The sequence below is a fragment of the Ipomoea triloba genome, chromosome 9, assembly GCF_003576645.1.
Source record: "Ipomoea triloba cultivar NCNSP0323 chromosome 9, ASM357664v1".
NCBI lineage: Eukaryota > Viridiplantae > Streptophyta > Magnoliopsida > Solanales > Convolvulaceae > Ipomoea > Ipomoea triloba.
In genome coordinates this window covers 28,353,536-28,411,044 of record NC_044924.1, presented here as the reverse complement: position 1 = coordinate 28,411,044, position 57,509 = coordinate 28,353,536, and the positions used below count along the sequence as shown (strand labels likewise).

Genomic DNA, 57,509 nt, shown 5'->3' with positions numbered 1-57,509 from the left:
GGGGGGGGGGGGGGGGGGGGGGATATGATAATAGTCTTGAAACAAAAATTGAAATTAACCTTAAGGGATGTTTAGTTCAAAAAATGCCATATGATAATGGAATGCCAAACAATATGAACATTAGGGAATTAGTTCAAATTGTGTGTTGGTTAATTAAGATTGAGTATGTAATATAAACATTACCTCAAATCTGGCAATAATATAACTAAGATAATCAGTTAATCACATAACCTTAACAAAACAATGTTATATAACATTATCTATGTTATATAACATTACCTAGATAATCTTATGATCCATTTGAAAACTTGGAAAATGACATTCAATTTTTTTTTTCTGTATTTGGATATTCAAAGAAAATATTAATTATTGTTAATGAAAAAAATTCAATTTGGCAAAAAATGTATTCATAAATTTTTAGCTGGAAGACATTTTATGCATTCTTTATTTTTCAGTCTCTCTTTTATCTCTCGTCTCTCTTCAAGCTAGTTTCCAGATTATTATTACCACCACCACCACCACTACATCACCACCGCTAACCCCACCACCACCGCTGCCACTACCAGCACAACCACTTATTATTATTATTATTATTATTATTATTATTATTATTATTATTATTATAACAAATAATATGTTCATTTAAAAAAAATGAACCAAACCAAAAAAGATATAATTTTCTGACTTTCAGTCAAACACTAGAAAATTAAATATTTTCTAGAAAATGATTCATTTTCTAGAATCATTTTACGGAAAACATTTTCAAAGTTTCAAAACAGACCCTTAAATAACATGAAGCAAAGAGCAAATACCAATTTTGGTCCCACGACTATTAGCAAAATGATAATTTCGGTCCACATTTTAATTTCTACCAATTTTGGTCCTATGACTATTATTTTAGTACCAATTTTCATCCACGACTATTGTTTTACAAACGGACCCTAAATTACTTTATGTATCACAACTCTGATATCTTACTTATTAAAAAAAAAATCCTAAGATTCTCAAGAATGTTAGGTTTGAAAGTGTGTGAATCTAAACCAAACACCCAGATGCTTGATTTTTTATTTCTAATTTTCAACCAAAAACAGTCTCATAAATTTTTTTTATTCCTTTTTTATCCATATAAATGATTCTTTCTTGAACGTATTGGAGCAAGAAAAGATATTATGCAGTAAATTAAATAAGCATAATATATGTGAAAAAGAAATTAAAACTAGAATCATGACTGATTTCAACCAAAACATTACTTTAGCATAATTAGCAATTTTTGCACTTCATATATTACTTTATTACAAAAAGAATATGCAAAATTCTATTAAGATCAAGTATCATCATGCATAGAGTCATGCCCATCCACTTAATCATCATATTGAATTTATAAAAAGAGTTGTTAATTCCGACTTTGATTTATGTATATTACGTTTTTTCGTCGTTTAATAAATTTTAAAATTGATCATATTTTATTATATGTGACTATTGTATCGGTAAAAATGTTATTTTTCCCTCTTGAATTCACCTTATTATGTTCACATCCAAAAATAAATTTTTATATTCATTAATTACTCATGAGTTTGTCAACCTCTTGATCTCCATGAGTTAGAAAAAGAGGATCGTAGAGTTGTGCCATGCCAAGAGGTGCGGGAAAGGGTGGTTAATTAAAAAAAAAAAAGAAAAGAAAAAAACAATCAAGTTGTGTCTGTCACATCAAGAAGTGCATAATTAAGATGTGAATTTAGGAGGGGTGCGTAGAGTTGTTTTTGTTTCAATTTTGATCTCATGAATAAAAGTGACAACATTTTAACAGTACAGTGGGGGTGGGGGCAGATTTACTTCTTAATCAAATAAAAAAATTAATTAAGTTGTGCCACATCAAGACGTGAATATTTAAGATGTGAATTCAATAGGGGTTTGTATTGTCGTTTTTGTATAAATTTTGATCTCTTTGACTAAAAAGTGAAAATGTAAACAGTTAAGTATTATATTTAATTGTGACCAAATGTGTTATCAGCATTAAATTTAGCTAGAGTTCAAATTACATTAAATAACTCTAATAATGCAAGTATTGAAATGTTAGTAAATTTTACAATGATGTATGCTTTTTTAAAGCTGTACTTTCTATTATACTTTGATAAAAGGTACATATACTGATATATACATATATAAGAGGGAATATGTTCTGCAAACATAAAGTACATTTCACATTAAATAATATAAGATTTTTTAGAATGTTAAATTTAAAACTATGTCTACGTAAATCCAACGTCACATGAAAAGAATCAATTTTAGTTAAAATGACATAAATAAGAATCTAACCAATCAATAATGCTTGGTACATCATAACACACAACATTTAAACATTGAATCGAACATTTAGAAACTCTCCATGCTCAACTTGATTCAATGGATTAAGCCTAAGAAAATCCATGGCGATGGAATAAAAGTATGCCAATAGTGCAAAAGATTTGGAACAAGTGCCTAAACTAGCCACGTTGATATTATACAATATTTACATTGATGCGCACTAACACCTCTGTCAAAAATATATCTTTGGGCCCCGGAAGGAGTACTGTCAAGTGTGTGAAACATAATTCTCACGAGTTTTTTTTTTTTGAATACTGCTAACTCTATTAATTCTCACGAGTATTAAAAGATTACGAATTTGATTTTTGTCAACATTCTTTCGATCGAGCTTGTCACGTAGGATCATCATCTTATTGCAGTATATATCTCTCATATGTGATTTGCAAGTTATTACATACACAAGTACATGATTTATCCCGTGCACACGCCCTTAATAGTAACTGAGGTTACCAAAAGAATATAAAAAATAATATCCCTACTCCGTACTAAATAATTAATAAGTTCAGATGAGGGCTGCCGCGCGGTCTGAGTCACCGTGTGCTCACTGGATACGGAATCCGAAACCAGAGCCTCAGTACTATCAGCAGACAAGTCCGGCATAGACGCCTCAACAGGCGTGTCATCGGGTGGCACCAAGACAGAAGCCACTCCCCAAGGCGGTGAGTCAGAAGCAGAACGGGGATCAGCCTGCACAGGAGTAAGAGGAGCAGCAAAAGGAAAAACGGTTTCATCAAACCGAACATGACGGCAGATAAATACCTTGTTAGTATGAAGATCTAAACAACGATAGCCACGGTACGACTCAGGATATCCTAAAAACACACATGGAGAGGAGCGAAACTGTAATTTATTACGATTGTAGGGCCGTAACAACGGAAAGCAAAGACACCCGAACACTCGCAAAAACGAATAAGAGGGAGGAGAACGATGGAGACAGAAATGAGGAGACCGATTATTCAAGACACGAGTGGGTAACTTATTGATTAGGTACACAGCAGCCTCAAAAGCGTAGTCCCAAAAACGAGAGGGAACAGACGCCTGGGCCATCAAGGCTAACCCGGTTTCAACAATGTGCCGGTGTCGACGCTCGACTCTACCATTTTGCTCATGTGTATACGCACAGGACCTCCTGTGTCGAATACCAAGAGAAAGCAAAGTGGCATGAAGTTTGTTATACTCTCCCCCTAAATCAGATTGAACAGAGATAATTTTGCGAGAGAAGGAACGCTCAACCATTAAACGAAAATGATCAAAGATGCTATATAAATCAGTCTTTGCACGCATAGGAAAAAACCAAACATAACGCGTAAAATCATCCACAAACAGAACAAAGTAACGAAAACCGTTTGCAGATAATAAAGGCGCAGGGCCCCAAATGTCTGTATAGATTAATTCTAAGACATGTGAACTAGACTGGTCAACACGCGGTAAGGGAAAACGCGATGACTTTCCTAACTGACAAGAAGCACAAATATTGTGCAATTCTGTAGATTTAAACGAACTAACAGGACACGAAACTAAAACTTGACGTAAGACCCGCAGATGAGGGTGACCAAGCCTGTTGTGCCACACGGCTGGAGACGCTCGAGCAGCAACAAACGCAGCAGGACCACCTTTAGAAACAGGCCAACAGTACAAGCCCCCCGACGTACCACCTCTAAAAATTGTTTTCCTGGTCGAAACATCCTTCACAAAGAAACAGGAAGAGTGGAATTCAAAAAAGACGTTATTATCTTTCGCAAATCGCTGAACAGACAATAACGACGACGAAAGACCAGGCACATGCAGAATATCATTCAACTCAAGCAACCTAGACGAAGTGGCTACCGAAGTAGAACCCACGCTAACTATAGGCAAACCTGATCCATCGCCCACACGAAGCGTATCCGCGCCAGTATATGTGGACGCCGAGGACATCAAAGACAGATCCGGAGTCGCATGGTTGGTGGCCCCAGTATCAGGAAACCACTGTTGAGAATGAAAGGAGCTAGCATCATCAGCAGAGTACGCCATATTAGCTCGTGGCCCCGGAGAGTCAGAGTACCTGCGAAAACACGTCACAGCAGAATGGCCGTGACCATCACATATTTGGCAACGGACTCCAGTACGTCCCCGACCTCCGCGACCGCGACCACCAGTGCCGCCATAACCACGGCCACGGCCCTGGCCAAACGAACCAGACCGGCCACGACCGCCACCTGTTCCGCTGGAACCACGTCCGCGACTGCCGCCACCACCGCGACCGCCGCGACGAGCCGCCATCGCCACTGGAGCCGCATCACCATCGTCTGCATAAAGGAACTCCTGGTTGCCCAAAAAATCTGCCAACTCCGTGAGGGAGACCGGAGCACCGCGAGACAGCGACGCCACATAGGGACGGAACTCCGGCCGCAGTCCGCGAAAGACGTATAGATTCTGATCGTCAAGCGAGACTTCCCGGCCGGCCAACTCCAAGTCCTCCACCAGCAACCGAGCGCGACCAAGATAGTCAGCAATGGAGGAATCCCCCTGCCGCAAGGACTGCAACTCATTAAGGAGACGCAACGCACGTGACCGCGTCGCCGAACCCAGCTGCTGCTCGATCGCGGCCCACAGCGAACGCGCCGAGGAACGGCCGACTGCGACGCTCATGATTTCTTCAGAGAGAGAGGAGATCAAGAGCGACAGAACAGCCTGGTCCTGACGAAGCCACGAAGCCTGAGCGGCTGCCAGGTCGCCGGAATCTGCAACCGCCGGTGGAGCCGCCGCAGCTACTCCTATTGCTCCTGCTGTCACCACCGCCGAAGCCGCTGGGCAGACATACGTGCCATCAACGAAACCAAGAAGTCCTTGTCCACGCAAGAAGGGAATCATCTGCGTCCTCCAGAAGAGATAGTTGCGGGGAGTTAATTTTAGGGAGACCGAATGATGGGCAGATGAGAGGTTAGAGTACGCGGGTATAACCGGTACTGGAGCAAGCCCGGAAACAGTCCGTTCAGATGAAACGGGAACAGAGCTGCTATTATCATTAGGGGCTGCCATTGATTAACCTGGATACAACTGATACCAGATGAGGATGGGAAAATATCGTACGTAACATTAACAGAAAGACTGAAGAACAATAATATAGAGAGAGAGTACTAGACCTAGTGTAACACAAATACTAGAGTCCTAACAGTTCAAGTATCATCATTCAAAAAGTCATGACTATCCATATATACTTGGGTCGATCATCACATTGTAATAAAGTTTGAACAGTGGAAGAGAAGGAAACTTAAAATGGTAGATTATCTCACACCATACACTGCTATCTAGAAGGATATAAATACAAGGGATGAAACAACCATGCACATGCATGCCCAAAATTCTAGCTAACCAACCGGGAACAAAAAACAAACAAAACAAATTAAATAAAATTAAAACATAACAACCAAAGAAAATGTCAACTAATACTACTCCAATATGCCCCCGCAAGCTGGATCATAGATGGAATGGATACCCAGCTTGGACTTGAAAAAATTAAACAGCGCCGGTGCATGAGGCTTAGTGAAGAAATCCGCCAATTGATTGGAACTAGAAACATGTAATACTTTCAAAACACCCTTCTGAATCCGTTCCCGAACAAAATGGCAATCAACCTCAATGTGCTTGGTTCGTTCGTGAAAAACGGGATTCATAGCGATAGCAATAGCAAACTGACTATCAAAAAATAGCAAGGCCGAGGCTGACGGTGTTATACCGAGGTCACTGAGTAGAAATACCAACCATTGTATCTCACAACTCGCAGTAGCCAATGCTCTATATTCTGCCTTGGAAGAAGATCGTGACACAATTGCTTGCTTCTTCGATCTCCAAGAGACTAAAGAATCCCCCAAAAAAATGCAATAACCAGTAATAGAACACCTTGTCTTCGGACAAGTAGCCCATTTAGAATCTGAAAACCCCTTGATATGGAAAACAGAATTAGCTGAATAAAAAATACCTTGGCCTGGTGACTTCTTAACATACCGAAGCACTCTATGAGCCGCTCGAAGGTGCATTTCTGTTGGAGAATCAATGAATTGAGAAAGTTGTTGGGTAGCATAAGCTATGTCTGGGGGGTGATGGTCAAATACAAAAACTTCCCAACTATCCGCCTATAACAGGTAGCATCACGAAGAGTGGGACTGTCAGCATGCAGCACCTTCGTGGTCACAACCATGGGACTGTCCATTGGTTTACTACCCAAAAAACTGGATTCTTGAAGCAAATCAAGCGCATATTTCCGTTGGGAGAGATTAATTCCATGACACCTCCGAGCAACCTCCAGACCTAAAAAAAAAAACTTCAAAGGACCCAAATCCTTAATTCGAAAGGTTGAGTCTAGATGAGCCTTAATTCCCTGGATTGCTTCAAGATTACCACTAGCTACCACGATATCGTCGACATAAACCAAAAGAGCAATAAACGTTTCGCCAGACCCTTTAGTAAATAATGAATGATCTGAAGATGCTTGTTTAAAACCTTGAGATAATAACTCAGTTGTTAGTTTCATATTCCATTGTCGACTAGCCTGCTTCAAGCCATATAAAGACTTGGTTAATCGACATACCTGCCCTGACTTTGTTGCTTTAACTCCAGGTGGCAAAGTCATATATACCTCTTCATGTAAGTCCCCATGCAAAAAAGCATTATTAACGTCAAGCTGGTGCAAATGCTATCCTTTCATAGCCGCAGTAGCTAAAAGAGCACAAATAGTTGTAACCTTAGCAACCGGACTGAAAGTATTTAGATAGTCCAAGCCAAAAGTTTGTGTATAGCCTTTTGCCACTAACTTGGCTTTGTATCGCTCTATGGAACCATCTGCACGAAGTTTCACCTTGTAAACCCATTTACAACCAATGGGCTGTTTTGCAGGGGCAAATCTGTTAGGACCCATGTTTTGTTAACATCAAGAGCTTCTAATTCAGCACGCATAGCCTCACGCCAACATTCATGCTTCATAGCTTCATTATAACTAGTAGGTTCAGTGACACAAGATGAGGCCAAAACATAGTTCTTATGGGAACTTGAAAGGCGATCATAAGCAACCACCTTGGAAATACAATGTGGTGTACCCTGCACCTGTATACATGAGTTAGAAGAGCCGCCATATATTAAGTTACAATGATAATCCTTCAAATAAGATGGTGGCACTCGGTGACGAGTAGAACGCCGGAGTGTTGGAACAACTTCTGCATTATGTGGTTGTACTAGGCTTTGTGAATGACTATCATCTGAACAAATGGGTCCCCCACTGTCAGCTGGCTCTCCATCATGAGTTAGCTCTCCATCATGAGCTGGAGAACTAGAATCATAGGGCATCCTATCATCTTGCCCGTTAGAACTCATATATGAAGAAGTGGAATTTTCAACACCAAAATTATCACCAGGTTGTTGGCATTCAGGTGAGAGAGAGTAACTACATCCAGGTGATGAAAAATTACCAAGGAAATGAGCATTGTCAGGTGAGGAGGAAATGCCGCCACCCATACTACTTTCTTCAACCACCCCTTGCACTAAACCAGGAAGTTGAGTAGTGGTCTGCATAGGTGTGTCTCCTGCAACTGAAATACTTGTGTTCTCCCCAAGGTCTATAATTTTATTTGGTAGAGGAACCTCTAAAATAGTCTTTTGATTTTTTTCTGCTAAAGGAAAAATAAACTCGTGAAATAAAACATCCCTTGAGACAAAAACCTCTTCTTTGTGTAAGTCATACAACTTGTATCCCTTCATGCCTTTTTGAAACCCAATAAAAATACACTTTCTTGCACGAGGAGAAAATTTCGTACGGCCTGAGACCAATGTACTGGCATATGCTAAACATCCAAACACTTTTAGTGTAGTGTAAAGGAGGGTTTTATGAAAAAGAACTTCATATGGAGTTCTATTTTTGATGATTGGTGAAGGTAACCTGTTAATAAGGTAGACAGCATGCGCAACACAATCAGCCCAAAATTCTTCTGGCAAACATGCCTGAAATCTCAAAGCCCGAGCCACAACCAAAATGTGTTGATGTTTGCGTTCTACTACACTATTTTGTTGTGGAGTACCTACACAAGATCTCTGATGTTCAATACCTCGTGAACCATAAAACTCTCTCATTTTAAATTCTGGCCCATTATCTGAACGAATGCACTTTATATTATCATCAAACTGTGTAGATACAAATTGACAGAAGTTTTGTAACAATTGTCGAGCCTCCTTCTTTGCGCACATAAAAAAGACCCAGGTAGCCCTACTAAAATCGTCAACCACAGTTAAAAAATAACGATGACCATATAATGAGGGAATGTTATATAGCCCCCAAGTATCAACATGAATAATACCAAAAAACCTCTCAGTTGATGTTACACTAGTAGGGAATGCTAAACGTCGTTGTTTGGCATAATGACAAATTTCACAAACTAAATTTGGAGAACAATTTATTGAATTATCTAAACTTTTCAACCCCATTATTCTGCGAAAAGACGCATAACCCAATCTAAAATGCCAAAGATTCAAATCAGAAACTAACAACATTCATAGCAACATTTTTTTGAAAATAATGATTGATTGAGACATGGCTCATCATCGGGCATTAGGAAACGATACAACCCATCTCGCTCCTCAGCTAAACCAATCATCTTCCGGTCCCTACCAGCCTGAATTTCACATCCATTAGCATGAAACACCAAAGAACAACCCATGTTCTTAGTCAACTTACTTACAGAAATTAAGTTAAATTCAAATTGAGGCACACACAATACATCTTGTAAAATAATATTCATAGATAATCGCACACAACCAACATGAGTAACCATGGCATGATTTCCATCTGGCAACATGACATAGATTTTTCGCACCTCATTCGAATCCAAAAAATATGTAACATTATTCACAATGTGGTCTGTTGCACCTGTATCAATAATCCAAGTAAGCGACTGGCAGGAAACAAAATGCTTACCATCTTGAACATTGGGTTTAAAAGGTGTGAAGGAAGCATTTGCTCGCCTATTGATATCTCCAGCAGCAACCGTAGAGCGAATGGCTGGAACTGCTGGAACTTGATTCTCAGCCATAAGGGAGAAAAAAAATTTTTAATTTGGCTTGATACCATAATAAAGTTTGAACAGCGGAAGAGAAGAAAACTTAAAATGGTAGATTATCTCACACCATACACTGCTATCTAGAAGGATATAAATACAAGGGATGAAACAACCATGCACATGCATGCCCAAACTTCTAGCTAACCAACCGGGAACAAAAAACAAACAAAACAAATTAAATAAAATTAAAACATAACAAGCAAAGAAAATGTCAACTAATACTACTTCAATACATTGAATTGATAAAAAGAATTGTTAATTCCAATTTTGATTTATTATGCATACAACGTTTTTTCACCTTTTTAGTAATTAAACTAATTTCTACACGCGCATTGCGCGACCAATTTAATGTTTAATATTTGTATTTAAATAAATAATTCAAAGTATATCAATACAAGATTATATAGAAGAAGTTCATTAGAGTTGACATTAAAATCAATGTTTGTACTTTTCCAAAAATATTTATTTATACTTATTGTAGTTGGTATGATATTAGCTTAGATAGTAGATACTACTTTTGGTTAGAGTTACTTTAAGTTTTGTTAATTCACTTTTGGATAGGTTTTTCATTGTCTTCGTCTTGCTTATCCACTTTTGGATAGGTTTGTCAATGGTAGTGTCTTATCTACACTATCCCCAATGGTCATAGCATTTTTAGGTACAAGCAAATACCCGGAGTATTCCGGGGTTATCGATCCACAGGGAAGCGGGGTATTAAGCACTAGTTACTAATTAATTCAGGAGAAGCTATTCCTACGTTAACAATGGGTATTTATCTAAAATTATGAAAATAAAATAAATGAAGCAAGGCAAACGGACTTTTATATACAAGAGATTAAGAGCGGGATTTTTGGGTGTCAAAGTGTTTAATCACCTAGTGCCAATCTAAAGTGAAATAATCATTCGGGTTCAACAAGTGTGGATGATTGCAATCTAAAAGGGAAAGATTACTCTCGTAATTCAATCCCAAAACATGGTAATTGGAATACTCACTCTCGTGAGCTATTCACAACATATAATCAAGAACAAGCAATAAATGGAATACCCACTCTCGTGGGCTATTCACAATTGGAATACTCACTCTCGTGAGCTATTCACAATAAATCCCTTAATCAACATGTCTTCTCTCGAGGTACAAGAATCAAGTGCAATTGTGGGTGCTCTAATTCATAGACAAATTTAGCAATGAAACAAGTAATTATGATCCTTAACTACAAGCATCAAGAAATTAAGCCACAATTACAACACAAGTAATAAACCCAAATAGATATTTCATTCAAGCAATTCAAGAACTAGGCACATAGGTTCATAAACACTTATCAATCCAAAAATCCCAAAGGAAAGCTTAGCCTATCATGGCTAAAATAGATTCAACAAATATACAATAAAGCTTTAAAATAGAAAAGAGAGGAAGAAATTCTCCCGAATGATGCCTCCAAGCTCTTCTCTTTGATCTCTCTTCTCCAATTGATTTTTCCTTTCAAGCTCTTTGAGAAGATGATAGCTTCCCTTTCTTGCTCTCCTTTGTCCAAAATCCGCAGCCAAGCTTAGGGTTTGAAGAGAAAATGATGCTTTTATAGTGGGTGGAGAATGGAGGGCAAAAATGACAATTTTTAGAAGTTTAGAATCACAGATCTGCGACATTCGACGCGTCGAATCCAACATTCGACGCGTCGAATCTTTACAGCGCCGAAACGAGGCTATTCTGCCTCATTTTTGGGATTTTCGACGCGTCGAAAGTTGAGTTCGACGCGTCGAAAATTCCTGTGACGCAGTTCCGACTTGCATCCTGATTTTGACCCTTTTCCCCTTCGAATTACACTTTGATGTCTTCATAAGAGTTGTAGCCCTTGATGTCTTCTTTCCAATGGTTTAAGAATCACCTCATTTGGATATTTCTAGGCTGAGATATGGTCCAATTACCGAGGTGTCGCCATATTTAGCAGAAATTACAACTCTTTGATCTTTTGACCAGTTTTCCTTTTGATCTACACTTTGATGTCTTCATAAGAGTTGTAGCCCTTGAAGTCTTCTTTCCAATGGCTCAAGAATCATCTCATTTGGATATTCATAGGAAGAGATATGGTCCGATTACCAAGATGTCGCCATGGTAGCGGGAATTACAACTCTTTGGCTCCTTTGAATTGGCTTTTGCTCCCAAATAGTTCTAATGCACTTCTAAACACATCAAAAACATCTAAACCAAGCATTATACCATTTAAAATATGAAAACAAGGAAATAAGCATTGGACACAACATTTTATCACACAATTAACTATAAAACCTACATAAAAACACAAGTAAAATAAGTACAAATGAGAGTGTATCACCCAACCTCCACCGGCCTCTGATTCCTCACCCTTCGACACTCAATCAAATTATGCCCAAACCTCCACCGCACAAATTGCACCACCCTATCACCAATTTCTATTCAGTTCCTTGCCAAAACTGCCATACAATCCCGTTTCTCTGTGAATTTAACCAAAATATTGCGAGTATCTAGCACTCCAATGTGAGCCGCATCACCAATCACGAACATCTTCTTGAACTTAGCTCTAATTTCATCAATCTGATGCTTCTCCTTCAGGAATTTTCCAATTAATGTGAGTTTTCCCTCATTCTTTTCCAGCCTTCTCCAATTCACATCTCTAATCTTCACCGCCGGCCTCCCCTGTCTCAATTCAAATTTTCAGATCATAATGAAATTTCCAAAATTCGACGACACTCCAATCGTTGGAACGACGCCTACTGTCGGCCACCACGGCAGCACTGCCGTAGCACCACCTGACCCAGCCGTCATACTGTACTGGAATGCGCATGTTTAAATTCGTGTATGAATGTATGAATTTTGGGCAATTTGGGTATTTAAATATTAGGGCTTTGTGTATTGAAGCGAAATGATGAAATGGCTATCATGTCATACTTTTAATACCTATTTAAACACGTCAAAAATAAAACACCTCCCACCAGCATGTTATTACCTATAACTTGAAGGAAACTTGTAAAAAATTCTAGGCAAAAAAATTTAATAGTTTGTGAATCGAAACAGCAGTTATGAAAGGTCAGGGTGGCATGAAAAATCTATTTTAATTCATGGAGCAGAATAGCACTTTAGCCAATAAATTTTAATTAAAATGACATAAACGAGAATCTAAGCTAAGGAATGTTTTCCCTTTAAAAAACAAAAGAAAAAAAAAAGAATCCAACTAATGCTGGAGCGTCGTCATAACACCCAACATTCCTCTTCAAAAAAAAAAAAAAAAAAACACCCAACATTTAAATATAGAATCCAACATTCCGAAACTCTCCATTCTCAACTTGAATTAATGGATTTAAGCCTAACAAGTAACAATAAATATCCATATTGATGGAATGAGAATATGCCAATAGTTTGGTGCAAAAGATTTGGAAGAAGTTGCCTAAACCATTCATGTGGATATTGTACAATATTCACATAGATGCACACTAATACTTCTGTCAAAAATATATATATGTTTATAACGAAAATTAAAAGATGCCAATTGCAGAGTACAACCGAAGTAAATATACAATTGCCTCGAAAATGGTGATTGGGTGTGCAGTATGGACATAATTTTTGCACCAAAAGTCACGAGCTCAATTCTTTCCAACACCCTCTTGATTGAAGGACTACCTATACCAGATTAAAAGTTGTAGATTCAATTTTGAATTACTATTTATGAAATCAAATGTAGAATTAATTCAAACAAAAATAGTAAAAATAACATCATGTTGTAAATAATTAGATGTGGATATTACTAGAGTTATTATACTTTGACAATATATCTACTTCATCTTTATTACTCTTATAGTCATATTAGAACTCTGTATATCTGGTATATATTGGACTAAAGGATGATTAATAAGAATATTCATTATTCTCTCCGGATTGTCTTTCATTTTATCTCATTACTTTATTGCAATTGAAACCATACAACTATTCACGCAATCGATGATACATCCAGTTTCACAATACATCACTCTTTTTCAATTTCCCTTGAAAATTATAATTGCAATAAAAAAATTTTATGGGGCTGCTGCTGCGTTCTCTGTTGCTCAACTTCGGCTTCCACCGCCGGCCTCCGGCCGGAGCTCTAATGGAGCTTTAGGCCGGCGGTTTTGGTCACCTTCTACGTTTGCTCTCGCTCTTCTTCCGCCCCGGCCACTGTCGCAAGTCCGTTCGCCTCCCATCATCGCCATAGATCTTCGTCTTCCGTTGTCTTTCCTTTTGAATAAAATAATAGTAGGTATGTATTGGGGTTTGTGTTGGTAGTCTTGAACTCCCAACCCTACTTTGACTTTACCCACTTTTTATTTTCTCTATTATTGTGTTTTCCTCTCGTTACTTTCACGAGCATTTTTCATCTCGTTACTTTCACAAGCTTTTCATTTTCATTAGCATAAATCGTTTAGTTTGGTTTCGGCAAGTGTTGATCTTATCCTGGGCGAGCAAAAAAGAATGATGACGAAGACCCAGATTTTTGATGAAGCTTTAAGCTCCCTAAAGGAACATAGCTTCCTAGTTATGAAACAGTCTGCGATTCAAGTTTTCTATAGCATAGTTAGAAAAGTTGTTTCTATGTCTGACTGTAAGGAATGATTTACCATTTCATTGATCGTTGATGTAAACGTTTTATGTTATGAATTAATGGAATAGCTACGTTTACTTTCAAAAAAAAAATTTATGGGGCGAATATAATGCCAATTAAATGCAAATAGTCAACTAAATAAAATTAAAATGAAAGGACAACTTCTTTTTTTTTTTTAAGATATAAAAAAATATAGCATGCATTTTTCTAAGAAATAATAATAATAATAACAACAACAACAACAATAAAAGAATCTTAAGAAAATGTTAATGTTTCTTTTTTAAATTTACCTCATAATGTAAATATCCTTATAATCTTATATAACAATAAAACTCTTTACACTCGCTCATTGGTTACTCGTGAATTTACATACCTTATGACGACGTATTAAAAACAGACTTCTTAATAATCAAATACAAAAAATCTATTCAAATAGTGCCACATTACAAGGTAAATGTCAAGAATTAAATTTAGGAGGGGATGTAGAACTACAATCACTTGATTCACTTCGGTTTACTGGAATTGGAATTATTTGGAGTTTCAATTCCTACAAACTATGAATTCTATGGTTGGTTGGTAGGAATTTTTTTTTTTTTTCCCTTAGAGTTTCAATTCCTAAGTTTGAAGAAATTGGAACTCTATGGACTTTTTAATATTTAAAATTCCTCATCACTCAGGAAAAATTAGTAAATATATTATGTATGAATATTTGAATCTTTAAACTAATTAATTTCTTTTCTAACAACCAAACAATATAATATAATATTTCTCATTATTTTTCAATAAAATTTAAATTATATTCCTCATAAATTATTGTTTTCACAAATCAAAAAAGTTGTTACTCTTTTCTCTTGTTTTTTATTTTATTTTTTTTTAGATAACAAGGAAAACCTACCACCAATACCCGATGATGTGTATTGGGTAAACCTTATTTTTGTGTAGTAATTTTTAACCACACTGAGAGAAAACCATACCAATGTCTAAATAGATTTTAAAAACTGTGAGCTAAAATATAATTGATAAAAATTTCAAGTAAAAGAATTAAATTAGACATAATCATATACATAGTAGTACAATTTGACATGTAAAAAAGTAATGAAAAGTATTTTAAAAAAGAAAAGAAAAGAAAAGAAAAAATTAACTATTGAGACATTGAATTGTGGCTGTACTTAAAAGATAAGTCTAAATACAATGAGCTTTAATATTCTCTTTTTCTCTTAATATCTTTAAGAATATCTGTCTATAGTACAGTCGTCATTCTGTTCCAAGTACTGTCGGGCACTTTTTTTTTTTTTTTGTTTTTTTTTTTTTAATGACGAACTTGTAGCTACATATTATTGGAAGGAACATCTTGTGTGACAAGTTTAACCGAAAAAATGTTGATAATAATTAAACTCATATATTTTTATACTAGAATCATGCTTCATCTACTCAATTATCCATTTTGAGTGATTTTGGGCATCTTGAAATTAACTACAAAAAGGGCAATAGCATGTGGATGAGGCCTTATAAGAGATTCCCTTGAAAAAGAGCAAAATAGTAGGGAATCAATGTATATTGGTATTATTTTTTTTAAAGTGTTGGTTAAATTTATTCATCGAATCGATATATATATATATATATATATATATATATATATATATATANTATATATATATATATATATATATATATATATATATATATATATATATATATATATATATATATATATATATATATATATATATATATATATATATATATATATATATATGTATGTATGTATATATATGTATGTATATTCAAATGTGATCGCATTTTTTCGTATGGTCGGTTAGAAAAATGCACAACAATGAAAATGCACAAAAGCACTACATAACTTCTTTGTCCCTAAATCTGTATTTTTGAACACTGTGTGGTGTATATTTGCATACCGAGTGGTGTGTTTTTGGTGATACGTACTTAATGGTGCATATTTGTGTTGTGCATTTTCCTAACACTAGTGGTGTATTTTGTTAACACTACCACACCAACCGCACGAGAAGGTGCGGCCGCACCTGGACTCTACTATATATATATATATATACACACACCGATTCCGTGTGTATTTTTGTTTTACCTTTTTTTTAAAAAAATTTATTAAAGTAACATTAGTTATATAAATTTTTTTGATTTATTTTTTTAATGGAATTAGACTTAGAAATAGTGGTTAAAGCACCTCAAAAGGAAGGGGAAGAAAAAGAAGAAAAGGGAGTATATACTATTCTCTTTTAGCGTTAATTTAACAAAGTTGAAAATAGAGGGAATAAAAATAAGGAAAAAGTGTCAAATAGGCCATTGAACTTATTGTTTTTGTGCAATTGGGTCATTGAACTTTAAAAGTGTGCAATTCAACCAGCAAACAAGTAAAATAAGTGCAATTAGGAATATAATTGGATTTTACCTGAAAATTTTTGTAGAAGAAAATGGTCTAATTGCACAAATTTTGCTTGTTTGATGGTTGAATTGCACACTTTTTAAGTTCAATGGCCCGATTGCACAAAAGTGATAAGTTCAGTGGCCTATTTGACACTTTTTCCTAAAAATAATATCCCAGGCCAAGGACCTTGTGGTCGAGCGGCATAACTGTGGCTTCTCAAATGGGAGGTCTTAGGTTCGAATTCCAGTGTAGGGTATTGACTCTTTGCGCTTTAGTAGATTGAGAAAGTAGTTATGAACAGATACTGCATTGTAAACATCTACAATGTAATAGAGTCAGTAGAGTTTTTTTAAAAAAAGATAAGGGTCCTGTTTGGTAAATGGTTGTTAGCTGATTGGGTTGGCTGTTTGGGTTAGAAGGTGTGATTTGTTGATAACATTAGCGGATTGTAGAAAGTTGTTTGATAAATTAGCTGTTAGCTGATAGCTGTTTGGTATAATTTCTTTTCTAAAAAAGCTAATTGAATAGCTAAGGCTGCTTTGAGTAGCCTTTTGAATTTTAGCATTTTGGAGTTACAAAAAGCTTATTAACCAAACAACTAATTGTGGTCAAATAAGCCAAAATTAACTGATATGCTGATTATTTACCAAACAGGGCCAAGGAATATATAAATAAAAATAAATATGTATTTAACTATATCATACGCACATAATACACACATTCACATATATTTATTAATTATTTATACAAATAAATAAATAAATGCGCATAAGAGTATCTTTGACAGTTGTTATACAGTGGACCATGGTCCATCATGGCTGATATTGTAGTTGTGCTGAACTGATATTGCAATTATGTTGAACTGATACTACAGTTGTGTTGAAAGGAAACTGCAGTTGTGCGGAACAGAGGTCGTTTCATTCGTCTGAAACTACAGCTGTGTTGAACTGATACTACAGTTGTGTTGAACGGATACTGCAACTGTGTTGAACTGATACTGCAGTGTGTTTAACCGATGAAACGACTTCTGTTCCGCGTAACTACAGTTTTCTTCAACACAACTGCAATATCAATTTAACAGAATTGCAGTATCAGCCATGATCATGGTCCACAATGCATTGTGGACCATGGTCTACCATATAATTTGCGTATCTTTGGTACGGAGTAATAAATAAACTTCGGAAAAAAAAACTAACACTTATATAGGAGTCTTAGAAATGTCTACCCAGCTTATTGCAAAGGGAATAGTCAATTTCATAAAATATAATTCTATTCCAAAATTTAAAAATGAACGAAACAGTAAAATAAATATATTCTATTTTCAGCATATTTCGCAAACCAAGCGTTACCTTTGAGGCAAAAACTTGTGTAAGACCGTCTCACAGTGGCGAATGTGAAATGACTAAAATACCCTTATTATTTTAGGGGTTTTTATTTTCCGGTGAATTTGGCCGGTAATTTAACCGGAGTGACCGAAAATGATAAAAAAATTGAATAGTTAAGATACGAAATTAACAATTTTGAAAGTCGTGGATTGCAATTAACAGGACCCCTATAGTTAGTGGATCAAAATGACAATTTGCTCTTTCGATTTAAAAGTATTATATTTTTCCTCAAAAGTATTATATTTTCCTTATAAGTAAGGGGAACATTACTTATTAGGGAAAAATGTAATACTTTTGATGGAAAATATAATACTTTTACATCAACATGCAAAATTATTACTATACATTTTTCTTCAAAAGTATTACATTTTCCCTTATAAATGACAAAAATTTTATTCCTGGTTATTACTAGTATTACATTTGAGCATATGAGTATGACATTTGCATGTTGATTCAACTCGACCCGACCCGTTTCACAAATAAGGATCCGTGAAACAGTTTCACACAAGTGTAACCCTACTTTTGAAGTGTTTAAAAAAAAAAAGAAAAAAGAAAAAAAAAATCATGAGGAGAGGGAGACAAGAGTCGTGAGAAGTCTCACATTTACTGAGAAGAAAATAATATGTATGTTTGCTTCAAAAAATCGTTCCCTATTTTTTGTTTTATAATTTTACAGTTTTCAAATTCTCTGTATTCAATTCTGTTAAGAAAATTTGTTTAGTAATGCTCATTTTTTAAATTTATTTTTTTAAACTAACGTTATAAAATTAACACAAATTTAATTTTAATTAAGTGATTTTTAAAACTTATATTTAAAATATTTTTTGATATGTTTGGTTTAAATAATGGAATACATATAATTTTTAATTTAAGTCCAATATATGTAAAATTTTTACATTTGATATCTGAACCAACGTTATTTCCGTATATAATATAACTAAAAATATATATAAACCAATAACCTATTAAGTTCACCTGTAGTTTAGATAATATTAATTTTTCTGAGCTAATATTTAAAATATTTTTTGGATGTATTCATTTGAATGAAATATATATATATATATATATATATATATATATATATATATATATATATATATATATATATATATATATATATATATATATATATAATTTTTACTTTGAAGTCTACTATATGTGAAATTTCAAAATCTGATATCCAGACCAAAATTATATTATTATATAACATAACTAAAAATATCCAAACCAATAATGTATTGAGTTCAATCAAAATCTAAAACTTGGTGCAGAGTTCAAGTTTTAATTGTGATAATGTGAATAATGTCTGCCGATCAAATTGAGCGTCCGTGCGCGAGTGGATATACAGAATTGGCACACATATATGTGGCACCAAGACAGAAACGCCCATGGCATACATAAGCAAACGTGCGAGCAGAAAGAAACGCAAACGAAGACGAAGAATACATTATATTGGTAAAGAGTATAAGCCACTCGTGCTCCTACCCGCGAAGAAGAACTGCCTTTGGTTATGGAATCCTTCACAACAAAATAAGAGGGGTGAAATTCAAAAAATACATTATTCTTAAACACAAACTTTTGAACAGAAAGTAAAGATGCGGACAAACCAGGAACATGAAGAACACGAGACATAAAAAGACCTAGAAGGGGTAGAAAACGATGTACAACCAACACTAGAAAATAGAAATAGACAAGGCCTTACCATTACCAACACGCAAAAGTGTCATTACCTATGTATTCTTTAGACACAAAGAGCTTGAATATCAGGAGTAGCGTGATCGGTGGCCCCTGTGTCAGGGAACCAATTCTGAGAGGCCAATTTCGCACCTGAGCCAGGAACATCTTGATAGACCATATGTGCTTGAGAACCAGAACCAACAAAATAGCGACGATAACACGCCATCGTAGTATGTCCCAGCAAATCACAAATTTGGCAACACGGATTGTTTCAAGATCGCTGCTGACCACCACGTCCTCGGCCTCGAAACTGCTGCCCACCATTCGAATTACCAAATTGTACACCGCCTCTCTAATTCGAACCAGATTGCTGATGATTCCCACGCTGACCACCGCCTCTCCAAAACTGCCCACACTGACTAGAATGCCCAAAACTACCGCAACGAGCTATATTCACCACTAGCGTCGACGGCCCACCATGAGTTGCTGGAAAATCATCCGCCATAAAAAATTTCTGGGCGCCAAGAAAATCAGCCAACTCCTCCAATGTCATCGGCGTCGCGCGCGTAGAGAGAAAAGTCATGAGAACCCGGAACTCTGGACGAAGACCGCGAAAGATGAACAAATTCTACTCGTCGACGGAAACTGGCCTTCCGGCGAGCACCAAGTCCTCCACTCGCCTTGCCCAACTGGCCAAGCAAGTGGATGTGTTTGGTTGACAGGTTTAGCTATTAGGAATGAGTATCAAAGTCATTGTTATTGTTTGGTTGACATGTTTTTAGAACACTACTATGGGTTTTGATTACCCCTTGCAAAACGCATTCCCTAATAAAATAAGGGTTTCATTTCCATTCCTCCTCCTCTTCCCCAATTATTAATAATCATTCTCATTCCACACTACTACCAAACATGCAAAATACTTTCACCAAAACACATTACCATTACCAAGTATTTGATACCCATTCCGATTCTGATTCCCATGTGCGAACCAAACACACCCTTACTCTCGCACGGGAAGAGGATGTCAGCGCCATCTCAATCGCACTCCAAACCTCCATGGAAGTCCTCCGTCCTACTGCTAAGTGCATTACTTCCTCCAATAGAGAAGAAATAATCATGGAAAGTATGGCTTGGTCTTGCTAGACCCAAACACCATACGCTAGATTCAGAGGGACGACAGCGACAGAGGAAGCCTCAGTAGCAGGCAATGGTAACGTAGCCGACAGACACGAAACAGAACCATCAACATATCCCAAAAGATTCTGACCCCAAAGAAAGGGCACAAGCTGCGTCCGTCAAAATAAAAAATTTCAATTTGTTAACTTAATACCCACAAAATGATGAGCAGTGGATATGAAGTTTGGCAAGGAAGGTATGGCGGCATCAAAAATAGTCCGCTATGAAGAGATACCAGCAGAACCATCATTGTTAGCCATGGAAGAGAAACCTAGCAACTAATACTAGATTGGGATTATATTATTCGAAACGTATCAAACCTGTACAGGATTACATAGACAGAGATATACAAACTACAGAGTTATAGATAGACTAGAAGTATAATATAATGAGAGTCCTAATAGGATGTAGTATTACACATAAAATGATATACATTTCATATGATGTAATGTATTTTGATCAATTAACTACCAAATCATAAGATTGCTTAAATTAATAATTAACCAATTAAAATAAATCACATCAAATCAACATGTACACAATATTTCAAACAAAATTTTTTTGTTGATAATAATTACATGAATGTGTGGGGTGGGATGTGTTGTCAGTCACTATGATAGCCATTTTCCAACTCATTATTTGATCTTTTATGACTTTGAAGGTCATTTTTTTTGTGCTTGACCACCATTCGAAAGGATTGGTGGATTTCCTTTTCTCATTACCCTTTTGACCATTTTATCCTGAATTATACAAAAAAAAAAAAAAAAAACTATTTTATTGTAACTTAGGAATTAAAGATATATATATATATATATATATATATATATATATATATTACTTTGTTCAAAGTTATTTTTGGTTCATCCTTTTATAATAAAGGTGTTATTTGTTAAATTGTAGCTAAAAGTACATTTGCAAGTTGCATGTGTGACTCTTTTATTTATTTAAACAAAATATAATAACCCATTTTGATCTCTTTTCTTTACTTCTCTCCCCACCTTTATACTGTTAAAATATTTTGAAGGAAAGGAAATTAAATTAATTAGTAAAACTTAAAGATATGGTTCAATGTTACCATTTAAAAATTAAAGATTAATACATGATAATGTAACATGCCAATCATGTGGGGCCAATAAATAAATAAATAAATAAATAAATAAATAAATATATATATATATATATATATATATATATATATATATATATATATATATATATATATATATATATATATATATATATATATATATATATAAACTTAAGGTGCATTAATTCGAGATACTTGATCATTCGCATATATGTTGCCAGGAAGCGCACTTTAAAAAAAAAATTCCTTCATTTTGAACCGTTGGTCTAGATTAGATCAACGACTCAGATCTCATCTCATCTTTTCCTAGGAGACTCTCTCCTGCATTTTACTCATAAATTTATCTTTTACCTCTAGGATTCTCACTCCTCAACTTTGATCTCTCTATAATTAATTAATTTTTTTTCTACTTAGGCGATCCCAGTTTCATCGATTAATCTTAAACTCACAGGACCTCGCCCCTAGAGTCACAGCAGAGGTAAATCATGAGTTACCCAATCAGTCCGCCGGTCAAGCTTAGTGTTTATGCACGCACAAGAGATCTAATCCACCTTCCATCATCTTGGACATTTTTCCCATTCATGTTTCTAATGGAATTATGAACCCCACCCTGCTACTTTCAATCGTAACATAAAATCTGGCAACGAACCATTACGCTAAGTCCGTGAGCAACTTTGATCTTATTTTCTTACCTTTAGGAAGGATTGGATAAACTTTACCTCTTACGAGGTTTTGCTTTTCTGCAATAAAAATTAATTTATTGTATATATAACATTCATTGGGCAAATTAATTTATTTTTTTAATTATGTTATTTAACACATTTTTATAACTTTTAAATTCGGTATTTTGTGCTTTTAACAAAATTTTTTGATGTAGTTTTTAACTATATTAATTTTATTTAGTAACGCTAAATTATATTAAGTATTACTAAAATTAAGTTATAAATAAGTTAAATCAAATCTAATTATTTGGCCAAGATCTTGTGGTTTAGTGGCACCCGATTGCACTCCCATATGAAAGTGAATGAGTTCGAGCCTTAGGGAAAACGATATGGACTACTGCATTATAACAGAGTCAATAGTACTAAAAAAATTACTTTGAGACGTAGAGAATAATACACTATATATTTTACAATAGAGTGACTAAAACATTATTTTAAATGTATTATATATTTTACAATAGAGTGACTAAAACATTATTTTAAATGCAAAAAAAAAATAAAAAAAATTGATGAGATCAAATTATCAAAACAATTATGCCACTTCCACTGTACTTCTATCTTTCTGGTTAAAATTTCCCACCACTTTGATCATTCTAATTACAATTTATCTAAATGACCTTGAAGTTAAAATTTCTATAGTTGAAGTTATATATCACTCCGATGGGCTATTTGGTTGGATGTATATGTTGCAATTCATTTACAACACAATTCTTTGATCACCTGTATTACAGTGTTTGGTTGGAGGGAATTACAATTCTACCGAATTGCAATTCCATTAGAATTCTTGGACCGTCCCATAGGAATTGTAATTCGGAGTTATGGGAAAGGAAAAAACTAAGAAAATGTCCCTTTTGCCCTTAATGATTATTATTATTATTATTACACAAGGACATTTTAATCTTTATATCACTTTTTTACTTTCAATGCCCAATAATTCTATTCTTCTTTACCAAACAATGTAATTTGAATTCTTACTTTATTCCCATCAAATTACAATTCATTTCCTCTTTAATTCCTTCCTTCCTTCCAATCAAACACTTATACAAATAACTTTTCAAAGATAGATTAAAGCAATGAATCGGTCCAAGTATTTCCTAAACGTAACTTAGGCAATAATAATATAATTTTGACTGATAATTTTCAAGTCTTTGTGATTTGACATTGAGGTCGTGTATGGCTTGATTTATTGATTTCACTTTTCAGTATGAAGAGACCTCAGAATTTTATTCGTAGAGATTGAAGAGATCTCAGAATTTTTGATTCGGTTTATCTGTATAGATCATTCTTTCTTTAATGTACTGGAGCCAAAAAAGAAAATTATCATAATGTGCTATGTCTGACAAAGATACTAAAAATTAGAATCATGATTGATTTCAACAAGAATCCTACTTTAAGATAATTTTATATTCTAGCATTTCATAAATCATTTTATTGTAAAAAGAAAAAGAAAATGCAAAATAACAAAAGCATTGTCAATTGCCATGCCCATCCAATTGCCTATCACATTAAAATTACAAAAAGTGTTAATACCAATTTTTGATCTTTCATTTTTACTTTTGATAATCAAATTCAAAATTGACTAAAATCTATAAGTGGAACTCATGTCAAATCCAAATTAGTCTCACAATAAAAAAGTACTAGATGCTGTATTTGAAAATAAATCATAAATTACAAAATTTTGTCCTGACTACTGAAAATGTGTCTAAAAATTATACATTTTAATAGTTAAGTATTTAATATGATCAATTCTTAACTCAAGAATCAAAAGTTAAAAATTACAATAGTTTTTTTTTTTAAAAAAAAAAAAAACTGAAATTAACCCTATTGGGGGCATTTGGTTAAAATTAAATCACATAACCCTGATAACATGGGTATTAAAATATTGTGTCCTAGTTTGATTCTCGAGAATGTTAAATTCGTAGATGTGACAACCTGAAACAAACGGCACATGAAAATTAAAGAATAAATTCTAGTTAGAATGACATAAAAAAGAGTCCAAGTAATGGTTGACACATCCCCAACTTGATTTAATGGATTTCAGCCTAAGAAAAATTCACAGAAATGGAAATGAGAATATGGCATTGATTGGTGTTGTGTGTATTGAGTGGGGGTGACAGGGATGATTTTGCAGGGGCCAATTGACACCATGAATATTCTTATAATATTAGTGCTGCCACGGCAACAAAGGCAAAACCTTAATCTATAGGGAAAGACAAATACAATTGCTGCTTGACACCACCTCCACTCTCCCAAAGATTGTTGTCCCATTACTCCAAATCCTCTTTCTTTTTTGCTTCTCTTGTTTTCAAACTTTACTCAGTTTCCCATTCATCAAAAGCCATTGCAGATAACAAAATTATTGCCCTTTGTTTCCTGGGAAAAGCTGTACATATACACACATATCTCTATCATCAACCCTCTTTTCTTTCTTTTTCTAAAATCTAAATTCTCCTTTCAAGCTTTGACCATATTTTTGCCCCACTAGGAATTAATTGAATGATAAATACTAGAGTTAATCGCCATTTTGGTCCCCCAATTGTTTTCCAACTGTCAATGTAGTCTATAGTTTTCAATTTCAACCATTTTAATCCTTAATTTGTTTAAAATTTTGTCAATTAAACTCTTTCAGGAACCAAAATGGCAATTTTCAAATTTTTAAAATTTCGTCAATTCAATCCCCAAAAGAATTTAATTGACAAAGCTTTAAACAATTCAAGAATCAAATTGGATGAAACTGAAAACTAGATACTACATTGACAGTTAGAAAACAATTGAGACCAAAATGATGATTTTTTACTTTGCTTAAAATTGCCTTGACACCATAAGCAAATCCCACATTAACCATTGTTAAGAGTCCCACATTGATAAAAATAATAAGAGAGGATACATGGGTTTATAAGGCTATGAGTTAGACTAGCTAATTGGTTGGATTCAATCCTTTAGTGTGATTTGGCCCATGTGCGTTATAACAGGGTATCAGACACCCGGTTATGAGTATTAGTGGCCGTCCAAGCTTTCGTAAGCCCGCTTGTTTGGTCTACTTCGGTGGCGTCCAGAGCTTTCGTTTCAGGAGCGGGTCCGATCCAATTTCAAGTGTCAACCAGTTAGATTCAAAATGACCCGGTTGTCCACTTGAGGAGGAGTGTTAAGAGTCCCACATTGATCAAATAAGAGAGATTACATGGATTTTTAAGGCCACGAGTTACACTAACTAATTGGTTGGATCCAATCTTTTAGTATGATTTGACCCATGTGCATTATAGCCCAATCTTAGTTTATAACAACGGTTGATGTTTGAGTTATAAATGTGGACTCACCCCTTCCCTTTAGAACAAAGCAACCATTGTCCCCGAAACTATGATTAATAGACACAAATGGTACTTTCCTTGGAGTTTCATCAAAAATATTGAGTGAAAAAGAACCCACTTCTATCCACTTCCAATATAATAACACTACCCTTGCAATGAAAATGGAAAGAATAAAGAATACGAGAAATAAAAATCCTCTCAATTAATGAGATCAGATATATCTTGATCCCACTGTTTAGAAATGGGAAAACAATGACTTTGCATTGGGATTTCTGTTATCTGTTACAAAAGGACCACTAGTGTGTAATTTCAATAGTTAATACCATGGACCGAGCACCTTGCAATGTGGACTCGTCACAATTTACATACTTAATATTTACAATTTACTTCAGTTAAGTAAATTGTGAACATTTAGTATATAAATTGTGAACATTCAGTATGTAAATTGTGTATTTCGAACTCGGGTCCACCTTACAATATGGACCTGGGTCCACATAATAATAAACAATTTGCTGTGTAATTTTCAATAGTTGTACAATCTTAATAAATCTGATAAAAAAGATTAATGTGACAGGCACATACATTAATATCTCCATTATTCACTTTTTATTATTTGCTTCTTTTCTGTTTTAAAGCTTGATCATATAGCATCACTCTACCATTATAATAAAAATTGTATGACCTTTACTGGACTAATAATTGTAAAAGCTTGATGCAAGATAAAAAAAAAAAAAAAAGGTCTCAATAATGTCCAAATCTTTAAAATATTTTCATAGTGCAGCTGCCTGCTACTCGGTTAGTTGATTGAAGAGAACAATGCATATGCAAAAAGATATCCAATTGGGTGAAAAGAACACAATTATTAAAGTAGAAAAACTCGGGAGCATACCGATGTCAGCACTTAAATGGGCTAGGGTCACGCATAGGCCGTTGCAGTGCCTGTTCATTCACCAATAAAAGATGATTCAGAAAAGCAAATGTTATAAAAACTTTTGATCACTTTGTAATGCTCATCATATTGACCAGAAAGGTAAGGCTAAGGTTGCCAAAATAACGTTTCCTGCACGAAAACTGCAATAAAGATTGTAGAAAAGGTGCATAAAAAACCCATCTCCTTTTGCTTGTGTGAGAAAGATACTGAGAAAAGAAACTGCCAATGGTTTTGTGCACTCACCCTGCAGCTTCCTATACAAACTGCGTGACATCATAAAAACAACAAGAAGAGCAACGGCAATGATTCTTGTGAGGCTAAATCACACATTCAGTGCTCGTATAAATCATTAGCAACATACCTATCATCAGCAAACCCATCATTTAATGATTCTTTGCATTTTACAATATGCAAAAAATACCCTGATTCCTTTGGAAAGGTGTTGTCACACAATGCATAAATGGGACACCGTGTAATGCACTGCCAGGGCAGAAAGCACAAACCAACAGATTAAGCACATGAAATAGTATGGAATAAAAGGAATAGCAAAGAGATTTGCAATTTACCCTTCTAGGTGCTAGGCTGGGGTTCAAATCCTATCTTCATTCCCTACAAAAAAAAAAAGAGAAAAAGAAAAACAGATAGAGTGGGAGAGATTTACAAAAGATCATTAAGAGATGAAATTTGACTGGTCAGGAAGCGTATGAAAACAAAATGGCCAAAAGGTTATACGGGACTTCCAGCTGATATTTTCGTAGATTGTGTTTTGCAAATTCTTTACTTCCAGGGATGAAGAGCAAACAAAATGTGCAGTTTCTTTAAGCAGCCAATCCATGTATATCTTGGGAATCAATCCTCCACATAATGATCACATCAAGAACATTGAAAAGGACTCTAATTATCTATTTTACCAGGAGAATATTATGTCAAGGATATGTGCAAATTTTGTATTTTTGAAGTACAAGACTCTAAAGTCTCAAATCATTTTTTTTTAAAAATGGGGCAATCAGATAGTGTTCTATAACAACATTTGAGCTCAGCAAAAGCAACTCCACTTCAATAGTTATCAACTAATAAAAGTTGACATTAGCAAGTCATTAGTAGGGTGACCATATCCCCACATATTTAAAGAGTAGTGAAGGCTTTATTAATTATAAATAACATTTATGGAATCTTCAGATTTTACAAACAAAAAAAAAAAGATTTTACAAAAAAAAAAAATAATAATAATAATAATAATAATAATAATAATAAAAAGAGGAGAAATTTATTTAAAATAAAATTTTAAAAAAGCACTAAGAAGTTGGCCATAACCAAGACAGAATTTCACTATATATAGACATCCACCAGCCTACCATCTTTTAGCTCTATGAACTCCTTGTAGTATCCCATTCTTATCCTAGAGCAAACATTTGAAGCAACACAACAATGAATACCATGAATGAATTTTTTCGTAGAGGAAAACCATATCTTGCAGTGATTTTCCTGCAATTTGGTCTAGCTGGCATGGATATCATTTCCAAAGTTGCATTGAATGAGGGGATGAGCAACTATGTATTTGTTGTTTATAGACATGCTGTTGCCACCTTGGTCATAGCTCCTTTTGCTATAATTCTAGACAAGTATCTCTTCTTTCTCTCTCTCTCTCTCTCTCTCTCTCTTCACAAACAAACACACATATCACATATCTCCTGTAAAAATTTCATGTATCTGTGAGTTTGTGTTTTTACATAACTAAAATCATTTTCAACAGGAAACAGAGGCCAAAAATGACACTCGCAATTTTTGCCAAGCTTGTACTTCTGAGCATACTGGAGTAAGTTTTGAAACCTAAACCCTTTTCTCAGACATTTTTCATGCAAAATAATCTGTTCTAAACTTATTATGTTTCCTCCAATAACAGGCCAGTAATCGACCAGAACCTGTATTTTATAGGGATGAAATACACAACAGCCACGTTTGCAGCTGCTATGTGCAATGTTCTTCCTGCCATAACATTTATAATGGCATGCATCTTCAGGTGAACAAAATGCATTTTTACTTTTAGACAACAAGAAGCATAGTTTATAGTTATGCAGGCTTAAATAAATTTAAAAACCACATACAATTCAAATTACTACACATAGAGATAAGATCACCATAGCTGTCAGTATTGAAATAATTTTTTCCATGATTGGCCTAGGCTTGAGAAGGTGAAGATGAAAAGTATTCGTAGCCAAGCAAAGATTTTTGGTACGCTTGCTACTGTAGCAGGAGCCATGATGATGACACTTTTAAGAGGACCTATCGTTCAACTGTTTTGGACCAAATCAACAACCACTCATGATCATCAAAGTGGTGTGATAGATCTAGCACATTCTATCAAAGGAGCTCTAATGATCACCACTGGTTGCTTTAGCTGGGCCTTTTTTGTGATTTTACAAGTAAAAGCCACACCTAATTTTCTAACATGAGTAATAGAATCGAATTCAAAAGTACTAACTTCTGCAATGTGTTCATAGGCAATCACATTGAGATCATATCCCACAGAGCTTTCACTTACTGCATGGATATGCCTTTTGGGAACTGCCAATGGAGGAATTGTGGCACTAGTAATGGAGAGAGGGAACACTGCAGCTTGGTCCATAAACTGGGATACCAAATTTCTTGCTGCTCTTTACAGTGTAAGCATTACTGATACTAAAAGACTTGTATAGAACATTCTAGTGAGTTACAATTTTAATTCATGAAATGCTTAAAAATGAAATTGGAATTCAATATCTCAGATTTATTGTATTCTGTTGAAATTTAAGTAGGCATCCTCTTTTCCCTCATTTATGCACTTATGATGCATTAGGATGTGAAGGGCCACTTTCTTAGAATGAAATCATGTGTTCTCAAAAAAAAAAAAAAAAAAAAAAATCATGTGAGGCAAGATTGAGGCAAGCTCTAACTTTTGGTTCATATAGTCCCTATTCATCACCAATTCTAAATGATTATATTTTTATTTTGAGGCAAGATTGAGTTGATTCTCTCAAAAGAAATTTAAAAAAGAACATAGAAGGGTCTTCACAAAACAAAAATTTTATGCATATAAACTCTCTGTGTCTATGCATCATAGTTTGAATTGTGATTGTGCAGGGAGTATTCTGCTCAGGGCTGGCTTATTATATTCAAGGAGTCATAATGAAAGATAGAGGGCCTGTTTTTGTAACTGCTTTCAATCCATTGAGCATGGTTATTGTAGCTGTAATGAGCTCAATCATTTTACGAGAACAAATGTTCCTAGGGAGGTAAAAGAACACTCTCCCTTACCATAATGACACCTTACATTTAATTCATAAGCTAATGTGAGACTTTTGCAGGGTTCTTGGTGCTGCTATCATTGTTATAGGCCTTTATATGGTCCTGTGGGGGAAAAGTAATGATCAAAATTCAACATCTAGTGAACAATCACTACCAGACCAGCAAATGAAAAGTGCAAATAGTGAGAAGGAAACTCTGTCGCATGAAATCATCACTATCTATCCTTCTATAGAACAGAGTCAACAGAGTGTTGATAAAGACAAAACTGTAGGATAGAATTGACATTATTCTTCAGTTGTAACCTTTACTGAAGATGTTTAGTACATTAAAAGTACTAGACATGAGTAAAGCAGCATTCTCTTTATAGGAGAAAATGCAAACAATTATAAGGAATTTACATTTCTTGTTCAAGGCTGCTACAATTTCTGTTAGGAGAACAACATCACTAAATTCATAATATGTTTCCAAGATCTACCATGAATGGCTTCACAAATAATAGGGAGCTTAGTAACAAAAGTTAATGTATCAAACCTTTCCATGTATGAAAAGCTTTTTGGTTAATAGGTAATCCTGTAACTGTCGGAATAAATCCAAATAGGTAATTTTGAAGTGTACTCTGCAGCTCTTGAACTATCCCACAAATTGTCTTCTCATTCTCAAAATATATGTGATTATTATTAGGGTATTCTGTTTTGCTACAAGTATGATGCTCAAACTTTAAGTGCCAATGGCCTACAACAATGTTACAGGACATGAGATCAATAAACCATCAGAAGTATGAATCTGAAATAACAAAGGTGGCTGTGGAAAAAGAACCTTGAGACTTTACACAATTGACAGCCACAGTCAACAGAGATAACCAGAACCCTTTATAATACCACAAACCTTCTTCTACCATGCAAAAAATATAAAATAAAAATAAAAAATGAAAATTGCCTCAGGAGAGTTTTCTTTAAATGATGAACTCATGAACACAAAGATTTACCTCCCATGAGGCAATGTACTTGACAGGCACCATCAAACATGCAAGTCAATAGCAATCTTTTAAAGTTTGAAGGGAAACTGAGAAGCTTTTTACTTGCTCTTTATCCTTCTTAGGAACAGCCTTATCGCTGTCAGTAATTTGTGAAGCATTTGTATGCCTGTAGGCATTTAATTCAGCTATCACCTTCTTCAGATCTTTTACCTGAAGACTGACCAATTTTAGCAGTGAACTCAACTGGTCTATTGAGGATTTACCCACTATCTAATGAACTCTCAATCAAGCCGCAATGACTGCCCAATCAAAATAGCAGCATTATTCCTGAATGATTGACATGTAGTGTTACTGACCTCTCTGGTAAAGGTTAGCCCTTGTGATGCAAAATTTCTTGCATCCTTAATGAGAGAAAAATTAATTGACAAAGAACACATACTCTCCTAGAATCTGTAGCTGATTGTAAATTAAACAACATTCACTTTGTTGAGTGCTAATAATATCATGTTATTATCAACTCCCTTGACAGAGAGCCCTGAGGATTGTGAATGTTCATTTGAATTGCTAAAAGCATTAGTAGCTGACAAGGCACTACTAATACAGTAATACCCATGGTATAGGTATCACCTGTTGTCACAGCTATGGACTGATCAGTTTCCTTCACCTGGCTGACTTTAACCTTTATAATTCCTCTGCAGTTAGGCCTACTCCAGGACCCTTAACAAAGTGAACTATGGAAAACCCCAATGAGGAATCAATTTTAGTGGAACTCTCTATTGGCTTTCTAGCCATACTCATGCTGCCAATGCCAACTGATGGAGCATGTATCTCATTATAGTCAACAGGTTTTGTAATCCCATTGTCTACAAGCCACTCAGTATATTGCACTGGTACCAAGTGGAAACTCATGGCATTCAACCAGGGCAAAAGATGTTTGAACTTCAAGTGAAGAAAATGAATGACTGTTTGCCCCTTCAACTGCTAGTCCCTTGTTGGGGAGTAACTCTGACTGACAACAATCCACGAATCACTGATGTCAACTTCTGGATTCAACTGTTGAGGGATTATCCTAAGGCACTGCAGGATCATTTATCCAGACTGCTTTATCATAGAATCCTTGCTCTGTAATGAGTACAACAAAGTCATGAATCTATTGCAAATCAAGTCCTGATTCTCTAAGTTCAACAAGAAAGTGGAATTCCTTAATGTGGAAAAGAAAGTTTTTAAAGACTCTTAGCAATATTACACACCCTTACTGTGCTCATCACAAATAAAGGTTATGTGAGAGAGTATAGCCCTAATTGCGTCAAATAAATCAAATCATATTTGACCTAAGTAAATTACTAATTACTGCCAATTCAAAATTTAAGTTAGTGCGTGGAACTATCCAAGATGATAGGGCCTAAAATGGATTTAGAAGTGCCTCTGGTGAACAACAAAATTATATAATCAATGTCAAACACTTGTCAATATGGATACATAGTACTAGATAATCATAGAGAAGTTATTAAGCAGAGACTAGTGGACAAAATGACACTAATTTATTTACCTAAATTCTAAAGGTTGGATTTGAAGCAGAAGTCAATGGTCATTCATTGTATATTGCATTGCCAGTTCAAGCCATAGAGGAAAAAAATAAAAATCAAAATCAAAACAAAGTAAGCTTGCATAATTATTCTTTCTGAAGCCATGAAAACTGCATGATGCAGGAGCCTTGCATATTCGATCCTACCTTTTTGAACTTAGAATGCAGACTATAAAACTAAAGCCTAACTAGTTCACTCCATGGGCTACACAAGTCATTCAACTATTAAATTTCACAGTATAGTTTTGCACTCAAGCTGCAGAAATATACAAATTGCAAAATTTTCCACTTCATTTCTAACTTTAATTCTTTTCTATTCTCACACAGAAGCTCAACAATCAACATCCCGCAATCTCTGCAAACTTTCTTAAAATCCAATTTCAACAACCAAAACAAATAAGCTAAAAGATTTTAAAGCCAAAAGATTTTAAATTGTAATGATTGTATTAGCAACAAAAGTAAAGCCCAGAAATTATAAAAATATACAATAATTTTTTTCTCCTCTCCTCCTTTCAACAATCGAACAATGCAAAGCTCAATTCAAAAATCAAAACCCAGCCATCCGAATTGGTAATTCTTTCCCCCTTTCTGTGAAAAAAAAAAGGTTATTAAGAAACCCCTGAACTTTGAAATCAATGATCAGAAATGTGTACATTTAGAAATCAAGCTAGCAAAGAACTATGAAGATTAAAAAGAAAATTCCAACTGACGCAAAGTGGAAGTAAACGTGAGAGAATAGAAATATGATAAATGGTTCATAAGTCAGAACCCTACCCTTACCAATCTTAACAATGAGCTACTCCATAGAAGATATGCAGCATAATACCTATATACATAACGGTGTATACAACTTGTATGAGTATATGCGTACATCACTGAAAATTTTCCGGCAAGAAAAGTGAGCACAGACGATCGAGTGCATGGGAAAACGGCGTCATCTATTGACTACAAGATTTTTGCAGTGCAGTTGGAGAGGACACATCACATAAGGGATTAATTTTGTGAATATAGAAACCAGGGAAAATGACATTTTTTTTTCCCTCAATAGTGTTTTTTGCATAAATTATTTATTATTCATATTATTTCTTCAATTATTTTGAAAGCGACAATTTTTTCTCTTTGTTAAATATGTGTTTGGACGGTTAAAAATAAGGGCACAATATATATTTCAAGTCATTTTCCTTCTCCAAATATTTGCAAATTAAAATAAATATAAAAAAAAAAGTTCATCGTTGGCAAATATTATAATTATAATTTAAAGTTAATTCTATTTCCAAAACTAGCATTCTAACAATAAAATGCATGACCTAAAATCATGCTCAAATGCCACAGTTTTTTATTAAGCAATACTAATTTGTTTGTTCATTTTAGACGTCACAACATATTACCAATGAATATTAGAAAACATGGCTCTATTGGTCAACATTAGAATTTGGAAAATTATAATCATATCAAGTAGTAACACAACACCTTGGTCACAATGTTATCGACACAAATTGTATTGCGCGCATCGTCTAACAGAAGATGCGCCCACACAACATCCCAAACCAACACAACATCCCAAACCACTTCTGACCTCTCTAGAGAATTTGAAGTCAATAGTGTCACAAACAATTTCCTAAGTGAATGAGAAGATGCCCAATCACTTGACTCATTGATTGCATCAATATATTCTTTATCATCGTCTAGTGACCCTTTAGCATTAGAGGCATCTCAATAGGAATCATATTGGACATCATTGACAGTTTTAATATCTTCATAACATGTTGCACCACGAACTATATATATTCAAAAGACATCTAAAATAATATATCTCACCACTCCTTGGAGGTACATAAAATATTCACTCAATATCCTCTTTGTCTATGATGTCATTTGCGTAATTTTTTTTCCACACAAATTTATTTGGCATCTCCGCATAAATTAATACTCTCGCCTTTGGATACCTTTTATTTGCTTCAAACCATGAAATGAACATACTAATATAACCAACAATGGTTCTGTTTAGAACAACATTCATTCCTTCATCATCATCAAAGCTCAATCTTTCAACAACGAGCATTCAATACTGTATTTCAAAACAAAAAAAAAACACCATGAATTGAAGCCTCACAAGGAGACATGTATTGACAATCATAGTAAATGTTGATCTCATCAATTATGAAAATATTGGGAACTCTATCATTTCTCTTATTTACATACTTGAGTAAGTACTTTATTGATCGTGATTGATTACACCACTCTACATTAATGTGCGGTTTATACTTCAACAACAAATAACGATTGTGAAGAACCACGTATTTATTGTCGAGGTCAATGCCACATTTGCTCACAGTTCGTCTGTCTTCTAAACACCTATACACACAATAACCATCTTTATCAAAGCATGACACATCAACAAATTTCTTTGAAAAATACTTTGTACAATGGTCATTGGACATACAGAGGGATTTCTTTCTTGCTTCACCAAGAGGGCAGTCCCAAGCAAGTTAAAGTAGGAATAGATAAATATGTGAAATGAAAGTTCGTATGTAACGATAATGATTATTATAAAAAAAAATTATACATGCATATTTTTTTCATTTGAACAAATAAGAAATCATTGTTGGAAAATATTAACTAAAAATGACATTTAAAGTGGTCATTTTGAGGCAATATTTTGAGTGAATTCCACTTCTAATTTGGGTCGGATCAAATTAGATTTGGATTCTCTTAGTTGAGATTATGAATTTCGTATAGGTATACACTCAAAATAGATAATAGGCAAATGAGAAATTGATTCTCAAAGTATGTCGTCCATTAAGTTAGTAAAATGGAGTTTTGAAAGACTTTAAAAGAGTCTTTGTTCTACATTGAAAAAATATGTGGGATTGAACTAGTATAAATACATTTCAACTTTTTAAAAAGTCTAAAATATGTTGGTAGAAGACTCTATCAACGTGTAGGGGGTAAATTAAAATCTTCTCAAGCTTGAACTTTGTCCACCCACAACTTGGATGCGTTGAATGTTCGTCCAAAAATTGATAGCACAAACAAGTTAAGTTATTTTATATGTTATAAATATATAAAATCATGGCCCAAACATATAATATTTTGACCGTTTAAATTATACAATTAACAAGTCCATCAATTTCTGACAAATTAATTGGACCAATTGTATATGACTCAATCCATCTAATGGACCTCAAAATGTTAAAGTCCACACCGTTCCATCGCTTTTCACCAATCTTCTTCCATCTTTACTAAGAGCTCAATCGGAATTTATCACTGTTCACCACAATTTCTTCTCACCTATTTCTTCTATTTTCGCTAAGATCCTTGATTCAATCTCTCATCATCGTTCACCTCCCTTATATGTGATTCTACTCTGTTTGACTTGTTACTTTTAGTGTTGCGCATCTATAGAAAGCAACCCATAGATCGGGAAATGATTTCGACCATTTCAAGATAGTGAATTGGTTTCCTCCGAGGGCGATTTAATTTCTCTTCATTGTTCATTTGTTCATCTTCTTTTAAGGTAATTTAATTACAGCTATTTCGCTTGCATTCTTGTACGGGTGTAAAGAGCAAACACAAAATCAGTAAGGATTTATACTACAACGCTCTGATACCCACTCCGCCAAGCTTTGACCATACCTCTAGGGTTGCAAGCAAAATATTTTTATGCAACCCTAATCATGTACATGTACAAAATTACCCACGTACTGTACCGGGTGTTGCCCTCGCAACCCTAACCCGCTTTAATACCCGCTTTGCTTTGTTTTATCCAACACCTATCTTCTTCTACACAACACGATTTCTAGCATTTCAAGCAATTGAACTTGTTTCCTGCAACGAAGACTAACTTTTCTTGTCATTGTTTACCCTTCCTTTTAGGTAATTCTGCTCTAATTATATACAAGTATTTTTTGCAATTAGTCTGTTGGGTTTCCTGCAACGAACACAACCCCTATTATCACCTGTATTTTCCTTTAATCTTACACAAATACATAGAGCAAACCCAAGATCTGTTAGAAATTTTACAATTTCAAGCAAGTGAACCCATTTTTTTTTATTATGAAATTTGGATTTATCATCACTTCTCACATTCTCTTTAGATAATTATATTTTATTTAACTTTTCACTACTTGTCTTATACATGTATAGATTGAGAACAAACTATAAATCTACAAGTGATTTCTATTATTTCAACAGGTGAACTCATTCACTCTAGGGGAGACCAAATTTCTAATCAATACATTCCTTTAAGGTAATTCTACTCTATTTCACTCACATTACTTTTAGTCTTACATAGGTGAAGAGTGCAAATGCTAGATATATAAGTAATTATCCTCTGTTTCACTCTACCATTTTAGAAAGTCTATGATCCTCTGTTTTGTTACAATAATGGAAAGAAATTTAATCTAATGTGTCATATATTAGACTTCTTTGAATGTATAACTATATATATGATCTTATATTAATAATAAAAAATCTTGTGATGAAAATATGCATGTTATTTATGGTTGAATTGTGTTTGAGTGTTGTTCAACTAGTGGGTACAATGGGCATTGTCAATGTGCATGCTTGGGCTGGGTAGAAAATGAAGATATTATAATAAAAAGGGAAAAAGGCATTACATATTAGTATTTGAGAACATTAATTTGCTTATTTTATTTGGATGAGAATAGAAAAAAGAAAATGTATGAAGATATTTTGAGGAGAAAATGTGCTTAGGAATTTTGGATAAAACAACCCAATCCTATGTTTTATTGAAGATTCTTCCCTTCAAAAATTGAGAAGAAAGTCAGGAAAAATGATGATAATATGAGAATAACACAAGGATAAAAGAAGTTATCCACTTATTTTCTTAAATATTGTTTCATAATTTTTAAATTCAAAATTTTGTTTTTATTAGTAATACAACTTTTAATATAACATCCAAATATACAAAAATTTTCATTAACAATAAATTTAATTTAATATATAAACATTGAATTGTAAACATATAACTCAAATTTGAACTGAATAAGTAAAATAAGATTGATAAATTATTATTCACTAGTTCCCATCATATCTCTATATTCCTTTTCTTATATTTTGTCTTGCATTATCTTCCCATAGATGTTTTACCCATCTAAACAACTAGTCTTGTTGTATTAGGGACATAGAATTACCTAAAATTTCTAGTTTCCATGTGTATTGTAGAGGTATGTTTAACAATGTTTATGTTTCAACATTTTTTGTTGGCTTTGTATGTAGAACATGGCACAACTTGAACCAGGTCCAATTTGCAATTCTGTTCTTACCCAACAACAGCCTCATAGATCTACTCAAGTTTGGAAAGGATCTCGTCAAATAAATAAATCCCTGAAGTGTTGCAGATATGATAGGTCATTTTGGAATGCAAAAAAAGAATTTGATGATAGAGTTATGGCATACATTCAACTGGCAGGCTTTGATGGGTTGTCGAGATTAGAAAGGATACATTTGGATTGGCCTTTGATCACTGCAATGGTGGAGAGATGGCGCCCAGAAACTCATTGTTTCCAACTTCCATTTGGGGAAGTCACCATCACATTGCAAGATGTGGAGGTTCTTTTAGGACTGCGCATTGATGGCATGGCAGTGACAAGTGTCCAAACGAGAACAAAAAATGAGTGGTGTGACATATGTCATGACCTCCTCGGCATTAGGCCTAACGGTAACTCAATTTCTGGCACCTCTCGTTTGAGCATGACATGTCTAAAGAACCCGACACCACTAACAGAGCGTTCAACTGACGAAGACGTGCAACGCATGGCCCGACTACGTATCATGCAATTACTAGGTGGAACATTATTTCCCGACAAGTCAAACAACATGGTGAGACTATGTTTCTTAGACCACATCAGAGATTTGCAGAGTGCTAATGGCTACAGTTGGGGCAGTGCTGTTCTTGCCTTTTTGTATCGAAGCATGTGCAAGGCGTCCATGGGTAATGCTAATCAAATTAGCGGTGCCCTCATTCTTCTTCAATTGTGGGTTTGGGAGCGTATCACCTTATTCTCTCCGAACATACACTCCATCCCTCAGGACCTAATAGATCGACCTAGAGCTGCCAGGTATATATGTTTTTTATTTCAAAATTATACTAATCCAAGACCATGTGTTAAAAAAAAAATATTATATAGTCTAATAAGTACCACTCATTGAAAAGGCAAGAACATAAAATAAAATATAATACAAGACCATGTTTTTACTTTCTGACAGGTTAAATTATTAGCCACTAGCTAGTAGGACCATATTTAATTTTTAAGGCAAAGCCATTGCACCATTACTTGAGCCAAACTAACCCCTACTTACTATGTCATTTTTAGGTGGTGTACTTCTAAAGAATTTGGTGATGTAGCCAATCATGTTTTAAAAGCATACAGGGATCAACTTGATAATATGAAAGACGACACTCATGTATGTACCAAGATACTTATATTCTTATACACATAGTACTGAAACTTGCAAACCACTTAATGTATTAGTCACTCAATTGCATTTTCGAGTGCAGTTTAAATGGAGACCATACGAAAACGAGTTGGATGAGTTACCAGGTTATTGCAAAGCAGGGAAGCACGTCTGGATGACGAAGTCTCCTATGATCATGTATGAGATTGTAGAGTGGCACTTACCAGACAGAGTTCTCCGCCAATTTGGGAAATTCAAGCAGCCGCCCCCAGCCAACTTTGACACTGGAGTACTAGACTTGCACAAAATTGATGGAAGAGGGAAAAAGGGCATAGACTGGAGCACTAGGCACATGAAGTACTTGTTAGAATGGGAAAGCCGAGAAGAAAATGTTGTGAATGCGGTGGCTGATGATGATAATGACCAAACATGGTTAGAAGAATACGTGAGATGGTATAGCTTGATCGCACGCCGTGTCATTACCAACCCAGTCCACCGTCCTGAAAGAGGATTCATGCCTTTAGCGTCAAAGCTAGAACACTTGGTAAGTTAAAACTAACAGAATAATAATAAATTTGGCAGATCAGAATTCATTATATTGATTCTGAAGATATATTATTAGTCCAAGAATAATTTAATTTGTTTGATTAATATATGCATGCAGGTGAGGGTTACACATAAGATAAGTGGGATGGCCAGAGAGGGTTTGGAGCAAGCAGGAAATGCAGGTGAAGGCTATGCTGCCATTCAGGAAGCATGTGTTAAAGCTTTGACCCTCATAGGGGAAGACAGGAGAGTTGAAACTCAACCTAATGACGACATCCCGCCACAGGGTGATGGTGGCAGTGATAATGATAATGATGATGATGATGGTGCTCCGCAGAGGAGGAGAGAGCCAGGCAACGGCCCCCGGCCTAGAAGAGGTGGGAGGAGGAAGAAGATTAGGGTAGATGAAGGTGGTGCACCTCAGAATTGAGTTAGTAATAAATATTATATTGTGACCATAGCTGCTTGTTGAATTGTCTGTCTCTTCTTGTTTTACTGATGAGGAAATACCAAAGAGGTAGAGAATGATTTCATCTTTGGTTGAACAAATGGTGACAATACTGGAGAAAAAGAATTATTATTGTTACAGACTTACAGGAATGAATGGTGTACTATAACATATTTCTTTTGTGGCTGCAAATGGAGGCTATATGGGAGAATTATGTCCACTTAAAACTTCAGTATCATTGAGGACAAGGATCAAGTTGAGGGGAAGGGAATTCTGTGATGTTCTTGAGGTTAAATTCAATTTTTTTAGTTGTATGACATACTGGTCTGATCTGCTCTGCTCAATTTTTTAGTGTACAATCAACCTGCTCACCTTCATATTGCATCCAATCAATAGATTTTTTCAATTATATAGATTACAAATTCCACATAAGACTTCTATCAAACACATGGTGGAATTGCTAATCAATAACAAAGAAAAAAAATAGAAAATTGGATCAAATTAATCTGAACCTCACATAAACTGAAACAAAAGCAATTTCTGATCCAACCAATAGTTCATTAAAATTAATGATTAAAGAAATGAATTGAAGAAATAACCTGATATTGTTTGCAGTGTTATTGCGCACTTGTGTCGACTCCACACCCTTCTACCACTCTCCTTATGATGAAAGCAAAGGAGGAAGAGAATTTTAGGGTGAAAACTGAAAAGAGATGTAAACACTTGTATGAGTTGTCTACGGATTCATCTGTATTTTTTTTTTCCTTATTTTTGTTTTCAATTTAAATTTATTTTTTTTTTATAAATAAAATTAATATATAAAAATATATCATTAAAAAATTCTAATTGAGATTTTAAAATGATGTTCGCATTGATTTTTATTTAAAAAAAAAAAATTAAATCTATAGTTACATAAAATCATTACTTTAATATAATGTATATGTACATTAAAATTTGTTTTTATTAACATATAAAAAAAATATTATTAACTTTATACAGAGTAACTGGAAAATGGTTTGATGTATCAATAGTTTAGTGTTTATTACATTATTAAGATTTAGATTTATGATTATATAGAGCAAATAGTATGAACATAGTACGACAGATTGAATGCTATCAAACATGACGCAGAGAACGGAAAACTTTAACTACGTACCTGAATGTAAATTTCTTTGATAAACAATGTATAATGGTGGTAAAGACAATTTCTTATATTTATAAGAGACTTTTATAACTTGAGGAAAAAAAATTATAAATACATAATTAAATGTTTTTAAAAAAAAACATAATTAAATGAATTTGATAGATTCTTAGTCACCCAAGAAAAAGAATCTTATCTCCCCTAGGTGAGATTTACTTTCCTTATGTTAGAGCATCCTCATTTGTTGAGATTTTTTTGTGTGTTTTTAGGTTGATAAGTAGGAGAGAGGAGAGAGAGGAAATGTGAGAAAAAGAAAAGGAAAAAAAAGTCTGACAATAAAAAAAGAGGCTATTTAACACGCCAATCTTTTCACGAGGTGTGCACGAGCCTGGTTGGGCGCTTCTGGTATGCCTCATGCGCACCAGGAGACAGTCTTCTTTATTTATTTATTTATTTATTTTTTTGTGTGGTGGTGGCCTCCCGCAAGAACCCAATTTATTCTCTCTCATCCACATATGCATTATTAACCGTAAAACCTTCCAAAATCCCCCTATTGGGGATGCTCTTTGGAACAAGTATATTAGGTTGATTATGATGATACCAAACATTTTGATAAATTTATGTCTCCAATTATTTTTCATTTCTAGACTTACGAAATTTTTCATGTAAATCCGAAAGGTCAACTTGTAGAATGAACTTTACTAACCAAAAAGTAAAAATACTGAAAAGTAAACCAAACTTGATAAGTAACCATAAAATAGTTAATCTTGGAAGGTTGTAACAGTAACTTCCGAAACGTCATTCTTCGAAAAGTCAACAACTAAATGAAAAATTTCTCTAGTTTTCAGGAAAATTGGAGAATAGAAAACATCTAAATATGTTTACTAGCACAATTTACTTATACCAAGTTTTATATTTTGATTGAACTCAATTAATTATTGGTTCGGATATTTTTTGTTATGTTATATATCGTAATACAAGTTTGGTCCGGATATCGGATATTTAAATTTCACATATATTACAATATTAGAATTCAAAGTAAAAATTATATATTTATATACATGTCATTCAAATGATTATATCCAAAAATATTTTAAATATTAACTCAAAAAAATATTAATACTATCTAAACTAAATTTTATGTGAACTTAATAGGTTATTGGTTCAGATATATTTTTAGTTATGTTATATACAAATATAAATTTGGTTTAGATATCAAATGTAAAAATCTTACATATATTAGACTTAAAAGTAAAAATTCTATTTATTCTATTTAAACCAAATATATTTTAAAATATTTATATATAAGGTCTAAAAAATCACTCAAAATTAAACGTGTGCTAATTTTATAACGTTAATCTAAAAAAATAAATTTGAAAAAATAAGTGTTAGTAAACAAGTTTTCTAAACAGAAAATAGATAATGAAAACTGAAAAATTGAAAACAGAAAACTGAAAACAGTTTCCGTTAATAAACGAGGATCTGTAAAGCTGAGGTTCGAGAAGATGAAGACTTGAAGATAGAAGAGTCAAGAGCGAAAAATTGAAGACCGGAAGGCTAAATGGTCGAAAAGTGAAAGGACCAACCTTGACCAGAAAGTAAAACTAACCAAATAATTAGTTACTTTCAAAAGGTAAATGATTGAATTTTAGAGAAGTCTAGTACGAAAGGTTGTTAAGGTTTGATACGAAAAGTTAACTCCAAGAAGTAAAGGGTAACGTTACCTTTAAGATCAACTGTTTAAACATTCCTTAAACAAATAGTAAACAACCTCAAAATTCAGAAGATGCAAGAAGAATGTTACCAAGACTTGCCAAGGACCTTGCGGCCCCGTGGCACCAAGTTACTCCCTCATATAGGAGGTTGTGGGTTCAAGCCTCAGTGAAAGTGATATTGACTCATTGTACTTCAATAGGTTGAGAAAGTAGTTATGAACAAATAATGTATTGTAATAGAGTAGTATTCAAAAATATAAAAAAAAAATTAAAAAAAAAATGTTACCAAGACTCCATAAATCTTAGGTAGACGCATCCTAAGCACAAATTTTCCGGTGGACCGCGGCCCACAATACTTGGTAGTCCATAGTCCAGGCATCAAAACGGTGTCGTTTCTTTTAATGAAAAGAAACGACACTTGTTCCGCGTTGTTCCGCAAAAACCAACACAACTACAGTTTCTTTTCGATATAACTACAGTTTCATTTGACATTATACACTCAAATATGTGAAAATATTATTCAGTTACATTTTATATACACTATAGTTTAATTAGAACACAACTACAGTATCATTTCGATATAACTACAGTTTCATTGAATAATAAAAACTCAAATATGTGAAATTGTTATTTAGTTTCATTTTATATACACTGCAGTTTCCTTTCAACACAACTATGGTTTCATTTTGATATAACTACAGTTTCATTCAACATTATACAGTCAAATATGTGAAACTATTATTTAGTTTCATTTTATAAACACTATAGTTTCATTACAACACAACTACAGTATCATTTCGATATAACTATAGTTTCATTTGATAATATACACTCAAATATGTAAACTGTTATTCAGTTTCATTTTATATATATTGCAGTGTCCTTTCAACACAACTACAGTTTCAATTCGATATAACTACAGCTTCATTTAATAATATAAAAACGAATGTGAGGTAGTGTTATTTGAGATAAACTGTAATTTCATTTACGGAGCTCCGTTATGATGTGACGACAACCATTTCTTTACTGTGTAGCGCGGTCTACAATGCATGATAGTCCATGCATCAAAACGGCGTCGTTTTGATTAATGAAAAGAAACGGCAGAAACGGCACCCGTTCCGCGCCATTCCGCAAAAAGCAACTCTGTGTGTATAACATATTCAGTTTCATTTTATATATACTGCAGTTTACTTTCAACACAACTACAGTTTCTTTTCGATATAACTACAGTTTCATTTGACATTATACACTCAAATACGTGAAGCTGTTTGCTTTCATTTTATTTTATATACACTGTAGTTTGCTTTCAACACAACTACAGTTTCATTTGACTTTATACACTCAAATATGTGAAACTGTTATTCAGTTTCATTTTATATACCCTATAGTTTTATTACAACTCCACTACAATATCATTTCGATATAACTACAGTTTCATTGGACAATATACACTCAAATATGTGTATACATTTCAATTTTCTATCAACACAACTACAATTTCTTTTCGATATAACTACAGTTTCATTCAACATTATACACTCAAATATGTGAAACTGTTATTCAGTTTCATTTTATATATAATGCAGTTTCATTTCAACACAAACACAATATCATTTCTATATAACTACAGTTTCATTGGACAGTTATTTACACTCAAATATGTGAAACTGTTATTCAATTTCATTTTATATACATTGCAGTTTCCTTTCAACACAACTACAGTTTCATTTTAATATAACTACAATTTCATTTGATAAGATAAAAACAAATTTGAGGCAATATCATTTGAGATGAACTTAGGGTGTTTTTGGTTTGCACATAAGAACCGAAATCGGTATGGGTAACAAATACTTGATAAGGGTAATGGGTTTTGGTAAAAATATTTTGCATGTTTGGTAGTGGCAATGATTATTAATAGTTGGGGAAGAAAGGAGGAAGGGAAATGAAACTCTTATTTAATAAGGGTATAAGTTTTTTCAATTAATGGGGTATTTCAAACCCATAGTAGTATTCTAAAAACCTGTTAACCAAACAATAACAATCACTTTGATACCCATACCTTATACCAAAACCCGTCAACCAAACACACCCTTAGTTTCATTTACGGAGCTCCGTTAAAATGTGACGGCATCCGTTTCTTTACTTTAAGAAACGGTGCCTTTTTTAGACCATGGTCCACAAAGCTTTGTGGACCATGGCCCACGATATAACGGAAGATTAAGGCCAAGACAAAACGTGCAGAGCAAAAAGCAAGGAGCATACACAAAAAGTAAAGCAACGATTAGAAATCTGAACTAAAGCAACCTACCAAATAACCACTCAACCACACATTCCAGGTTGTTGATGAACAATTATGAGACAAAAAGAAAATTCTTATTTGGCAACCACAAATATATTCAAAGTCACATGGTGGAAAAATCTGTTAAGATTGGAAAGTCATTGGAAGACAACTTTGTGAGGAGCACTTAGCTTGTGCTTATGAAACATAACTAATAACTAACGAGACAATTCAAATTAAACAACAGTATTACATTGACGCAATGCTATATCTTTGTGTAAGAATCAGCAGATATATAAATTTCAGCTCTTTTGCTTTAATTTGCAGCTCAAGAAGAAGGAAATCTGGGGATAAAATGAGGATTATTATGATTACCTGGATTCCCATGGTTCTGCTCTTTTCAAATTTATTCACAATAAATGTTATGCATACATTGGGTCAGTGCCTTCCGGATCAAAAGTCTGTATTTCTCCACATACGAAGTGAACTCACTTACAATTCTTTAACATCCACCAAGCTGGTGCTGTGGGATGAAAGAGTTGACTGCTGCCAATGGCCGGGTCTGAGTTGCAATGATTCTGGATATATCACTAGTCTTGACCTCAGCGATGACGGGTCAATCATCGCTGGCTTCAATGTTTCTCTCTTGCTGAAACTGCCATCCCTTTCTGTTATTAGGCTTGATGGGATCGCCTTCTCTGCTCCGTTTCCAGACTTCTTTGCGGATTTCACCAATCTAACTGTTTTGAGCCTGGCAGGATGCGACTTCAGTGGAACAGTTCCTCAGAAAGTATTCCAGGTACCAACTTTGCAAACCATTGACTTAAGTTTCAATGAAATGCTTGGGGGTTCTTTGCCAGACTTCCCCAAAAATGGATCTCTCAAGAGTCTCACACTTTATGGAACAATGTTTTCTGGGAATTTACCTGAGTCCATAGGAAATCTGAGATTGTTATCCCATCTTGACCTTGCATATTGCGATTTTAGCGGAGCAATCTCTGTTTCTATTACAAAGCTTACCAACCTTGTTGGGATGAGATTGCATGGGAATCACTTCAGTGGTTGGATTCCACCACTTAAGCTGGTTAAAAACCTGACCTATATAAATCTTTCCAATAATGATTTTACAGGTGAAATTCCTTCCTCTCACTGGGATGGCCTTAACAATCTTAAAAATCTGGATTTGTCTGAAAATTCATTTTCAGGACCCATCCCAGCATCACTATTTTTTCTGCCATCACTTACAACCTTATCTCTGTATGGAAACAAACTTTCTGGTCATATAAATGAATTGCAAAATGTAACTTCTGCACTGGAAGTTATTCATTTTAATGGCAACAAATTGGAAGGTACAATACCCTCTTTCTTTTTCCAACTCCAAAATCTTTCAGCTCTCTATCTTTCATCAAACAAATTTTCTGGTCAAATGATTGATTTGCAAAATGTGACTTCTCCACTGGAATTACTTGATTTGAGCAGCAACAACTTGGAAGGGACAATACCTTCTTTCTTCTTTCAGCTTCGGAATCTTACATCACTCTATCTTTCCTCAAACAAACTTTTTGGTCAAATGATTGATTTGCAAAATGTGACTTCTCCACTGAAATTACTTGATTTGAGCAGCAACAACTTGGAAGGGACAATACCTCCATTCTTCTTTCAACTTCAGAATCTTACATCACTTGATCTTTCATCAAACAAATTTAATGGCACTGTCCATTTAACAAAGTTTAGAAACCCAGAGAATATTAAGTCTATTGACATTTCCTATAACAGCTTGGTAATTGAGACAACCATAAGCGCAAGAGAACTTCCCTTACTCCCTCAGTTTGAAAGATTAAGATTAGCTTCCTGCAATCTACAGAAATTTCCCAATTTTTTGAAAAACCAATCAAAATTGCAATGGCTAGATCTTTCCAGCAACGCAATTAGCGGAGAAATTCCTAACTGGATATGGGGAATCAGTAATGGTGGACTCAATCTTTCTCACAATCATTTGACGCATATGAAAGAGCCAATGGAATATGAGACTCTTAATGTCCTTGATCTAAATTCTAATATGCTAAGTGGACAGGTTCCACAACCACCACGTGATGCAGAGTATTTAGACCTCTCCAACAACAACAATTTCTCCATGATTCCTCCAGATATTGGTGAACAAATCCCATATGTCTTTTTCTTTTCTATTGCAAAGAATAGAGTTAGTGGAAGAATCTCAACTTCTTGGTGCCGAACAGCACATCTTGAAGTGCTTGACTTGTCCTACAACGCTTTGCATGGCACAATACCATCATGTCTGGTTCAAAATAACAGCAACCTTGCTGTAATGAATCTTAAAGGAAATCATTTAAGTGGTGAGATATCACAGAAGTTTCAACACAGTTGTTCTTTACAGACATTGGATCTTAGTCAAAATCTCTTAGAAGGGCAACTTCCTCCCTCCTTGGTCAATTGCACAAAGCTTAAGGTATTAAATCTTGCAAAAAACAGAATAAGTGATACCTTTCCTTGCCGGCTCAATAAATTGTCGAATCTGCACATTCTTGTATTGCATTCCAATCATTTTCATGGAAGCATTTCTTGCCCCAAGCTTGGGGTAAATAGCAGTTGGCCAAGCTTACAAGTCATTGACCTATCCTCGAATAATTTCAGTGGACATCTACCAACTGATTTATTCTTGGGACTAAAAGCTATTATGGTTGAGAGGAACGAAGCAAACTCTAAGGTTGACTACTTGCACTTCACATCTCAAAGAGAAAACTTTTACTATCAAGATTCAGTCCTACTGTCACTAAAAGGACAAAGTTACACTATAGAGAAGATTTTGTCTATCTTCACCTCTATTGATTTTTCAAGTAACCAATTTGAAGGAGTTATACCAAAGACTGTTGGAGAGCTTAAACTGCTTTATCTTCTTAACCTCTCATGCAATGCACTGACAGGTGGTATTCCTCAATCTCTTGAAAATTTGAAAGCTTTGGAAGCACTAGACCTCTCATTCAACAACCTAGCAGGAAATATCCCAGAGCAGCTAGAGAGCTTAACCTTCCTATCCTTCTTAAACTTATCATACAACTATCTCATTGGAAGGATTCCACAAGGAGCACAATTTAATACCTTCTATGCAAGCTCATTCATGGGAAACAAGGGGCTATGTGGCTTCCAAATTAATGTATCTTGTAGTGGCATTAATAAACCAGCATATCCACTGCCAACATCGGAAGAGAAACATTCTTCTCACCATTTTGATATCTACATCAGTGTTGCATTAGGATTTGCTGCGGGTCTAGGAGGAATCTTCGTGCCACTTTTGATGTCCAACAAATGGAGATCATATTATAACAAGAAGATTGATGGAGTTATTTCGAAGGTTTTCTTTCAAAAAGGTCAAGGGAGAAGAAAGAACTATCGTTAACAAAATCAATCAAGTGCAGGGCTTATATTCTTGTTGTCATCCACCCCGGTTACTTTGTTGTTTTCATGTATTAAGTGTGATTGTTCAACTGAGTGTGTGTAATCTTGGATGTCTAGTGTGGTGCCTTTATTCTTTTCTTTTTAATTTCCTTGATGTCCTATTTTTGTTTGTGTTTGGTTTTATTGGGTCAAATGTCATCATTATATTATATTGCAGTAATTTGGATTGATTGTGTGTATAATGTGTTTACTCCTAAATTTACATGTCTCTCATGATTTCCCAATGACAATGTATGAAAGAATGAATTATAGTAAGTAAAACTTGACGGCTTTGGGAGCACTAGATTATGCAGATTTTGAATATGAAATTCTAAAAATGTTTCTCTCTATTTCTTCATCAATTTCTCCCTACTTTCTTCTCTATATTTCTCTTTGTTTCTGCTGTGGAAAGCTCAAGCTTCCATTTATCTTTGAAAAGCTCCGGGTTCAATTACAGAATGTAGCTGAATTAGTTCCTATTATGTTTCCAGTTGAAACATGATGCTAAAGAAAATAAATTACACATTAAATTTCAATTTTTAGTGTACAATCAATCAATCTGCTCACTTTCATATTACATCCAAACAATAGATTTTTTCAAGCAAATTAGTTATAGAATTAATGACTGTTTCGGTCCCTCGACTCCCGTAATTACCAAATTGGTTATCGACTATCAATTTTGACCATGGTTGAAAAAATCGCTAGGCGCCTAGCGCCTAGGATGCCTAGCCGGGGATTAATCGGCGCCTAGGCGCCCGTGTATTTTTTTTTTTTTTTTTATTTTTTAAAAATTTGTTTAAGTATTTTTAATTTTTTAAAGATTAATAATTAATAATTATATAATACTTTAATAGTTAATACTAAAATATTAAATATTAACCTAAAATATCTAAAGTTTGTACAATTTAGGATTATTTCGCTCAAAACGATGTTGTTTTGAGTGAAATAACCCATTAAAAAAAAAAGAAAAATAGTTAATTGACCGATTAGAAGGCCTACTCGGTGCCTAGTCGGTCTAGTCGATGCCTAGGCGGTCAGCGCCTAAGCGGCCTAGGCGGTGCTTTGGCGGCCTAGGCGGAGCTTAGGCGGCCCAGGCGGTCGCCTAGCCGGCCAGCCGCCTAGACCATCATTTAATGTGATACGCTAGGCGGTCCACCAGCGCCTAATGCCTAGGCGGGGATTAATCCGGCGCCTAGGCTGGATTTTTGCAACACTGATTTTGACCAATTAAATCTTCAACTATTGATTTTGTAATCGACTTGGTCCTCCATAATCACCAAATTGGTCCTTGATCCGTTTGACGGAGGACCAAATCAGTTACGAAATCAATAGTTGAAAATTTAATTGGTCAAAATTGATAGTCGATGACCAATTTGGTACTTACGACATTATCGGGGGACCAAAATTATCATTAATTCATATTGATATTATATATAGATTACAAACTCCACATAAGACTTCTTTTATATATAGATTACAAACTCCACATAAGACTTCTATCAAACACATGGTGGGATTGCTAATCAATAACAAAGAAAAAGCAGAGACTTAATCTGAACTGAAGCAAAAATAGTTTCTGATCCAACCACTAGTGCATTGAAATTAATGAGTGAAGGGTTTGGGATTAAAGAAATGAATTGCAGAAATAACCTGATACTATTTGCGGCATTGTTGCGCTCTTGTGTCGACTCCAGACTCTTCTATTACTCTTCTTTGATCTTTCCCTCTCCTTATGATCCAAGCAAATGAGGAAGACAATCATCTGTCTGACAGATTGTAATGAACCTGGGGCAATTCCTAATTCTGAGAAGAAAGAGGACAAAGTGGCTATGAAGAAGAGGTTAAGAGTAACGACACCGTTTGACACAGTTAGTTTCTTTTTTTGAAGGTCACAGTTAGTTAAAATAGTATGCTTGCAATTACTTTTTTATCCTTGTCTGTTATTTAGTTAAAGGACTTGCTAGCAATATAATTGATCCAGAAGGCTTGATTGTTGGTTGGAGGTGTTTGTTTTCTTGTTAGAATTAAATACTATGTCTGAGTAGTAGGATGAACAATCGTTATACCCTACACCACGGTGCACATAGCAATGTGCACCATGTACGTAGAACGACGTCGTTTCGGTGTTAGTAGGCGCGGACGGGAATGACTCAGAGAATTCATTATCTATAATACACATAATCATTATCTATAATACACAGAACGTTTGCTTAGAATACACAGAATGTTTGCCCAAAATACACAGAATATTGACACAAAATACACAGATGTTAGTGGACGCGAATGACTCCAGGGAATTCATTATCTATAATACACATAATCATTATATAGAATACACAGAACGTTTGCCTAGAATACACAGAATGTTTGCCCATAATACACAGAATATTGATGCCCATAATACACAGAACTCATCCTCCTAACATTCGAATGCACAAACACATCACAACTTATGTTAATAACATGAATACACATAATATTTACACAAAATACACAGAACTCATCCTCCTAAACATTCGAATGCACAAACACATCACAACATGTGTTACTAACATGAATACACATAACGGTTGCCTATAATACACAGAACGGTTGCCTATAATACACAGAATGATTGCCTTGAATACACAGAATATTAACATAAATACAGAGACCGGCCGAAACGGGAAAAGTGATTTCCAAAAAAAAACGGACGATTAGTTTACAATGCTCAAAACAACGTCGTTTAGGTACGTGGTGCACAGTATAATTTGCCTAGGATGAATTATGCTGAAAATTAATGGAAGTATATATGTATACTAATTTATTTCAAAATTGTACTAATCCAAGCCCCTGTATTAAAAATTAAATATGATCCAATAGGTATCAGTCATTTAAAAAAAAAAAAAAAGAGGAACATAAAATTAAAAAAAATAAAACAATAAAGAAGTAAATAATATTAAACTAGAAAAATTATTTTGTTTTTGTATTCCAGTCCACCTTGGTAATGATAATGACCAAGGTGGACCGGGTAATACAAATTACGAAGGTTGACCGGGTAATACAAAAACAAAATACTTTTTTTTTTCTAGTTTAATATTATTTACTTCTTTATTGTATTAGTTTTTACTTTTATGTTTCTGCTTTTTATTTTTTTTTCTTATTTTTTATGAGTGGTGCGTATTCCACCACATTTAATTTTTAACACAAGGTCTTGGGATTAGTACAATTTCATATATGCAGCTATAGGTCAATCTATTAGGTCCTGAGGAAGAGAGAGAGAGAGTATATTCAAAGAAAATAAAGAGATACGTTCCCAAACTCACGATTGAAATAGACAAGGGCACCCCCAATTTGACGAGCATTACACATGGTTGCCTTGCACATGCTTTGATACAACAAGGCAAAAACAATACTGCCCCAACACGAGCATTATCCATGTAGTCGTTGGCACTCTGCTTATCCCTTATGTGGTCTAAGAAACATAGTGCCGCCATGTTGCATTGTTTAACATGTTAGGAAATAACATTCCACTTAGTAATTGCATGATACGTAGTCAGGCCATGTGTTGCAGGACTTCATGTTTTTGAATGCTCTATCTGTAGTATCGGATTTTGTAGACATGTCATGATCAAAAGAGAGGTGTCGAAAATTTAGTTAGGTGTTATCTCTGCATTTTACAGAAGGATTTGAAGCTCCAAATTAAACCCATTTGGAGGACACGCAGCCAGTGTATTAATCCTTTCATTTGACACAGTGCCCTATCCTTGCACCCAATCACTTCACCAATTTAATTTCAATCTATCATTCAATACACATAAATTAATCACATGTCCTACAAAGCCAAAAAAAAAAAAAAAGAAAAATGTTTGACACACAAACATTGTTATACTACCTCTACAATACACATGAAAACTAGAAACTCTTGATAACTATATGTTCCTGATATAACAAAGCTGGTTGTTTAGATGGGTAAAACATACGTGGGAAGATAATGGAAGAGAAATGTAAGAAAAGGTACATAGCGATATGATGGAAACGGGTTGATGACATTTTTGTGTGGATTTGACAAGAATGAGACAAAAATGTGTAGGAACAAAAAGGTGGACCAAAATGTGTAAAGTACTAACCTAATTACCTTCTTCTCATTAGGATTTTTGAGAAGAAGGTAATCACACTACATTCTTTACTAAAAAAAAAAAAAGCTGACCGGTTTCTTCTTCTCTCTCCTCATTTATTTTCGCTGAGGTGTCATGTGGGAGGAGAAGGTGTTCTCATCACCTCATTCTCTCTCCTTATTTATGCAAGCAATAAAATAAATAAATAAATAAATACATAATAAAAATATTTAAAAATACATTATTAATATCATGCAATCCATCTACCAACAATTTAAAATTTTAAATCATTGTTAATGTGATTATTTTTTTTGAAAATTTTATGTTGTTAATTAATATTTAAAAAAATAAAAATTTTAAAAAACAAATTCGAAGTAATAAAAATTGAAAGGGTTGTGTTCTAGTTAAATATAGAATTACAAAGGATGCTTATCAAACTGTATCAATTCTTTAATTGCTTTGAAGATCTTATAATCACATATATTAAAAAAATTAATGGTGTTTGTATCTCTAATTAATTAATATATAAAGTAGTAAAGAAGGCAATACTATTACCTCTTCTTAACTTGTGAAAAGAAGGCAATGCAATTCCCTTCTTTGTGCCAATCTCGGCCAAAGCAAAAGAAAATAAAAGAAGGTAGTCCCATTACCTTCTTTACATATAGGGTTCTGAAAAGAAGGTAATGATATTGGTACTTTACATGTTTTAGTCTAGATTTTTTAATTGACACATTTTTGTCCAAATGATGTCAAATCCACACATTTAAAGCAATGACTCATGGAAACTAGTAGGGAAAATATTTTCTCAATCTTATTTTATTTATTCAGTTCAAATTCAAGTTATATGTTTACAATTCAATTTCTATATTACATTTATTGTTAATAGAAATTTTGTATATTTTGACATTATATTAAAAATTGTATTAATAATAAAAGCAAAATTTTGAATTTAAAAATTATGAAAACAATATTTAAAAAAATATAAGTGGAAAACTTCTTTTATCCTGATGTTATTCTCACGTTTTTTGTGTGTTATTCGTTTTGAGAATGAAGATGACTTCTTTGCTGTGTTAACGTTTTTCTTGATTTGGGTTGGTAGTATTTTCCATTATTTTTTCTTTTAATTTGTGAATAAAAAAAAAATCTACATGTATTACGGCATAGGACAAACTCAAGTGGAACTTTATTCTTGATATACCTCCCTAATCAATGACCACTTTGGCTACTTGAATTGGCTGTTGTTACTGTATTTGTGATAGTAGATTGGCATGCAGCAGTAGTGTTGTTTAATACCACTCATTATTTTTCTCAGACTCAAAACCCTCTTGTCCTGCCCCATAGAATGTAGACTGAAGCCGTTGAGGGTAACCTGAATGTAGACTGAAGCTGTTGAGGGTAACTTGAATATAGACTGAAGTCGTTGAGGGTGACCTGTAATCCCGACCAGATTCAGAAACATGTGGTGTGCATGCTAGCATGAGGTTGGGAATTGAATTCACTTGAATGGGAAGTACGTATAGAATGAGTTGTAGTTGCTGAAGTACTGTGAAACCATACATTATGGATGCATCTGATGCAAGAAGCCCATAGACGAAGAAGCAAACCCGAGATGACAAAGGAGTGGGACATGGCTTAGTTTGAACTCAATTTTGATTACATTTTCTGAAGAACTTTCCAGTAGTATGTACGTATATGAACTTTAATACTAGCATGAGAGTTTTTTTTTTTTTTTCAACTTGCATTAAATTTGTGGTATGTCGCACGACAAATGTAAGTCGTACTTGTGCTTGTCCTGGCCCGTACGAGAATACATACTACAAATGCAAGTTGTACTTGGGTTTGTTGTATTTTAGGTAAAAAAAAAAGAATTTTAAAATATTTGACAAACTCAAGTGACTCCCCTGATTTTTTTTTTTATACCAGAAACTCAAGTTCCAATTCAAAAAAGTTTTTCATTTTTTTGTTTAAATTTAAAAAGTAGCCCCATTTATGTCTATTCCTAATGAAATTTACCTATTTCAATCAAAAACTCCAACACACCAACAAATGCAGACTCGACAACTTCAATTTTGATGCTAAAGGCATGAATCCTCGATCAATGGTGGACTGGGTTGGTAATGACACGACATGCAATCAGGCCATACAATCTAAAGGGCACCACCATTTGTGATTTTTTTTTGTGGGTCCAAACATAAGATGGACGAAAGAGATCGAGTATAGTAGAGAGAAATGTGATGATTGAGCTCTTGCAAGTAATGGTTTTATTGTGGGGTCCTCTAGAAAATAATTTAAAACAACCCATTCTAGTGCACCATTTTCGCACCACATGCCATCGCGGTACGCGTAAACTTTTTTTTTTTTTTTTCCTTCATAACTGAAAAAATTTACAAAAAACAAAAGAACTAAACAAATTAAGTTGCTCTAACATATTATTGTAACCACGTTTGGTCATTATCATCATCACCCATTCACAACATTTTCTTCACCTTTTTCCCATTCTATCAACTATTGCGTGTGCCTAATGCTCTAGTCTGTGCCCCTTTTCCCTCTTCCATCAATCTTGTGCAAGTCTACTTTGGTGTCGAAGTTGGCTAGCCGCGGATGCTTGAATTTTTCAAACTGACGGAGAACTTTGTTCAGAAAGTACCACTCTACTACCTCGTAAAAATCAGGGAAGACGACTTTGTCATCCAGACGTGCTCTCATGAGTGTCTTCTTTCATATTGTCAACTTGATCTCTATATGCTTTTAAGACATGAATGCCAACATTGTAACACCCCGGCTCGGCTATACCGTACATCCGGAGTGGTTACCGCCACACCTAGACTGAACCCAATCAAATCCAGAAATAGTCCACTCTAGATGCACAGGCTAAAGAAGGAAACTGTTTCACACGCTTTCTACTTGACAAAAGCTTTACGTATATATTGCAGCGGAAAGAAAGGAAGGTAACTAGGTTAGCTACTACTATATATACAAGGATCGACCCATTGGGTCCAAAAACGTGAAAGTTTAGGTTGTTCACATCTTGTTAGCCATACTAGGCTACAAAAGATATTCACACAACAAAAAGAAGGAGTTGTTCTAAACAGTATACTTCGGAAAGGGCGGAGCAGGAGGAGCAGGAGTCATCATCAAGCAGGATCTGCACATAGTCATCATAGTCCAACACTGCAAACACAACTTAGATGAGCTCTCAGCGCTCATCGGGCTACAAGAGCCCACGCTAGACAACATCTGATAAGAGACACGGTGAAGTGTAGTTAGCGCGACGGCTAAGTAAGGATATCCATGGGTTATTCAAAACTAAATAAAGGTTTTGTAAAAATTGTTACATAGAAAACCCTATACCTTACTCATCTGCAAGATTCTACCTGCAACAGTTATAAAGAGCAACTTGCATACACTATGAGCAAAATTCAATGACATCTCATGTCATTTTTCCTTTTGACAAGGTCATTTGGTAATCATTTTCATACCCAATAATATATTATTAAACAATTAAGCATGCTAGTAAGTAGTAGAAAACATAAATCACACATCTTGCTTGTAATCACATTAGTAGAAAAACTTTTCCCTCATAATGAAATTCTCATCACTTTTCACTTTTCAAAGAGAGATCACCCACAACTTTTGGGTACTTAAAAACTTGTCACATCTTTCTTTCCCGTAGCTACAGCGTAACTACATCCACTTTTCCAAAATTCCACTTAGTTCTAGATAGAAAGTGTGAGGCCTTTGGAGTCTTTCTCCACTTTTGACCACTTGGATCGTTGAACTCGGGTTCAGTGGTCATCGCCCGGTCTAATACTGATCCCCTGGACTTATAGGAGCGTTGTAATGATTCCTAGCTAGCCTCACTAGGTTCATAAGAACGACACCTACCCGAACATAGAGTGACTATACTTAAGTGTGCACACCCCCGTAGGAGTTCTTTTCCTTCCGGGTGATATAGTACTCGGCGAATAGACTTCGCCCACAGTATGAATGATCATACACATAACTACCATACGGGATAGGCACTTTAAGCTCATCTTTATCCCGTAGGTTAACAAGGTCCTCCACGACTTTTACTAGAATTAAGGTTTGAAAACATTTTTCCACTCTTTTCCCTTTCTTGCTTGAAAATATTTTGGACATACTTGGGTCAATCCCAATGCTCGGAAATTAATTCTCCTTTTAACCCAATTCACAAATTCTCCTTTTCCTTTGCAAAACATTTGGATGATCCACTAACATCCTTTCACAAAAGTAAATCAAGTGTAACTACCCTACACTTTCAACTCCACATTTATCACATAAGTCTCATATTTGACACATACATCTCAATGCATATAACGTGTACATTTCCCAAGTTAAGAGATATAATGTACAAAGGTAATATTTGAGTCTTCAAAAATCCACCCGGTTGCCCGTAGGCTTTCAAAACATCATAATACTCGGGATTAAAAACATCGGGGAAAAGTTTGGTCAAAAACAAGTCGAAAACGAGTCCGCGTCGCGCGGACTCGCGACTGGCCGCAGCTGCGGACGCACAGCGGACGCGTGCGTCCGAGCCGCGTCCGCACGTTCGGCAAATGGCGCCGAAATTGGGCGCCCACGGACGCGCAGCGGACGCGCGTCCGTGCCCGCGTCCGGCCGAACGCCGTAACTCTGGCGTCGATGGACGCGCGTTGGACGCGCGTCCAAGGCCGCGTCCACCCTAAAACTGCCAGAAAATTTCTGGCGCAGTCCGAAAGATTGAGCCGGTAAAAATAGTTCCCGAACTCTTTTTCACTTGAAATTTTTATGGTAGAACCCCAACTTATAGTACTTGATGTCC

General features: G+C 34.7%; 1 protein-coding gene and 2 long non-coding RNA genes across 4 annotated transcripts; 1 reads left to right on the top strand and 2 right to left on the bottom strand.

The window, feature by feature from the left end:
* Positions 1–28,118: 28,118 nt before the first annotated feature.
* On the top strand, positions 28,119–30,589 carry LOC116028980 (WAT1-related protein At2g37460). Its single transcript, XM_031270845.1, has 7 exons — positions 28,119–28,365; positions 28,497–28,559; positions 28,647–28,763; positions 28,926–29,166; positions 29,245–29,406; positions 29,864–30,015; positions 30,088–30,589. Exons 1-7 carry the CDS (start codon positions 28,172–28,174, stop codon positions 30,302–30,304), a joined length of 1,146 nt encoding a protein of 381 aa, XP_031126705.1. The 5' UTR covers positions 28,119–28,171; the 3' UTR covers positions 30,305–30,589.
* Positions 30,590–32,920: 2,331 nt separating this feature from the next.
* LOC116029010 lies at positions 32,921–33,554 on the bottom strand. Its single transcript, XR_004100267.1, has 2 exons — positions 33,370–33,554; positions 32,921–33,177 (listed from the first exon to the last, which is right to left on the bottom strand). It is a non-coding gene; the product is annotated as an uncharacterized LOC116029010 (long non-coding RNA).
* Positions 33,555–34,722: 1,168 nt separating this feature from the next.
* Positions 34,723–50,431, bottom strand: LOC116029005. Of its 2 annotated transcripts, none has more exons than XR_004100260.1 (4): positions 50,241–50,431; positions 40,603–40,706; positions 39,153–39,509; positions 34,723–34,944 (listed from the first exon to the last, which is right to left on the bottom strand). It is a non-coding gene; the product is annotated as an uncharacterized LOC116029005 (long non-coding RNA). The 2 variants fall into 2 exon arrangements; XR_004100261.1 differs by having other exon boundaries at positions 39,234–39,509.
* Between the last annotated feature and the right edge of the window lie 7,078 nt (positions 50,432–57,509).

Excerpts from the sequence above, each read along its gene's own strand:
- LOC116028980 (XM_031270845.1), top strand. The coding sequence starts at position 28,172 with ATGAATACCATGAATGAATTTTTTCGTAGAGGAAAACCATATCTTGCA. Across the intron at positions 29,407-29,863 it reads TTCTTGCTGCTCTTTACAGT|GGAGTATTCTGCTCAGGGCT; the intron begins GTAAGCATTACT and ends GTGATTGTGCAG. Across the intron at positions 30,016-30,087 it reads GAACAAATGTTCCTAGGGAG|GGTTCTTGGTGCTGCTATCA; the intron begins GTAAAAGAACAC and ends AGACTTTTGCAG.